The sequence below is a fragment of the Schistocerca nitens genome, chromosome 2 (assembly GCF_023898315.1).
Source record: "Schistocerca nitens isolate TAMUIC-IGC-003100 chromosome 2, iqSchNite1.1, whole genome shotgun sequence".
Classification (NCBI taxonomy): domain Eukaryota; kingdom Metazoa; phylum Arthropoda; class Insecta; order Orthoptera; family Acrididae; genus Schistocerca; species Schistocerca nitens.
The window spans coordinates 790,057,768-790,129,856 of NC_064615.1; the positions used below are offsets into that span (position 1 = coordinate 790,057,768).

The window sequence follows — 72,089 nt, forward strand, 5'->3', positions numbered from 1 at the left end:
AATACTAACCAAATTTAGTGGAAGGGGTTCAAGGCTTTCCTATTTTTAGTTAGCTGCTAAAATCACGTCGAAAAAGCAGTTAAGTTTACCATTGGAAATTTTATTCTACTCACAAAACATTGTTAAAAAATTGCACTATTGATAAAAGGAAATATTTCAATACAGGATGATAAAAACCAACTGCGTTCAACAAAAATGTGAACGAATATTCCCTGAGTGGGTTTCCAAGTTCTACAATGGATCGAAGGATGACCTATGTCATATCACATCTATAATGCAGGTTTAAATTAAGTTTCACAAAAGAGAAAACTATCAAAATGGTCTACAGTGACTCTCAATTATCTTTAATTACTTATCTAACTTGTCGTAAATTACAGTGGCTGATGTGACTTCTCAATAATTATATAACAAAAAAATCATCGCGTTACATATTTTAACTTACGTAGCAAATGTTAATACCATGAGCTTTAATTGACGATCGACATTAGTATTACGCAAAAAGGGGGTGTAACAGATGAGACTTCTGCAGTTCTGAGTTTATGCGCTGTTATGCGGCATCGCGTGCGTTCATTACCTTGTCGTTGGTTAGGCAGTGTCAGGGGGCAGCGGGCGGCACAGCTCCACGCACCTCGCCGTCTCGGAAGCAACTCTCTCCTAGCTTCTCCTTACTACAATTTACCGAAGTTGGTTTAAAAAAAACTATCTGGCTGTGTTTTCATCTGACCAGTCAGGGTTTCAATGTTAACCTTAAGCTCCGCCTAAAAAAATTCTGTCTATCCAATGAGAAACGTTATACTTTTCGTGGTGGGGCAATGTTTTTAACGTTTGCAACGTAACAGAGACGCGAAAAAGTCTCACGCTAAAAATTGCAGCTGGTGTGGCCGTTTTAGTGTTATTGTAAGATCTATAGTGTTCTTCTGGAGGGCTCTATCTTTTAACATGGGCTGTGGGGTGGTCCTGGAAGTTGTCTGGCGACGTGGGTGTCCGTCCGTTATCGTAGGGCCTTCTAGCTTAACACGGTTCTGCTCTCGGCTTCTTTTCTCGTTTCTCCCCTCGGAACTGCGTCTGTTTCACGGTGGGAAGGCATGACATGCATTTAGGCATTCTTGTGTTAGTCTGTGGTATTCCATTTGCTCACTCATTACTCGTATTACTTTGGTTAATATAATGTCACTATTTATTCGGAGCTATGTGACATACTGCTGGATTTGCTGGTCATGTCAGGGTTTTCATGGAAGGTGTTGGATTTGCCTGACACCTTACAACGTCTCTGGTGCAAAGAACTTGTTTCTTAACGCTTCTTCACTACTCACTTTCCTGCTCCGTGCGTGGCGATGATTTCAACAACTCAACTATGCATAACCGGTTTGGTCTATTTTGTCGTTCCAAAGGACCAAGCTGAGTTATCCCACGCCCTTCTGCCCTGTGCTATTTTGTTATTTATGTCATCTTAACTTTTCCGTCTAATGACAACATAACCCCAGATACTTAAGACTTACCTCACCTGATCTTACTGGCCTCAGCCACCTGATCGACTAGGGTACTGTCTCCAGCCTTCAGGTATTCGGCTAAATCGGAATATATCATAACTTAAACCGTTGCCACTGATCAGGCATAGTGTTGTAAGATAATGATTGTTTTTTCTATTTTCTACTGTTCTTTTTCAGAGAATCGGAGACAAACCTGTGTAATGTCCCAAAGAACCGGAGCTTTTTTTCGTACTTGGAAAGTTTAAGAAAAGTCCATTCTTGATTTACAATAACGGGACACTGTACTATAACCAATGAAATACCTTCTCGGAACCGTTTTAAATAATGTTGACATTTGGTATTAAAATGTAGCAAAGTGTACCAATTTGTCACATGAGAAAATGCTATTCTACTTTGTTTTTGTTTCTTTTCTCCAAGAATTAAAAAGCTCGTAGATTCTGTAGCAGGCTAGTGACAACAAGCATATCTATAGTTGAGACACTTAACAGAGATTTTGATATCACTTTCATCGTGCACATAGATATATATAAACCCGGTGGCGACAGGTGGCACACTGTCATTAGAGTAGTTGCCAAGATAAAGGTCGCTATTCGACAAATGGTTTCACCAACTCTTTGGATTTGTTCTGAGCAACTTTCACGTATCTAATGCTTTCATTCTGTGCTGTGGAGGGATTTAATTTTGCTCGTATAAATTTTGTGCGCCGTTTAGAAACGAGGTCCAGTGGATTCGTACTGAGGATGAGCAGGGTATGAATACCTGCCAGTCGTTCTAATTTAGGTCATCCGTTGTTTACCCTGGATCATTCTAAGCGTGTATCGGGCTGGTATCTTTAGCAACTTCACACCCCAGACACGCTCGCCTTGTTTACGTCCTTCGGCCGATACAAACGTGACGCCATAGCGTGACAAGATCATGGCGAATCAACACCAAAAATTAACATTGACATTCGCTCTTAGAAACGACTTTGCTAGACTAAAAGCACTCGACGTCGAGCGCTGTTTAAAGGAAGAGGCCAAGATACCAGTTGCCTACATCGTCGACATTCACTTTTCGATTCTAAGTAACACGGTCTATGTGAAACTAGTTAACAACGCTGTATGTGACAGGGCCCTCGGCACATTAAACAAGGACTACACTTCTGCCACGCAGACCGAAATATTGGCAACGTGAAGGTTGCTCATGTCAGACTGCCACTATACGGTATTCGAACTACTCTTTGTACTTTTCGAACTTCCGACGGCAAACGTCGTGGCGGCGCGGCGCCCATACAGTACGGTATACGAACACGTGGCATAAAAATGGCCCAATTTAAGACGTATTCAATCCTCAACGGAGTCCGCCAGGTGCGCATTGAACTCCGACGACACGTGCCATCATACCTCCATCAATGTTTCCGGGCCATTGTTATTTATGACTGCCTATAGCGTGATCCTGATGCAGCAAGGATGTTCACATACGTTCCGAGTGCCTCCATCGTCGGATCACACAATTTCTCCCGCAGAACGTGGCACCTCCTCCGACGCCGACAATTCTCCCAGTAACTAACGCGGCGCCGCTAACGACTTCTCCGTCTGTCCGGACGCAACAGACTGAGATTGTAACGCTGGAACCGGCCTCCGCAGACCGACGCCAGGCCTTTCAGTCACACTGGCCAGTGGCACAGCTCCGTCCAACGCCGTCGATACCACCGGACGCTGCAGGCATTGCCGACCGCTGGATGGAAATCAACGTACTTATCATATAAACGGAAACTTTTGTGCCGTCGAGGCGTGAGCGAACGATATCGTCCGACTCGGAAGGTCACACACGGAAAGAACGTTCTCCGAAACGCCGAAAACGACGGCGTAGGACCATGTCGGAAAACCTCAGCTACCAGTCGCAGTCAGTTGTAAATGAGCAATCTTAAGTAGTAGACATGTGGCCATAGTGCGTCAACACCACTGTATTACACGTCGTGATGGAGCATCAGCCTCAAATCAAGTGCTGAAGATGGCCTCTAGAATGTGTAACAGTAGTAGAAAGTGTATCTAAAGTTGGTCCTGCACAACTTTACTTTCAAACTAAAGCAAAGTTACATGGAATCTTGCCACGATGTGATTGAAATGCAAAACACTGACAACTAGTTTTTGGGAAAATTCATCACATGTGTCAAGACTTTGTTATCAATACAGACCTATCAATAAATGACAAACTGCAAAAATTCAAATAAAAGGTCAACACTTTGAGGATTTTCGCAAAATTCAAGGAAATATGATGTGAGAGTTGAACAAAGTGGCAAAAGACTTTTCTAACCGTTACACATGGTTGTATGAACGTGCCATTCACGGAACTCAAGTGAGGAGCACTATTTAGAAACCTGTAAGTGCTGAACCCACCATCTCAACTTTTCTCCATATTTTTTACTAATATAGTCAAAAAACGTTTTGGACTGACAGTGGACTGTTCTGGAACTTATGTTGATTTACCCACATGGCGACATGTTTTGTTGCCTATATTTACCTATTCATTCACCTAAGTACAGGATGTGTAAATAAAGTTTCAAGACTGGCCTCAGAACACAAAATTTATTGAATACTTTCATACATCGGGCTAAAATTCTTAAAAAGAGGTGCCTTGAGAATCCACACACCTCTGCCAACAAGATTTCTACTGCTGGTAAGCTCCCTGGAAGTCTTCAGCTGTAATGCTGTTCAAAACCCTCGTCGAAGCCTTTTGGACCGCTGCGATGCTTCCAACGGCTTCCCTTTCCGGGGAAACAAAAAAGAAGTCACTGGGGGCGAGGGCGGGGCTATAGGGTGACTGTGGCAGCGTGCCACATTGAACTGCGTCAAAACTTTACTGATGTCGAAGCAGGTGTGAACTGTGACATTGTCACTGTGGAGATCTCAGTCGTTTTTCTTCTCCGGGTGGAATCGGCGGACTCGATACCTCAAATGGCTGACCACTCCAGTTTAATACTGACCACTGAGCGTCTGTCCGGCAAACACAAAGTCTTTGTCGATCATTCCATTAGCGTCAAAGTAACCAATGATCGTGCTTTCCACACGTTACTTGCTCATGCGGGATTTATTCGGCTTTGATGATGCGGAGGTTTGCCACTCCAAGCTTGCCTCGTCGAATATGGATCGTATTCGAAGACCCAGGTCTCATCACCAGTTAGTCCAAAACATCTGGTTCGGTTTGTTAACGTTCAAGCATTTCCTGCGAAACAGCCAGGTGCGGCTCCTTCTGTTTATCCGAGAGCACTTTAGGGACAAGTTTTTTTATCATAAGATCTTTTGTCACTAGCTGAAACATAGTTTGGTGATTCAAACCCACTTCAGCCCTAATCATTATGATGCTGAGACATCAGTCATTGTTTAAAACTTGATGCAAATTGGCCAGATTTTCGTCATTTCTGCTCCTTGGAGGTCTTCCAGAGCGATCATCGTCCTCCAAGTATTTGCGGCTATGTTTGAAGCTCCTATGCCACATGAAAACCATGGAATGTGATGTAGAATATTCTTTATAGGCCTCTTGAATCATTTCGAACGTTTCTGTACCGTTCTTGTTCAGTTTTACACAAAATTTGATCGAACATTGCAGCTCCAAGAGGTGCTGCATTTGGGACGTTGCAATTTCTTGACGACGTTTCGAAACACACTCCTAGCACTTGTAATGTATTCACTCCAGCGTTTTGCTGGCGAGTGCCTATGCTAGGCTCGCTTACCCAACATGCCGACCACGAGGCTGACACCATTGCCACAGACTCCTCCCCTGCGGAACTAACAGCTGGGAGGGCGGAGCCCGTCTGCCAGTCTTCTGCGGTGAACAATCATCAGCACAAGTTTCCAATGCAAGCTGCAAATCCGCTCGGTCCCTATCAACCGCCACGATCTTATGGCGCATGAACAGTGTCCACATCGTGGGATGAGGACGTCGAGATTGAGCAGCATCCCGATCTGCTACCCACTGAGATTTGAAAAACACCGGAGGGCCACGGTCAGCGGGGTGTGACGTTTGTCGCGACGTCCGCTTCTTCCACCATTACCACGAATAACGCAACCCAATTACCGCACCGCCAAGCTTACCGTCTGGCAACGATGAATATCAATATGGTTATGTGCATGCAATGATCCAACTTCTGAGAGAAACAATATGAGCCATAGGAATCGACTTTGAACTCCGAAAGACGTGCGAACAACCGTACTCCCGAGCTTTTACGCCTGCGCAACATACGTGGTGCCTGGTGGTCCCACAGATACCGGGGTCGCGATTTTAGTGCGTGACGGTATCGAAGCGGCCGAAATCACGTGTCTCCCCTCCGCACGAGGATTAGTGGTCACGGCACTTAAAACTCTATTCATTCATGTTCACTCACCGTCGGGCAACATCAAACGTCGTGACCGGGTCAGACTCTACCCCACTGACATTGCCTCCCATTTCTAGGACGGTACGAACACAGCGACTTCGCTGGCGATTTTGTTTGCGTCTTTCATCCCTAGAACCAAATCCCGCACTACACGCCTTGTCCAGAACTGGGTATGGTGGTTCACGATTTACACTTGTGCACACGTGGGGAAAGATACAAGAAGAAATTTCTTGACACAGGTATCTTACCAGTTATTCGGCTAGCCGACTAGATAGCATATATTTGTTTCGATATCTTAGACAGGGAATGGTGGGCCCCGAACGATGGGCTCTGGCCTTCTCTAAAGAAATTGGCTACGTATGCCCTATGCATCTCCACCCTCAGCAAGTCAGCCATACCAACAGCCTTTGGATGAAGAATGTAACACACCTCCAGGACCTTTACTGCCATCGGCAAGTCGCCGCAACGTGGGCCAACTGTCCAACACATCCCTACCGATATCACTCGACTTTGGCGTGCAGCCTCCTCAGCGCCAAACCGGCAATCCACGAGATACGGTGTCTGGCAACGATATTGTTGCTTGGCACTGGCAGACACTGGACTTTTACTATGCAGCGCTCAGGCACTAAGACGCTCTAACCGCCGGCCGGGGTGGCCGAGCGGTTCTAGGCGCTACAGTCTGGACCCACGTGACCGCTACGGTCACAGGTTCGAATCCTGCCTCGGGCATGGCTGTGTGTGATGTCCTTAGGTTAGTTAGGTTTAAGTAGTTCTAAGTTCTAGGGGACTGATGACCTCAGAAGTTAAGTACCATAGTGCTCAGAGCCATTTTTGAACGCTCTAAAAAAAAGATGGTTCAAATGGCTCTGAGCACTATGGGACTTAACATCTGTGGTCATCGATCCCCTATAACTTAGAACTACCTAAACCTAACTAACCTAAGGACATCACACACATCCATGCCCGAGGCAGGATTCGAACCTGCGACCGTAGTAGTCGCGAGGTTCCGGACTGAGCGCCTGAACCGCTAGACCACCGCAGCTGGCTTGAACGCTCTAACCCCATCTCCGGACAGGCAAGGAGAACACACTAAATCAAAGACCATATATCACCGTTGTTGAAGCTCTGCTTAGAAGGCGCTGTAGTCCGCTCATGGTGACTCCAGCGAAAGGCTGAAAAGGTCCCCATCATGCCCACATCGTGGCGGATATGTACCGACACCGCCGATCGTTATTTACACCCCTTAGGACAGAAAAAGGTCGCTCCTGTACAATCCAAGCAACCTTAGTGAAAGACACGGAGAACCATTTTCGTCATCTTTACCAGGAAAGAGCCGTAAACGACAAGCCCACTGCGGAAGCATTAGAATATGTGACACACACTCTGCGACAGGACAACGGCGACGGCAATCTTGAAGAATTTATCTGAGGGGGTGGTGGACCTCTTGGACACAGGTGCGGTCAGCATGTCTCCAGCCCTCGGCAGTTTACCAGTCGAGTTTTACCATACTTTCCGTGACATCGTGATGTCCCGCTAAGTCACAATTCTCCGAGAACTCTGGTCCCCGGCCTGCGCAGTAACGCCTACCTTTGCTGAAAGAATACAGTTAAGCAAGCCAGCAGGTGGGAAATCAGTTGATGCCTATCGGCCACTTACATTGTTGAGAGTCAACTACAAGATCTTCCTCAGGATTTTGGCAGTCACTATGAAAAGGACTTTACTAATGATTCTCGCTCCAGAACAAACGTTGTACATATGGACACCGAGACTGCAGGGACTTAAAAGTGATTTTCTCGGCATACCGCCTGCGATCGTCGATCGTCTCCATCGATTTGAATCGGTCCTTCGATAGAATGCACCACAACTTCCTCTACAAGTGATGGACTATTGTGGAATTTCCCCCAGTGGATCTGACACTTGTCTCTACGACTAGGTTTCCCCCTTTCTATCCGTTTTCATGCAATCGTGCTCGAGCGACTCTTCGAGGATCTCAACCACAAGCTACCTGCGGGACATCACCTTCCGCTAAGGGGCATACTCCGGCGACCTCCTACTGCTGGTTCGTTCCGCCGAGGAAGCAGGTAGTGCACTAAACTGGATAGAGCGATATGGACAGGCTGCGGGCAGTCTTATGAACGTCGACAAGTTGGCAGCCCAGGACATCGGACGCAGTCTCGGGCACAGGTCCTCCCCTACCGGTGGCAATAGGTCACAGACTTCAGGTGAATGACTTCATGCGTCCTTCGGTTATTTCCTATCCAGAGGACACATATTCAAAGTTCATTATACCACTCTCAGCCCCTTCCTAGGCGATGGAGGGCTCAGACTCGTTAACATCCCAGCAAAGGTAGCGGCCCTTTATTTGAGCAGTATGTGGAAACGATGGTCCACTCAACACGCCTCCCTCATGGGTCGTCTATTGGACGTCATGATGCAGGTCTCTCACATCCCGCCGGTGTCAGTGGCACACGCCGTGACGCACTTCTTCCACAATCAACATTCATTCTGGGATGCAGTTATGTGGTCTCTGATTTCTCAATTTTTACACTACAATTCGGCGGGCAGTCCCGCGTAATGTGCTAGAAACCAAGTATCCAACTATTAATTGTCCTCGAGTGTGGAAAACTATGCACCACCACTTTCTGCCAAGAACCGTGGGCGTGACGTGGTACCAAGTCACAAAAAAAAAAAAAAATGTAAGGAGACTCCGACTCCACGCTGTCGGATTAACGAACTCCCCAATTTGCTCCGACTGTCGTCTCCTGGACACCGATGAGCACCGTGTCAAGTGGGTGTCGTCGTCAGGAAATCTTAACTTGTTACCTCCGTGCCACACCTGACGTGAGTAACTTTCGTCCATTCTGTGACCAGATGACTAGTACATTCTCTTCGCGAAATATCATCTCAAGGGAATGACAATCGACTGTATCTTCGTCGTAGGGGAGAAAGTGAAGCTTTATTACTAGTAGTACCTGCAAACCACTCACACCGATATACCTTACATTTATGGAAAATTATTTATGCAGCGATTTCGTAACCAACGGATCAGAGAAACGGACCGTCCAGCATCATATTGAAGATAGAATGACCTGAACTGCAAGCAATGAGAAAGGAAGGAGGTTGGCTAACTGAATGAACGCTGCGTTCATTGAGGCATTAGCAATGAAGTATGATTATGTTTTTGATATTTTAGACGACTTTGTTGGAAAAAGATAACGCCGAAGGCAGCGGACAAAAAAACTTCAGTTGCACCATTTCTTGCAGAAAGATAACTTTAGTTTAAGCAGTGAGAGCAATATACAAAGCTATTTTAGTTTACACTTCGAATCACATTTTTACTGTAACATACGATATGACGGAATTTTCAGCTGAACACATTAACTAATTACAATGACGTAATTAAAATAAATAAATAAGTAAATAAAACAAAGTATAGACCTGTGGAGCCTATCGCCTTGGGACAATTTTTTGGAAGATTTACGCGCAATGTCTGAAGAGGGATAGCACGTTATTTACCGATAGGGTTAAAGCGTTGATGGAAGTAGGTGTAGATTTAATTTTCGTTTCTTTTATTTTTGGACATTAAACTTCATTACATACGGAGATAAGACTTCTTCCAAAAAAGAAAAAGTGCTAAAAAACATGGTAGCGTATTTGATCAGTAATGAAAACTTTCTCGGTCTCGGGTTCGACACCTGCTTAAATTTTTAATAAAAATCATCAGTAAATGCGGCCGAAGATTTTTGCCATAAGAAGTCACCCTATTTCGGGCAGCAGCCTTGTCAAAGGGGGCGGACGAGCGGACTCAGTCTCAGGATATTCTCTCACTTGTGGGGTGAGAAAATGCTCCTAACGGTAGTAGACATGAGGATGCTGAAGCAGTGGAAACCACTCCATAAAGACACATAACGTGTATCCACAGAACAGTGGCCTGAAAGTGAAAAAGTGTCATGATAATCTGTCCATTGGCAAAAGATTCCGGAACGGTCCTCCCTTCGGGTCTCCGTAGGGGATGGGTGGGATGGGGGGACTGCCAAGAAGGGGGCGACCATAAGAAAAAGACTAAATAACCAATGAAAGTCGGGGCGTGGAAAGTCGGAAGCTTGAAAGTGGTAGGGAAGCCAGAAAATCTGAAAAGGGAAATGCAAAAGATCAGTCTAAATGTAGTAGCGGAAAAGACAAGGGTTTCTTGTCAGATGAGTATAGGGTAACGTCAACGGTAGCAGAAAATCGTATAACGGGAGTAGGATTCGTTCTGAATAGGAAGGTAGGGCAGAGAGTATGTTACTGTGAACAATTCAGTGATAGGCTTGTTCTTGCCAGAATATATAGCAAACCAACATAACGATAGTACACGTATAGATACCGACTTTGCAAGCTGTGATGAAAGGTCAGAGAAAGTATATGAGGATAACAAAAGCGTAATACAATTCGTAAAGAGAGATGAAAATTTTACTGTGATTTGAGACTGGAATGCAGTCGTAGGGGAACGAGTAGAAGGAACGTTAGAAGAGAATATGGGCTTCGGACAAGTAATGAGAGAAGAGAAAGATTCATTGAGATTAGTAATAAATTTCAGTTAGTAATCACGAATACTCTGCTCTAGAATCACAAGAGGAGGAAGTATACTTGGAAAGAGCCAGGTGATACAGGAAGATTTCAGTTAGATTACATAATGGTCATGCAGAGATTTTGAAATCAGACACTGGATTGTAAGGCGTACACAGGAGCAAATACACACTGAGATCGCCATGTAGTAGTGATGAAGAGTAGGCTGCAGTTCAAGAGGTTAGTCAAGAAGAATCAATATGCAAAGAAGTGGGATACGGAAGTATTAAGGATTGTAGAGATACGATTTAAGTTCTCTATGGTTTTAGATACAGAAATAAGGAATAGCTCACCAGGTAGTACAGTTGAAGACGAACGGTTATCTCTAAAAATGATAATCGCAGAAACAGGAAAGAAAAACGTAGGTACAAAGAAGATAACTGCGAAGGAACCATGGGTAACAAAAGAAATACTTCAATTGATCGATGAAAGAAGGAAGAACAAAAATGTTCAGGGAAATTCAGGAATACACAAATACAATTCCCTGAATAATGAAATATATAGGAAGTGGATGCATGAAAATGGCTGCATGAAAAATGTGAAGATATCCAAAAATAAATCATTTTCGGAGGGACTGACTCAGCATATAGGAAATTAAAACCAAGGGTGGTAACATTTAGAATGCAACGGGAATTTCACTGTTAAATTGAGAGGAGAGAGTGGATAGACGGAAAGAGTATATTGGAGGCCTCTGTGAGAGGGAAGATCTGTCTGATGTGATAGAAGAAGAAACACTAGTCAATTTAGAGGAGATGGGGGACCCAGTATTAGAATCAGAATTTAAGAGAGCTTTGGAGGACATAAGATCAAATAAGGCAGAAGGGATCGATAACATTCCATCAGAATTTCTTAAATCATTGTGAGAAGTAGCAGCAAAACTAGTATTCACGTTGGTGTGAACAATGTATGACTCCGGTGACTTACTTTCTGACTTTTGGAAAAATATAATTTACACAATTCCAAAGACTGCAGGAGCTGACAAGTGCGGGAAGTATCACACAATCAGTTTAACAGCTCATGCAGTCAAGTTGCTTCCAAGAATAATGTACGGAAGAATGGAAAAGAAAACTGAGGATGTGCTGGAGGATATCAGTTTGACTTTAGGAAATTTAAAGGCACCAGGGAGGCCGTTCCGATGTTGCGGTTGATAATGGAAGCAAGGCTAAGGAAAAATCAAGATACGCTGGTAGGCTTTGTCGACCTGGGTAAAGCGTTCGACAATGTAAAAGGTGCAAGATGATCGAAATTCTGAGGAAAATAGGGGTGAGCTATAGGGAGAGGTAGGTAATATGCAATATGTACAAGAGCCAAGAGGAAGTAAGAAGAGTAGACTACCAAGAACGAAGTCCTCGGATTAAAAAGTGTGTCAGATAGGGATGTAGTCTTTCGCCACTTGTGTTCAATCTGTACATCGAATACGGAATGATAGAAATAAAAGATAGTTTCAGAAGTGGAATTAAAATTCAGGCTGAAAGGATTCAATGAAGCGATTCGCTGATGACATTGTTACTGTGAACGAAGGTGAAGAAGATTTACATGGTCTGCTGAATGGAATTAACAGTACAACGGGTGCAGAATGTGGACTGAGAGTAAGTCGAAGAAAGACGAAAGTAATGAGAAGTAGCAGAAATGAGAATAACGAGGTATTTAACATCAGCATTGATGGTCTCGTAGTTAAGCAGTTCTGCTACACAGCCAACAAAACAGCCAAGCGTGCAAGGAGGAAATCAATAGCTGCCCAGCAATCGCAAAAAGGCGTTTCGTGGCCAAGAGAAGTCTACTGGCATTGAACACAAGTCTTAACATGAGGAAGAAATTTCAGAGTGAACGTTTGGAGCACAGCATTCTATGGTTATGAAACATGGGCTGTGGGGAAACCGGAACAGAAGAGAATCGAATCATTTGAGATATGGTGCCACAGAGGAATGTTGGAAATTAGTTTGACTGATAAGGTAAAGAATGAGAACTTTCTGCACAGAAGCGGAGAGGAGGGGAATATGCGGAAAACGCTGACAAGGAGAAGGGACAGGATGATAGGACATCTTAAGATATCAAGGAACGACTTCCATGGTAATAGAGGGAACTGTAGAGGACAAAAAGTGTAGAGGAAGACAGAGACTGGAATACATCCAGCAAATAATTGACGACATAGGCTGTACTTGCTACTCTATGAACTGGTTCGCACAGGAGAGGAATTTGTGGCAGGTTGCATCAAAGAAGTCAGAGCACTGATGACTAAAAAAAAAAAGCCTGAAAATTGGGTCATACAGAGATATAATTTCGAATGTACATCCAGTGTTAAATGTAGAAATTCCCTGTAAAGTGTTAGTAGTAAATAAGCAATAAATAAAAACATCATGAGTGATGCTGAAGTTTTACTCAATGGGAATGTATTACGCGATAAACTTTTTGTCCTGTCATCACCTTGTGGGGTGCGACACCAAGAAAAAATTTAGAGAAGATTTGAAATTATATGAAAAGTATGTTCCAAGTGGCTAGCAGTGCTCTCATTCTTTATTACTGAAGGAGTCGAGTCCGACTAGTTGCTCGTCGTCAGTTAAATTGCCTCAACACAATCACACAGTTCCTAACTCTAAGTCTTGTCTTATTGTTTTAACTTTTAGCGTAAGATTACATTACATCTGTTTGTGATTAAATTGTCACAGCATTTTCAGTTTTTAAAATCGGTCAATAATTATGCAAACCATTGGAAATGAAATAATGTAGCTAGGCAACCTGCTAGTGGTAATGGTTTCCGGGCTCCGGGATAGTCCCTAGTAACATACATGAAAATACACCTGCACGTAAAAAACTTCCTTTTATCTCTTATTTGTGCTAGAAACAATACATTTTCTCTACATAATGTTGTAGTTTGCATTATCCTCATCGCTGTATCCGTAATGGTTACGCTACTGAATCTATTATACGTAGTACAGTTATATTTTCTTGTAGTAAGTGGAGTATGCAGATAGTTAATGATCGAGTTCAAGCTTACCACCTGTATCATATGCTGATAAGGGAGCTTTCGCTAGAGTACCAGAGATAAATTCCAACGTAGTTAGTGAGCCAGCTTAGTGTATCGTGCTTGTTTCAGTGCAAATCATAAAAATGTCGGTGACTGTGTACTACCAGCACGCAAATGTATTGTCAGCAAAACCTTCAGGACGAAACTAACTGCAAAACATAAGTAAATTTCTGCACTTACAGTCATTGCAGGATGATTCAAGCGTGAGAGTCTGTCTTGTAAATCATTTTATTTAACGAATTATATAACATATTAGAACACAAATGACAGTAACTAGGATGAATCTGCACTAAATAACAACCAAGCAACAAAATAATAACATAATTACATAAAAAAACAAGTGTCATTAACAAAACCAGTACTACTCAAATCACGGATAAAATCCTTCAGAAATAAATACTGAGTAACATTAACTGTTGACAGCGATACGAACACTCTTCTACCACCAGTCGTCAGTCTTCTTCTGCCTGATGATGTGGTACACATGTTTGTACACGGGCACCTTGACTGCGTAGGGTTTCGGCACCGGCACCTCAATGGGCTTCTCTACCTCAACGTGGTACGGCTTCTCTATAGGGTAAGGCACCTTCTTCTCTACTTCAACTGCGTACGGCTTTTCAACTGGGACGTGTATTGTTCTCGTGACGGGAACTTCGACCCGCTGGACGTCTTGAACGTAGACCGGGTACGGGTGAGGAACGGGGACGCCCACCACCTCCGCCACCGGAACCGGAACCTCTTGCGGCACCGGTACGCGCACCACTTGCACCTGCAAACAGAAGCAAAGCTGCAGCGAACGTCTCGATGAGCCACACAGCACCCCACAAGCTGCGTGCCGGTACAGTCCAGCTGCCACTCACACCCCTAACACCTCAAGGCACATTGCACACCTGCATGATGGATCTATGGAACCCATTGCATTGTTACACTAGAGAAAACTTAAGCCAGAGACCTTTCTGTATGTCGCTGACTAGCATTATCTATTACTTGGAGCTCACCTACAGGGCTATTACAAATGATTGAAGCGATTTCATAAATTCACTGTAGCTCCATTCATTGACATATGGTCACGACACACTACAGATACGTAGAAAAACTCATAAAGTTTTGTTCGGCTGAAGCCGCACTTCACGTTTCTGCCGCCAGAGCGCTCGAGAGCGCAGTGAGACAAAATGGCGACAGGAGCCGAGAAAGCGTATGTCGTGCTTGAAATGCACTCAAATCAGTCAGTCATAACAGTGCAACGACACTTCAGGACGAAGTTCAACAAAGATCCACCAACTGCTAACTCCATTCGGCGATGGTATGCGCAGTTTAAAGCTTCTGGATGCCTCTGTAAGGGGAAATCAACGGGTCGGCCTGCAGTGAGCGAAGAAACGGTCGAACGCGTGCGGTAAAGTTTCACGCGTAGCCCGCGGAAGTCGACGAATAAAGCAAGCAGGGAGCCAAACGTACCACAACCGACGGTTTGGAAAATCTTACGGAAAAGGCTAAAGCAGAAGCCTTACCGTTTACAATTGCTACAAGCCCTGACACCCGATGACAAAGTTAAACGCTTTGAATTTTCGGCGCGGTTGCAACAGCTCATGGAAGAGGATGCGTTCAGTGCGAAACTTGTTTTCAGTGATGAAGCAACATTTTTTCTTAATGATGAAGTGAACAGACACAATGTGCGAATCTGGGCGGCAGAGAATCCTCACGCATTCGTGCAGCAAATTCGCAATTCACCAAAAGTTAACGTGTTTTGTGCAATCTCACGGTTTAAAGTTTACGGCCCCTTTTTCTTCTGCGAAAAAAACGTTACAGGACACGTGTATCTGGACATGCTGGAAAATTGGCTCATGCCACAACGGGAGACCGACAGCGCCGACTTCATCTTTCTACATGATGGTGCTCCACTGCACTTCCATCATGATGTTTGGCATTTCTTAAACAGGAGATTGGAAAACCGATGGATCGGTCGTGGTGGAGATCATGATCAGCAATTCATGTCATGGCTTCCACACTCTCCCGACTTAGCCCCATGCGATTTTTTTCTGTGGGCTTATGTGAAAGATTCAGTGTTTAAACCTCCTCTACCAAGAAACGTGCCAGAACTGCGAGCTCGCATCAACGATGCTTTCGAACTCATTGATGGGGACATGGTGCGCCGAGTGTGGGAGGAACTTGATTATCGGCTTGATGTCTGCCGAATCACTAAAGGGGCACATATCGAACATTTGTGAATGCCTAAAAAAAACTTTTTGAGTTTTTGTATGTGTGTGCAAAGCATTGTGAAAATATCTCAAATAATAAAGTAATTGTAGAGCTGTGAAATCGCTTCAATCATTTGTAATAACCCTGTAAGTGACATCGCTCTGTAATGTAGGTGGATTTAACCTGCCCTTTGCCGACGTCGATTCTGAGCGGTGCACTAATGATGTTGTCACTCGGAACGTTGTATGTGTACAAACAGAAACTGAAGGAAGCACAGCAATTTTTTTATTTACAATATCAACTTACATCCTGCAGCACGAGGAGTCGAGCCGGCCGGGGTGACCAAGCGGTTCTAGGCACTACAGCCGGGAACCGCGCGACCGCTATGGTCGCAGGTTTGAATCCTGCCTCGGGCATGGATGTGTGTGATGTCCTTAGGTTAGTTAGGTTTAAGTAGTTCTAAGTTCTAGGGGACCGATGACCTCAGACGTTAAGTCCCATAGTGCTCAGAGCCATTTGAACCATTCTGAGGACTCGAACACGGGCTTTGGCTCTTGCGAGCACGTGTTCTACCTGACATGGTATCGAAGTCCGACTCACGACGCGCGCTCACACTTATTTGATCTGTTTTAATGTGCTACGGGGCATAATATTTAATTTGTTTTATATTATTTTGTGCAATAAGGCATGTAGCGTAGCCCAAGGTCTAGATTTGGTTGGTAAGCGACAACAAGATCTAGAATTGTCCAAGCCAATCAATCTGTATACCATATTTTATTGTAGCCTACTATGAAGCTAGCCTGAGGAATAGGTTAGAGTGAAACATCACAGCGTCCATATTACATAGCGGACGCATCGAATGTTCCAGAACGAAACTCCACCAGGCATAGAGGGTAAGCTGAGAAGTTTCTAATGCATTTGCCCATGAAAGAAAAAGGTCCATCTTACACTATTAATCCACCTGAACGTTTCCATCGAATGTGATTTCATGAGGGTAATTATTGATACTGACCGTATTCCCACACTTTGGTTTTTTCCAGGGGGTCGGTGGCCGAGCGGTTCTAGGCGCTTAGTCCGGAACCGCGCGACTGCTACGATCGCAGGTTCGAATCCTGCCTCGGGCATGGATGTGTGTGATGTCCTTGGGTTAGTTAAGTTTAAGTAGTTATAAGTTCTAGGGGACTGATGACCACAGTCCCATAGTGCTCATAGCCATTTTTCCTGGGTGGTCTATGTTCAACAATTTGGTGATTTCAATAGTGAAAGCAGACTCGTGGTATCAGCAGGCTCAGTATTCCCTGCCGAGCACCATCACTGGTGCCAGCATTCTGCTGTCGTCACCAAACACAGCTCTGCGCATTTCATCCCGCCAGTAGCGTCTTTTGGTACACTATCGAATGCAAGTCTGCACAGTGCTGTTTGGGAGGAAAATCTGGTTGCCACTACCCTAACGTGCAGCTCAGCTTCAAGTACAAGGTCCACAATCGTCTTATGTAGTAGCTTGTGAGTGGAATTGACCATAATTTGTAATGACTTTCATGAGCGTAATGGCTGCTCGTTGAGGTTAAGGCAACCTATGTGTGAATCTGTTCATCACTCTCCTACTAGCCAGGAAGATGAACATGTGTTCCTTTGTCGGATGACGTGCAGAGTCATTTAATATACAATATGCAACAATCTACAGAAGAACCAATCAGCATACTACATGCTCACAATGCATCTCAGCTCAAGCAATTCTGACGTATGTACAATATTAGCCACGTATGGTGCTCTACTAGATATCAAATAACAGGAGAGATCGAACCAGCCTGTTGACGTTAAGTACGCGTTTTCTACCAGAGTACAGCACCCGCATGGCGGAGCCACACGACTGTCACTCGTTGTCCAACATTCGCTATCCACACTGGGGTTTTCACTTCGCCTACAGTTCATTCACTCATTGTTGCGAAGGAGCACTGTCAGAGTTCGAGATACCAGGAAAGGCAAACGTGACAGCTATCTACAATACAACACAGCTACAGTTGTTTTACAAGGAAGCACCAACCAATGCGCAAGCTGGTACAGTCATGTGAAATCGGCATGACTATAGAGCCCGAGAAAGAGCTGCGTCTTTACACGAAGTGTCGGGCCTGGTGGGCTGGTGGTAAAATGCGTGTCCGGAAACCGAAACGTCACGGGATCACGGAAACTTTCAGTCTACTTTTAATATGGGCTTCACGTCACAACGATGTGAGCAGTCCCCAGCAACCACCCACGTTTCGGATTCGACGTTGAACTATAGGTCCCCTTTCCCCCGTTCGATAACCAGTGTGAAATTAGGGACACCCAACTGGCTGCGGCGTCCAATTGGAAGATATGCCCCCGGGCATTGAGTCACACAATTATTAAGCAAAGGTAGTATCCGCCGTCTTCGGCAACTTCCGCCGAGCTATGCGAAGTTCTCACGAACTGCAGTAGAGTGAAGAGCATGTAGAGTGGCCACGCGCCTCTCTTGTTCTAGTTTGTACTACGTTTCAAACATCGACTTTACAGCCGTCTCCCGGTACTCAAAGAAAATATGGCTTTCCAGCGTAGTGTTTTTAGAGGTGTTCTATTTTTGAACTGCATATGAATACTTTGTTAAGAAAGAAAGTTAAGATCACGCTCTATTGTTTTCGGAAATCTTTATGGGTAAATTATTTGCCAGCAATATAATACATAGCGTTCCACACATGACGCAAGCGCTGCCTCCATCATTACGTGGTAAACAATTTTGTCACAGGCAGACTGTCTGACGCATCATCTTGTTGAGCAGACTGTGGCAGGTGATGTGTCGGTATTAGTCGACCGTGCTCAGGGGCCCTCGAAATTCCTTAAGCGAGTGAATAACTATTTTATCGTTAAGACTCTCAGCAATAATGTCTCAGATGCATTGGCATCGTGTATTTTTGTAATCTAATGCGTAAAATAACCGAAAAAAAGTTTACAGTTTGTTGTTCATGTTCAGGTTTCAAATGGCTCTGAGCACTATGGGACTTAAAATCTATGGTCATCAGTCCCCTAGAACTTAGAACTACTTAAACCTAACTAACCTAAGGACATCACACAACACCCAGCCATCACAAGACAGAGAAAATCCCTGACCCCGCCGGGAATCGAACCCGGGAACCCGGGCGTGGGAAGCGAGAACGCTACCGCACGACCACGAGATGCGGGCTGTTCAGGTTTGATTGAAATACACGTCCAGTCGCAGTCCAACTCCTGTTTTCAAACCACGCAGAGACTTTTAATGCAAGTGACTAGGAGTTTCAGAGCTACAACACGGATTTCTCTGCGGGTTGACGCACCCTGATAAATGTAACTAATCAGAAAAAAAGAGAATCAGTCTCTCTGTCGCCCTCAGACTGCAGTAGCCAGTTGCAGTACTGATGTCGAGCAACAGTATTTGAATTAATCAGATTGAGTTTATGCGTAACTCTATGAGCAGTCACTATGGACACACCAATTGCTAAATGGCCTCATGAATTTTCTCCAGACTTTTCACCTATTGCCGATATTAACTATTTAAGTTTATTCTAACCGACACGCCTGCAGAGGATATGGCTTCCCATGCAACACCGGATCAAGTGTTTGCGTCGTACTTGTAGCACCCAGTACGTTAGGGCATATCATCTAGTGCTACAGTTCATGCAGAACTGTCATTAGGCGTGCTAAGACTATTCATGAGTGTTCCATAAAAACACGGGAGAACTGCCGGATATCAGTAACTTCCTGCCACGATATTTCGGCGCAGAGTATTCTGGCCATCTTCAGGTGAGTGCCACTGTAGTAATACTGGCGAGTACGCGCTGAGCTCCGCTATTTAAAGCCTTCTGAGGTGACATTGCGCATGCAGATAGGCAGAATATTGAGAAAGTATCAAGTGAGAGACATCTTTCGCCCTCCTTCCAAAATTTCATCACTGGTGGGATCCGTTAAAGACGACCTGGGCCTGCGTAAACCAGGTGTCTACAAAATTCTGTGTGAATGCGGCAAATCATATATAGGGCAAACAACATGAACTGTGCAGGAACACATTGTGGAACACCAACGGCATACTCGCCTTCTCCAACCCACCAAGTCCGCAATCGCCGAACATTGTATTTCCACAGACCATTCCATGAATTACAACGACGCAAAAATTTTGGCCCATACATCAAACTTTTGGAGCTCGATTATCAATAAATCTGTGGAAATAAGATTGTCTGACAACGAGACTCTCATCAATCGAGATAGCGGTTATCAGCTGAACTCTGCTTGGAATCCTGTTATAGAGAAACTTCGTAGTCGACGTAGTTATCTGCGTAAAGATGGAAATCGACCTGACACCGATACGCCAGGCTTTCACAGTGGAGGGCGCGAGGCGCAGCGCACGGAGCCGTTATGAACGCGCACGCTGAGCAGCGCATGCGCAGTGTCAACTCAGAAGGCTTTAAATATCGGAGCTCAGCGCGTACTCGCCAGTACTACTACAGTGGCATTCACCTGAAGATGGCCAGAATACTCTGCGCCGAAATATCGTGGCAGGAAGTTACTGATATCCGGCAGTTCTCCCGTGTTTTTATGGAACAATCAGTACGCCGGGAAAGCTTTAAACATCTATTAATGAGTGATAAATAATACATTGTAAAAGTGTAAAGATCATCATACAAATTGTGGTTTAGTATACAGTAATGTTCTCATGCTGAATACTTCGTTAAACACCATTAATATACTGAATAATTTATTCTGATGAAATCAGGTTCTTCTTAAATAGAGAAAGTATCTGACAAACACCGTATTTCCCGGGTATTCATTTTACCCATTTTCTATTAGAAACGAAAACAAAGAAATGAATTGCATTTGTATTGTGATATGGAAAAAATGTTCTTTCATCTATGTATGAAAACACCTTCGAAATTATGAAACATTCGTATAAAGAAATATGCATATGTACAAAGTATAAGTACATTAATCAAATTAGGAAACATATTTCGTAAAACATAAATTCTCTCTAATGATTATTTTTAACTCAGAACTTGATATAAACAATATTTTTAGCTACATTTCCAGCAGTTACCATGAAAAGTGTTTGTAGCAAAGCAATAATAAATTTTAACGTCATACATCATGCGGTGGTTTTCACGCATCTCAGCGTTTAGGACTATGTATCTAATGTACTATGATACGCAGACAGTTCTTACCCTCACAGCGAATGTTGCCTGACAATGTATACGAAGTTTGGTTGAAATCGGTCAAGTCGCTTTGGAGCAGATGAGGAACGTACGCATAATCTCACATACATACATCCATTTTTATAATATATATGGATACTACTACATTATTTAATGTGACCTTTGTAGCTACGTTCTATATGGCAGAAATCACAATGAAAACTTAATGAAGTATTATACAGCTGTAACCATTAACTTTATGAATGAAAGAAACATTGTTCAGTTTGATGACTCACATTGAATTGGTGACTCACTGTATTTTTGCTACAACACGCTGGAGAAGATATATGCATACATGATAGATTGGAGTTACTTCGTTAGTAAGTACGAGAATAAATATCTATTTTCCAGAACAAATGTCAGAAAATATTACAACCCTCTTCCGTGGAATCAACTGTCTATGATTTTTTAGCTGTTCAAGGGATACGTACAGACAAGCAACTTCAAATGAAATACTGAAACTCAGTTAACATTCTAGTAACAGGCATCTGCACAAATAGAGCCATTATGGAGCAACCCTAGCATCCATGGTAAGTACCGACGCGGCACACATAGGGGTCAACGTAGTGAGTGTAGCTCAGATGCCAAAGTCTTATTTTTATTGTTACTTAGTAATAGTCGATAACGATTAAAATCTAACCCAGTAACCGATTGCATCATAACTTGGGCAATTTGCAGCAAAAAACAGAAGTTTCATTCTTTGCGAAACCCTGAACACCAATAAGACATCTTGTAGACAACTCTGTAGTGTGAGGGTCCGCCCTGAAGTGATATCACGTCTCGTGTTATTTATGTAATATCTAAAATATTTATCCTCAGGTGCAGTTTTTGTAATGATCCCAGTAGCAGATGAATGATGTGTGGTAGAAGAACGCGATACGAATTTGATTCCACAAACGGTGACTTGGGTTAAGTTTAGAGTTAGAGGATTTAGGTCTCAGTTTTGCAAGCCCTTGCGGACAACTGTAACAGTACAGCGAGATGCTGACACCCCTCCCCCCCTCTCAGCCTTCTTAGACACCAAGTAGTAAAACCCCAATCACGGCACAAAACTAAGACTTTCATGGCGACTTGTTGATAAACTGCCTGTTGGCTTCTGTCTCGGGTTCTTCGGCCGAGTTTGTTTGATGATTTTCTGACCTTTCGCCAGCACGAGTGGCTGACATTGTCAAAGCTTGACCCTGAACCACCAGAAAAGGTGGGTGAAGATTTGGCAATGTCAGCCACTCATGCTGGAGAATTGTCAGAAAAATCATTAAACGTCGGCCGAAGAACTCGAGACGTCAACAGGCAGTTTTCCCACTCACGCCAGAGACATGGTGTAATACGCTTAGCTTGTTATTGTTGTTGTTGCGATCTTCATTTCGAAGACTTATTTGATGCGGCTCACCACGCTATTCCACCCTGTGCTAACTTCTATATTTGCAAATAACTACTGCAAGCGATATCCATTGCAACCTGCTTACTGCATTCGTCTCACGGTGTCCCTGTGAAAATTTTACTCCCCACACATCTCTCCAATAATAAACTGACGATTCACTGGTATCTCAGAATGTGTCCTATCACAAGATCCCTTTTTTTGTCACGTTATGCTACAAATTTATTTTCTCCCATTTAACACTCAGTACCTCTGCCCATCTAATCTTGAATATTCTTCTGCAGCACCACATTTCTCAATTTTCGATTCTCTTCACAAATTTTGAAATTTGTGGTAAGGTCTTATGGGACCAAACTGCTGAGGTCATCGGTCCCTAAGCTTACACACTACTTAATCTAACTTAAATTAACTTACGCTAAGGACTACGCACACACCCATGCTCGAGAGAGGACTCGAACCTCCGTCGGGGAGATCCGCGCTGACCGTTACAAGACGCCTCGGAGCGCGCGGCTACACCACGCGGCAGTTCTCTTCTCATCTGAACTACTTACTGTCCACGTTTCATTCCCGTACAAGGCTATACTCCACACAAAAGCATTCCTAAAAGACTTCCTAACCCTTCGGTTTATATTCGATGTTTGCAAGTCAACATTTTATATCCTCTCTACTTTGGACATCATCAGTTCTTTTACTGCCCAAAAAGCAAAAGTCATCTAGCACTTTTAGTGTCTCATTTCCTGATCTAATTCGCTCAGCATTGCCTGATTTTATTCGACTACGTTTCGTTACTCTTGTTTAGCTTTTGTTAATGTTTATCTTATATTCTACTTTCAGGACACTGTCCAGTCCGAACAACTGCTCTGCAAAGTCCTTTCCTGTCTCTAGCATAATTACAGTGAAGTCAGCAAACGAATGAAAAATTTGGAGATGGAACATGGTTAGATAAACAGGAACAATTTTGAACTTTTGTTTAGCTGGATTTAACAATCTAAGTATTGTCACCCTAGTCGAAGATATCGCATGAAAAGTACGTACTTGTCGTCTCCCTCAATTACCTTTACTCTAACATTACTTACAGTGAGAAAACCGTGAACTGAATGGAGGCTGTGCGCGCTGTTTACCTTGGGCCCGGCTCCTAGGTTGTGTAATACGGCCACCTGCTGGTGGATGGGCTTGAAAGCGTCTCCTCCGTAGTCGCCGCTACCGCCGTACGCCTGGTTACCCAGCAGAGCTTGATCGCCAACGCCGGCAGTGACAGCATGCACTGTAGCCAGCACAACCATCACCGAGGTCAACAGCTGCACGTTACCAACACGCTGCACAGAAAATAAGCACATGGAGGCACTGCACTACACACACTAACCAACCACGATATTACTGCACTTTGCCTCCCTTAACCTTTATCGGAAACAAGCGGTGATGTTACAGTGGACAAGCACAGTGGTCACAAAGAGAAACACAGCGCATTGTGAATGATTTAGAGACAGTGGTGCATATGCTATCAAGAGTTTCAGCGTGTCCTTGAGAGATGTCACGATGTAAACTCGCGATAAGCCGAACAAAGTGCCTTCACCTCAGGGAAAATAATATTGTGATCGACTAGTACATACCCAGTATCAGTTCTCAAGGTGAAATGATGCTTTTGTTTAACATTAACATGGAAACACAGAACTTCTGGGAGTAGTTTCTTGCATTAAAATGTTTGTTAGTGAGTTCCAACTGCAGACTCTGTTATCATGTAATAGAGCTTATGAAACAGTCTATTGATACAGTACATTTGTGGGATCGACCTTAGTGATAGTCATACAAGGCTGGTTCACTAAATGAAATTCATTGAAAAAATCGGAAACTCATATATGTAATTTACGATGTATTTGTAGTGTGAAGTAAAGAAAATCTAGCTCAAGCAATACCAAGCGTTTCTTCTTTGTATATCCATGTCTTGTAATAATACATCTCTTTTTAAAACCAAGGTAACAATATCAGGTACAAGAACTGCCAATATGCAGATTTTAAGTCACATTTTTGGTCCTGAAATACGTTCGTTATTCAGGAATACACTGTTTCAATATTTTTAGCGCAACCACTACGAGCTTAGTTACTACCAAATTATCTCTTTAGATGAGCCTAAGGGATATAGTGATAGGCAACTCCTTCTCCCTCTACACTGGAGAACCAACTGGTTAACAGATTGGTTATATGTGACGATTTAAAACAGTGACTCAAACATGTATTCGAATATGGATCTATACCTTTCAAACATGGTCCACAACTATTTGCACCATCCAAGCAAGTTTCATGCTCAGGCACAGAATTTCAACTTGTCATGGCTATATGAACGATTAACATTGTCACTTTATGTGAATGTTGTGCAACATCGAACTTCCGCACATCTCCAGACTAGTTCAAATGGTTCAAATGGCTCTGAGCACTATGGGACTTAACATCTGTGGTCATCAGCCCCTAGAACTTAGAACTACTTAAACCCAACTAACCTAAGGACATCACACACATCCATGCCCGAGGCAGGATTCGAACCTGCGACCGTAGCGGTCACGCGGTTCCAGACTGTAGCGCCTAGAACCGCACGGCCACACCGGCCGGCTCCAGAATAGTAATTCGATCTGTGTGGGCAAGCATTGTGGACTTTATTCGTTTTACGAAACTTTGCTACAGTAGCTTTGCGATTACCTGATGCACCTTAGCATTATACATTTACATCTGCTATTTTGCAAAAAGTGACATACTGAGCTCGTGGCTGTGTACAAAATACAGGTTGACTGTTACACAGAAGACTAAATCAGCCAGCCACTTTCTACAATGCTATTTATTTATTTAAACAGCACCGTTATAGGTTTCGAACCGATAGGTTCATCTTCAGACTGGTAGTTCACGTTTTACATTACATTTCGTGTTTTGTTCCCCCACCAGACAAAGATTCCTGGGGGTGGTGATGCCCTACAACCAAAACAAGATGTCAGACAACGTCTTTTTAATTGCAGTTGTGCCCCACGACGAGTTTACGTTATGTGAACAAAATGGTATCCATACATACGTGAAGTGTGTGAGTGGTGCATTATATATATATATATATATATATATATATATATATATATATATATGCGCAAAAAAGCGCATTATACAGTTTCCAATGTTGCAAGATGACAAGCAAGCTGCACTGGATAGTAATGGCACGGATTCTTCATTGTAAGTAACCGAAATATGTTCCATTAAATAATAATAATTGCTTTACGTCGCTAAAAATCGACGTGAGGTACAATTACAATTAAAAATACGTTCTCTCACATTTTGTTTTGGTTGTAGGGCATCACCAGTTTCGTCAGGTGGGGAAACAAAACACGAAATGTAATGTAAAAAGTGAACTAGCTGTCTGAAGATGAACAAACTCTTCGAAACCGGTAACGGCACCGTTTTAATAAATAAATAGCATTTTACATAGTTGCTGGTTGCTGTAATATTCTGTGTAAGAGTCAACCTATGTACATTTACGTGTTTGTAATAGTTTCGTACTGATTAAAATAAAACAAATTTAAAAATGTTTTACTATTTTCACGTTCTTGGGATTTCACGACATTCAGGATTCTTTCCATTTTGATTAAAACAAGCAGATGGAACAACATGATTTCAATTCTTTTGTTAATATGTATTACACAGTTTTTCCGTGATTCATGTCGTCAAGGATCTTCTGAGGACGAGCGACGCGATTGAATAATGTAGATAATGTGATGGAGAGAGAGCGATAGAGAGAGACAGAAAGGCAGAGAGAGTCCATTTCACTGTAGTTGTAAGGTTGGTGCGAGCACTTGGAAGTCGGCTGCTGCTGTGATCTTTAAGGGCAGTTTCACTTCTTGAAATTCGTGGCCGGCTTCCTTGTTGTCAGAGTCTTTGTGTGTTTTACGCCTCTAGTGTTTCCCCTGCAGTCGTCTGATGCTCACATTAGGTGGTTTACTTGCCGTACAACCAGCTTAAAGTTTTTGTTGTTGCTGTTGCTGCGACCCTGTACGAGGGAGCCTGAATCTCCATTTGCTACTTTCCACGCTCCCCCCCCCCCTCTTCCCTTCCCCCACTTTCCTTCATTGTTTGTTGTGGTCTTCAGTCCTGAGACTGGTTTGATGCAGCTCTCCATGCTACTCTATCCTGTGCAAGCTTTTTCATCTCCCAGTACCTACTGCAACCCACATCTTTCTGAATCTGCTTAGTGTATTCATCTCTTGGTCTCCCTCTACGATTTTTACCCTACACGCTGCCCTCCAATACTAAATTGGTGATCCCTTGATGCCTCAGAACATGTCCTACCAACCGATCCCTTCTTCTGGTCAAGTTGTGCCACAAACTTCTCTTCTCCCCAATCCTATTCAATACTTCCTCATTAGTTATGTGATCTACCCATCTAATCTTCAGCATTCTTCTGTAGCACCACATTTCGAAAGCTTCTATTCTCTTCTTGTCCAAACTGTTTATCGTCCATGTTTTACTTCCATACATGGCTACACTCCATACTAATACTTTCAGAAATGACTTCCTGACACTTAAATCTATACTCGATGTTAACAAATTTCTCTTCTTCAGAAACGCATTCCTTGCCATTGCCAGTCTACATTTTACATCCTCTCTACTTCGACCATCGTCAGTTATTTTGCTCCCCAAATAGTAAAACTCCTTTACTACTTTAAGTGTCTCATTTCCTAATCTAATTCCCTCAGCATCACCCGACTTAATTAGACTACATTCCATTATCCTCGTTTTGCTTTTGTTGATGTTCATCTTATATCCTCCTTTCAAGACACTGTCCATTCCATTCAACTGCTCTTCCAAGTCCTTTGCTGTCTCTGACAGAATTACAATGTCATCGGCGAACCTCAACGTTTTTATTTCTTCTCCATGAATTTTAATACCTACTCTGAATTTTTCTTTTGTTTCCTTTACTGCTTGCTCAATATACAGATTGAACAACATCGAGGAGAGGCTACAACCCTGTCTTACTCCCTCCCCAACCACTGCTTCCCTTTCATGTCCCTCGACTCTTATAACTGCCATCTGGTTTCTGTACAAATTGTAAATAGCCTTTCGGTCCCTGTATTTTACCCCTGCCACCTTTAGAATTTGAAAGAGAGTATTCCAGTCATCACTGTGAAAAGCTTTCCCTAAGTCTACAAATGCTAGAAACGTAGGTTTGCCTTTCCTTAATCTTTCTTCTGAGATAATCGTAAGGTCAGTATTGCCTCACGTGTTCCAGTGTTTCTACGGAATCCAAACTGATCTTCCCGAGGTTGGCTTCTACTAGTTTTTCCATTCGTCTGTAAAGAATTCGTGTTAGTATTTTGCAGCTGTGACTTATTAAACTGATAGTTCGGTAATTTTCACATCTGTCAACACCTGCTTTCTTTGGGATTGGAATTATTATATTCTTCTTGAAGTCTGAGGGTATTTCGCCTGTTTCATACATCTTGCTCACCAGATGGTAGAGTTTTGTCATGACTGGCTCTCCCAAGGCCGTCAGTAGTTCCAATGGAATGTTGTCTACTCTGGGGGCCTTGTTTCGACTCAGGTCTTTCAGTGCTCTGTCAAACTCTTCACGCAGTCTCATATCTATTTCATCTTCATCTACATCCTCTTCCATTTCCATAAAATTGTCTTCAAGTACATCGCCCTTGCATAGACCCTCTATATACTCCTTCCACCTTTCTGCTTTCCCTTCTTTGCTTAGAACTGGGTTTCCATCTGAGCTCTTGATATTCATACAAGTCGTTCTCTTATCTCCAAAGGTCTCTTTAATTTTCCTGTAGGCAGTATCTATCTTACCCCTAGTGAGAGAGGCCTCTACATCCTTACATTTGTCCTCTAGCCATCCCTGCTTAGCCATTTTGCACTTCCTGTCGATCTCATTTTTGAGACGTTTGTATTCCTTTTTGCCTGCTTCATTTACTGCATTTACTGCATTTTTATATTTTCTCCTGTCATCAATTAAATTCAATATTTCTTCTGTTACCCAAGGATTTCTACTAGCCCTCGTCTTTTTAGCTACTTGATCCTCTGATGCCTTCGCTACTTCATCCCTCAAAGCTACCCATTCCTCTTCTGTAGTTCTTTCCCCCATTCCTGTCAATTGTTCCCTTATGCTCTCACTGAAACTCTGTACAACCTCTGGTTCTTTCAGTTTATCCAGGTCCCATCTTCTTCAGTTTTAATCTACAGGTCATAACCAATAGATTGTGGTCAGAGTCCACATCTGCCCCTGGAAATGTCTTACAATTTAAAACCTGGTTCCTAAATCTCTGTCTTACCATTATATAATCTATCTGATACCTTTTAGTATCTACAGGGTTCTTCCATGTATACAACCTTCTTTCATGATTCTTAAACCAAGTGTTAGCTATGATTATGTTGTGCTCTGTGCAAAATTCTACCAGGCGGCTTCCTGTTTCATTTCTTAGCCCCAATCCATATTCACCTACTATGTTTCCTTCTTTCCCTTTTCCTACACTTGAATTCCAGTCACCCATGACTATTAAATTTTCGTCTCCCTTCACAATCTGAATAATTTCTTTTATTTCATCATACATTCCTTCGTCATCTGCGGAGCTAGTTGGCACATAAATTTGTAATACTGTAGTAGGTGTAGGCTTCGTATGTATCTTGGCCACAATAATGCGTTCACTGTGCTGTTTGTAGTAGCTTACCCGCATTCCTATTTTCCTATTCATTATTAAACCTACTCCTGCATTACCCCTATTTGATTTTGTGTTTATAACCCTGTAGTCACCTGACCAGAAGTCTTGTTGCTCGTGCCACCGAACTTCACTAATTCCCACTATATCTAACTTCAACCTATCCATTTCCTTTTTTAAATTTTCTAACCTACCTGCCCGATTAAGGGATCTGACATTCCACGCTCCGATCTGTAGAACGCCAGTTTTCTTTCTCCTGATAACGACATCCTCTTGAGTAGTCTCCGCCCGGAGATCCGAATGGGGGACTATTTTACCTCCGGAATATTTTACCCAAGAGGACGGCATCAACATTTAATCATACAGTAAAGCTGCATGCCCTCGGGAAAAATTACGCCGGCCGAAGTGGCCGTGCGGTTAAAGGCGCTGCAGTCTGGAACCGCAAGACCGCTACGGTCGCAGGTTCGAATCCTGCCTCGGGCATGGATGTTTGTGATGTCCTTAGGTTAGTTAGGTTTAACTAGTTCTAAGTTCTAGGGGACTAATGACCTCAGCAGTTGAGTCCCATTGTGCTCAGAGCCATTTGAAAAATTACGGCTGTAGTTTCCCCTTTCTTTCAGCCGTTTTCCTCCATTACCAAACCGTTATTTGATGGCTCAGGATGCGTTCTAGTAACCGATCTCATCTTTTAGTCATGCTCTGCCATACATTCCTTTTTTTCCCAAATCGGTTCAGTACCTCTTCATAAGGTACTCCATCTACCATCTAATCTTCAATATTATTCAATATCATAACGTTTAAAAAGCCACTATTCTAGTTTGATCTTCTGTACAAGGCTATATTCGAAACCAGTATCTACAGGAAAGGCATCCTAATGTTTAAATAATAATAGATGTTAACAGATTTCCCTTTGTCAGAAATGCTTCTATTCCTACTGAGCCTGCATTTTACATCCCCTCTACTTCGGCTATCATAAGTTATTTATCTGCCAAAATAGCAAAGCTCATCCACTACTTTTAGTATCGCATTTCCTAATATGATTCACTTAGCATCATCTGATTTACGTCAACTAAATTCCTCTGCCCTTGTTACTTTTGGGTGGGATGTTTAGCCTGTGTTTTCCCTAAAGTAACTAATGCTCGATGCCGGCAGCCAAAGGTAGTCCAAAGAAGCGTTTAAGTAATACTGCCACATTTCGGGTTGCTATATGCCTCGCAGGAGCAAGCCGATGTAACGATCTGCAACATCCCTTGCGCGACATGTGCGTTATGTGACATTGCTCGGTACTGATATTTCTTATTCTGTAACAGACTGAAAAGTTCAGTTTGTACATTTATTTCCCTGGAACTGTATTTTGAAATTGTGTTAACTCTCTGTCATCTGTTTAATATTTGTTTTCGTCATGCCCAAAGAAATTGAGAATGGAGGGAAAGAAGGAAGGATGTAAAGTCCCGACAAAAAGGTTATTTAGTCTACAGCACATTCTTCAGCCGGAAAGTTGATTAAGAAAATCTCTGGTCTCATTTCGGAAGGATTATTTACCTTGAGCTGTTTAAGAGTATTTCAACATAGATCCTTCCGAATGGGGGTACGGTAGATGAAACACTCTATCTCGCTCATCACAACCAACACATTGAGGTACGAATTTACCTTTACTTTCTAGTAATTTACTCAAAACTCTACATTATTTGAAATAAAGATACGCCGCAGAGAAATTTGACTGTGAGACAAGCATAGCGCCTCATTCATTTGAGATTTGATATTTGCGGAAATAATTCCTGACATGCTGTAGGCTTCATTCACATTGGATTAGTAATTTAGTCAAGTTACGGGTATTTAGAAACTAAACCTAACAGCGTCATTTAAAAAAGCAGCCAGCCCAGTCCATTATAATGGGAAGCACACAGTCAACACCCGCATTCAAACCTATCTATCGTTGGGTGGCGACTGGGGCGGTCTGGTTTCCGTCTGTCTACCAGAGCCCTCTGTTACCAATCATCCGTTTTGCTCTGTGACCGCCAACACTGAACATTGTAGTGAAGTTGCCACGGTCAGGTTAAGTGCTGTTAATGTGGAACAACAGGGTCTGTGAAGCGTCAAATTTCCCTTGTTACCAAGTAAGTCGTAATCAATGAGCTTGAGCTGACAGTGAGAATACTGTGATTTCGGTTGGTAGAACCTTACAAACATGCGTTTAGTATGTTGTATAACACCTGAAATTCTTCATCTAGTATGTGTTAGTGTCCTGACGTAATAAATCTCGGGTGAACAGCCTGGTATGAGTGTGCATAGGACACAATATTTCGGCAATCGACCACGTTACCATCATCAGGCGCTCTGATTACTGCACCCAATAGCAATAGATTATCTCCCTGCCTCTCAGTGAAATATGGTTTTGGATAGCGGAAACACACGCACTAACTTTTAGGAGGGGTCAAAACAATACATCACAGAATTATATTACTGGCCTTGTACAACAACGTAACTTTCCGACAGTAACTTGTCACGGGAAACTGCCTGCGCAGAACGGGAGAGCGGCGGATCTCCGTCCTTGGCCGACAGAGCAGAGATTTTGCAGCGCGTCCCTGTATCTCTCTCCACGGTCAGCGCGCGGTGACGGCGCGGCCGGAACGCAATTAAACAAATAACCGCCACCGTAATTAATTGCCTGCCGGCGAGATAATAGAGAGGCAGAGATGGAAACGTCCCCGTTTCGCCGCTTTCTGTGATACTCGTTCGGCCACGTCTGTTACTGTGCGGTACGAAGCACGCACCACAAAGGGACCACTGTTTTTAAATTTCACAGCAGTTCCCAGAAAGTCATCCCTAATAATTAATTTTATTAACATCGGCGAACATCGTGAAGCTGAAGAGAGTTTATTATGTCCTCCAGTGAACGTTGGAGTGTAAGGGCGTGCGACGAAAAGAATACTACAAAATTTAGGGGGGGGGGGGGGCGGGAGTGGGGGGGGGGGACGTCATGTGAAACACACTCTGATTAAAAGATATCCCAAATCCTCAATTCTGAGGGTACGGCAAAGAAATTTTATACCATACTTTGCGTGAATTAACACATTTATTCGTAAGTTCACTGGGTTATACGTATTTTAATTTTTTCATACAATTCAAAAATTTTATTTTGAATATATAACACATGTACCTCTTTCTAAGAAACTATTGAAGAGATTTAAAAAAACCGTGTAATCTCTTTGTCTATAGTAAGCTTCTTTGAGTATTTTTGAATATGTGGCATAAGAGAAATTTATTAATTTTAAATTATAATTCTGTAAGTATAATACAAAATTATTATACTTACAGAATTATAATTAAAAATTACAATTAACATCGAGTATAGGTTTAAGTGTTAGGAAGTCGTTTCTGAAAGTATTTTCATAAAGTGTAGCCATGTACGGAAGTGAAACATGGACGATGAATAGTTTGCACAAGAAGAGTATAGAAACTTTCGAAATGTAGTGTTACAGAAGAATGCTGAAGATTAGATGGGTAGGTCACATAACTAATGAGGAAGTACTGAATAGAATTCGGGAGAATAGAAATATGTGGCACAACATGACTAGAAGAAGGGATCGCTTGGTAGGAAATGTTTTGAGGCATCAAGGGATCACTAATTTATTATTGCAGGGCAGCAAGGAGAGTAAAAATCGTAGAGGGAGACCAAGAAATGAATACACCAAGCAGATTCAGAAGGATGTAGGTTACAGTAGGTATTGGCAGATGAAGATCCTTGCACAGGATACAGTAGCGTGGAGAGTTGCATCAAACCAGTCTCTGGACTGAAGACCACAACAACAAGAACAACAACAGATACAAAATTCATGCATGTTTCAAAACTGGTGACCCCATATCTCAGCTTACACTCAGAATTACAAGAATTACTCTTGGGACATATATTATTGGGTTTATAGAAAGAAGCGTACAAAATTTCGAAATTCATGACTTCATAGAGTCTGAGAAAAATATTCATAAACTTTAAAAATCATAATTTTCCCGAAATCCAATTTGACGTTCAACCTCTCAGAAGGCCCCAGGTTTGAACTCAGGGTCGCCGTTCCCTTCAGGGCTTCTCTTCTACCTTCTTTCCTTTACCAGGTCTTCAACTATTTTTTTACTGCAGAGGGGCGCTATAACTCTATTTCACTCAAGATGTCTTGAGTGAAATTTCCTGTCATAAAACCCATCATCCCTACTATCCTCATACTCCCTACGTTCCCATCATCAAATATAAGAATTGCATGATAAGTTGCAATTCTGACAATTTTAGCTGATGACAATTTGGTTTTAGGGCATTGTCTGCATATGAGTGAATCAAGACCCTGTATGTGGGTTTGACAGCATCCAGGATGGAATGTGAAAGCATCTTCTTGTTAAAGTAGTATTTGTTATCCTTCTGAGTCTGCAGATATCTACACCAGCCCAGGCTGCATTTGTCATGTTGAGTACATGTTCTGAAATTACCGAATGATGAAAGAGACTCACTTATGCCTAAATCTCCGTCAGTAGCACAAGGCAAAACAAGAATTGCTTCTTCGCAAATAAAGCAGCTGGTTTATTATTGATTCTAATTGACGAAACGGAGTCGCTGATGATCTGCAAAGTAAAAGAGTATATATGACGGCCTTCTAGGTGTTTCTCGTACAACTTCGCTTGAAACCAATCTACGGAATCATTACTCACCGATCTGGTATTGAAGGGTTACCTCAAAAAGTGGGCGTGGTGTAAGTAGGCTGTTTTTATGTTGGTAACGCCACGTAGCGCTCTGTATGAAAATCACTGACTGTGCTGTGTGCAGTCTGAGGCTGGTCGGCATTGTTGCAATATTCGCCATTGTAGTATTGGGCAGTTGGATGTTAACAGCGCGTAGCGTTGCGCAGTTGGAGGTGAGCCGCCTGCAGTGGTGGATGTGGGGAGGGAGATGGCGGAGTTTTGAGAGCGGATGATCTGGACGTGTGCCCATCAGAGACAGTAAATTTGTAAGACTGGATGTCATGAACACACACACACACACACACACACACACATATATATATATATATATATATATAATGACTTTTGAACACTATTAAGGTAAATACATTGTTTGTTCTTTATCAAAATCATTTGCTAACTATGCCTGTCAGTAGTTAGTCCCTTCGGTTGTTAGAATCTTTTGCAGTAGTTCGAGTAATGAAGAATTTTTTGAGGTAAGTGATTCATTAAAGGTATGGGTTATTGTTAGTCAGGGCCATTCTTTTGTAAGGATTTTTGAAAGTCAGATTGTGTTGCGCTAAAAATATTGTGTGTCAGTTCAGTGTTGATCAGAATAAGTAAAGCACGAAATGTCTGAGTACGTTCAGTTCTGCTCAGCTGTTTGAAAACCAAATAACGTAAGGGGTTTATCAGCACAGTAATTCATTAATTTTTCTTTGGGGACGTTTCAGTGGCAGCAAGTTCGCGTCACACATTTAATTATTTTTCTGGAATTTGAGACGCGATTTAATTATTTAAACTTAGGGAACGTATGGTTCATGAGTTCTACCAACAAATACAAAATAAATAGAAAATTGACATTTTCAGTCAGTTTTATCAACGTTTTCCCTTAACCACTCCCACCTCATATTGGACTAACTCTAAGCAGCAAACTGAAATGGTAATATCGATTATTGTTATCACTAATCTTATGGATACTAGAATGGAACTGTAAATCTCCAAAACTGTAAACAGAAAGTAAAGAGGGTTCTTAGAGAAACGAAATGAAGCATAAATCGCGAACGTTATCTGGAGTGCAGTTTGTAAGCGTAGCAAAGACCAACTCCTCCCATTTGAGTATAGTTGATATAGTTATGACAGACTTTATTCCCTAGATCCAAAATTTTTCCGTGTTCTCGCTACCTCGTCACCTTAAATGCTCTGGGCAAGAATTTAAAGGTGTAATGGCAATGGCTGCTATAAGGGATAGGGTGCTACTTGCGGTTGGCCTTTGAAAAATGGAACTGTCATTGGATTACATCAAAGAACGTAGTAACAATAAGTGATTTGTGTTCACTCTTAAGAGTATAAGTGGATAGGCAAGCAACAACAATTTGGAAAAAAGGACAGGAGGAAATAAAATGAGCCTCTGATAATATTTTTGCATGTCTATGATGCAGAGGGAAGTGTAAGAAACACACGTGATGAGAAGTACAACCTATCACAGGGCATCTAAATACCTAGAAGGTATATCTGGAAAGAAGTTCACTGATCTCTACAACGAAATTTACTTTTCCGTGTTACGAACCACTATCAAGAGGATTCTTTGCCGTTTTTTGTACCACATTTCTTTCCCGTTTTATTTACAGATAGATCTAGGAGAGACTGACAGCACATACGTTCCTGTATTAGTATACGAGTGCTTGTCTTTCAGAGTATCCGTATGACGGATTCATAGGAAATTGAAGGAAATTCCTAATTTCCGCTTCGAAACCACGATATCTGAATTTTCTAAACCAGTTTCCGCCGAACACAACATCTTTCTTTGTGTACATTCTACGTCTCGTGTCTCATCATTCTTGTTACGTTATTTCACATGTAATTTACGTTCAACGTTCTCAGGTCGACCTGCTATAGTACCCACGCACTTGAGCAATATTCCAGTTACGGAAGCACAAGTGTTTTATAAGCAATATCTTTCGTAGATAAATTGCATAGTGCTGTACCCATAAATCGAAGGATTCCACATCATATACTTGTACCAATGTAGGTACAAGTATGACTCTCCAGTGTAAGGCTGCTACATTTTTACCTGTAGCACATACTTTTATACATCAGAGTCTGGTTGCATGTCTATGTTCAAGACTGATAGTTTTTCAAGATATAACTGGTGATTAATATAAAATTCTTAAGAGATAAAACTTCCTTAGGGATAATTCCATCATCTGCGAAATGCATTAACACATAAGACAACAGCTAACACTAACCGCTAAGAGTGAAACAAGAAAGAAGTCAGAAATCAACCGCGATCGAATCTACACTTTATTGCAGATCTAGATTTCAGCTATAGTATGGACTTGTGAATGTACATAGCTTACTTCAAGCTGACTTGAGCTATGGATATGGTAAGTTCCTGTAATAACATGTGCATTTATAACCCTGTCCAGCTTCCATGGAACACTTCATACGCACTTATGAGACGGGTAGCTATACTGTCGCTGAGATCTAGATCTGCAATAAAGTACAGATTTGATCGCAACTAACTGCTGACTTACTTCCTGTTTTAATTACATTACAGTCTCTGTACACAAAGGTTCCAATGGAATCCAACTTTATGTTAATCGATTGTTACACTACCCTGGGGGAAAACAATACACTACTTCTGCGCATCAGGTTTTTGGGCCTCATCGTGTATTGATGACGGATGTTGCGTCCATTTCAGATAGCTTTGAAGCCAATGATTAGCTCATTTTTATACACGCAGACTGTGCTACGACGAAGATGCCGGTCTACTTCTGCAGTTACATCTACACCTTGCGAAAGAAAGTAGGTATCATACTCTGCTTCTTACACTATCAAAAGTTGATATATCTGCCGTTCCCTTCAGATTGGGAGAAATCTGCACCGGCCTGAAGGATATTTGAGGATCCTTGTCCGAAAAAATTTCTCGTGCTAATCACACACGCCTATGACTGCTGGCTCTGCCGTTCTTTGTACACTCTGATACTGTTGTGGGTACTGCGGTAGGATGACGGTATAGCTCAGACAGGTGTCCAGCCGGTAATACGAGAGTCATTTCAAAAGTCCTGCAAACTGCGCATGCGCGACCATTACGTTGGCGTGATAAAGTTGAAATTTACTTCAGTTGTCAGCGAGACTTACGGCGTGACGGTCGTCTAAATGTATCTGCTGATTCGCGTGTCTGCGTCGTGAGTAATTCAGCTTCAAAACTAATGCTGAAATTGAATCATGTCGGATTACACTTGGTGACCAGCGTCCAATATCAAAGGCTAATCTCTTCGTGGAAAGAACCCAATGGGAATTTACAACACTTTGAGAGAAGTGTATAGAAATAGTGTTGTGGATCGTAGCTCAGTATCGCGGTGGTCTGCTCATTTCCGTAAAGTTCGGGTAAGCACTGAGGATAACGCAAGACGTGGAAGGCCGTCAACTGCAAGTGACTACATCTCTCAGGTTATTGTTAATGACATTTTGAGAGAATCGACGAAAAGCATGTGACGAAACAGCGTATGAGGCCAGAATGTCCGTGACTTTATTTTAGGAGAATCATATCTGAAAAGGTAAAGACGAGAAAAGTTGCTGCCAGATGGGTTGCGCATGATCTGAGTGAAAGGCAGAAAACAGGTCGCAAAAGAGTAACAGAAGAATTGTTTCAACGTTGTCGCACAGAAGGAACATAAGCGATTGCTGCACTTGATGAGACCTTGATACGAGATTTTCAACCAGAACAGAAGTCTCAGATCCCACGATGGAAAAGTTCCAATTTTCCACGCCCGAAATAAAAAAGATCAGAGGTGGAACTGATAATGATCTTTGTGCATAATGCGAGCTGACTCATAGCTACAAATAGAGTATCCTAGCGGAAATCTGTAACAAGCTGTTTCTCTAAAATGTTTCACACCTGAAAATTCGTAGAAGATGGACTGACATGCTTGCAGCAGGTGTCCTTATTTTGCACGGTAGTGCAAGACCGCATATTGTCCTACCAGTGAGAGAAACGTTCGACAAATATGGCTGGGAAACACTTCCCCACCCAACACACGGTTCTGATGTCAGTCCACCAAACTTATATTCGTTTCCCAAGAAGAAACAACTCCGTGGAGAACGTTTTGATACAGCTTCCAGTAAGGTGACCCAAACAATCAGACAGCTCAACAATGAACATGGTCTGTCCGGAATACAGAAGTTCCCAAAACGTTCGGAAGCCGTCATAAGAAAGAACTGAGATTATATTGAAGCTCTGTTAAGGTATTTCCTCCCCCCATGAACCATGGACCTTGCCGTTGGTGGGGAGGCTTGCGTGCCTCAACGATACATATAGCCGTACCGTAGGTATCTGTTGAGAGGCCAGACAAACGTGTGGTTCCTGAAGAGGGACAGCAGCCTTTTCAGTAGTTGCAGGGGCAACAGTATGGATAATTGACTGATCTGGCCTTCTAACACTAACCAAAATGGCCTTGCTGTTCTGGTACTGCGAACGGCTTAAAGCGAGCGGAGACTACAGCCGTAATTTTTCCCGAGGGCATGCAGCTTTACAGTATGATTAAATGATGATGCCGTCCTCTTGGGTAAAATATTCCGGAGGTAAAATAGTCCCCCATTCGGATCCCCGGGCGGGGACTATTCCAGAGGACGTTGTTATCAGGAGAAAGAAAACTGGCGTTCTACGGATCGGAGCGTGGAATGTCAGATTCCTTAATCGGGCAGGTAGGCTAGAAAATTTAAAAAGGGAAATGGATAGGTTAAAGTTAGATATAGTGGGAATTAGTGAAGTTCGGTGGCACGAGCAACAAGACTTTTGGTCAGGAAAATACAGGATTATAAATACAAATAGGGGTAATGCAGGAGTAGGTTTAATAATGAATAAAATAACAGAAGTACGGGTAAACTACTACAAACAGAATAGTGAACGCATTATTGTGGCCAAGATAGACACGAAGCCTACGCCTACTAAAGTAGTACAGGTTTATATGCCAACTAGCTCTGCAGATGACGAAGAAATTGATGAAATGTATGATGAGATAAAAGAAATTATTCAGGTAGTGAAGGGAGACGAAAATTTAATAGTCATGGGTGACTGGAATTCAAGAGTAGGAAAAGGGAGATACGGAAACATAGTATGTGAATATGGATTGGGGCTAAGTAATGAAAGAGTAAGCCGAATGGTAGAATTTTGCGCAGAGCATAACTTAATCATAGCTAACACTTGGTTTAAGAATCATGAAAGAAGGTTGTATACATGGAAGAACCCTGGAGATACTAAAAGGTATCAGATAGATAATATAATGGTAAGACAGAGATTGATGAACCAGGTTTTAAATTGTAAGACATTTACAGGGGAAGATGTGGACTCTGACCACAATCTATAGGTTGTGAACTGTAGATTAAAACTGAAGAAACTGCAAAAAAGTAGGAATTTAAGGAGGTGGTACCTGTATAAACTAAAAGAACCAGATGTTGTGCAGAGTTTCAGGGAGAGCATACGGGAACAATTGACAGGACTGGGGGAAAGAAATACAGCAGACGAAGAATGGGTAGCTTTGAGGGATGAAATAGTGAAGGCAGCAGAGGATCATATAGGTAAAAAGACGAGGGCTAGTAGAAATCCTTGGGTAACTGAAGAAATATTCAATTTAATTGATGCCAGGAGAAAATGTAAGAAATGCAGTAAATGAAGCAGGCAAAAAGGAATACAAACGTCTCAAAAATGATATCGACAGGAAGTGCAAAATGGCTAAGCACGGATGGCTAGAGGACAAATGTAAGGATGTAGAGTCTTATCTCACTAGGGGTAAGATACTACCTACAGGAAAATTAAAGAGACCTTTGGAGAAAGAGAACCACTTGCATGAATATCAAGAGCCCAGATGGAAACCCAGTTCTAAGCAAAGAAGGGTAAACAGAAAGGTGGAAGGAGTATATAGAGGGTCTATACAAGGGCGATGTACTTGAGGACAATATTATGGAAATGGAAGAGGATGTAGATGAAGATGAAATGGGAGATATGAAACTACGTGAAGAGTTTGACAGAACACTGAAAGGCCGGAGTCGAAACAAGGCTCCCGGAGTAAACAAAATTCCATTACAACTACTGGCAGCCTTGGGAGAGCCAGTCCTGACAAAACTCTACCATCTGGTGAGCAAGATGTATGAGACAGGCGAAATACCCTCAGACTTCAAGAAGAATATAATAATTCCAATCCCAAAGAAAGCAGGTGCTAGCAGATGTGAAAATTACCGAACTATCAGTTTAATGAGACACAGCTGCAAATACTAACGCGAATTCTTTACAGACGAATAGAAAAATAGACAGAAGCCGACCTCGGGGAAGATCAGTTCGGATTCCATAGAATTGTTGGAACACGTGAGGCAATACTGACCCTACGACTTATCTTAGATGAAAGATTAAGATAAGGCAAACCTACGTTTCTAGCATTTGTAGATTTAGAGAAAGCTTTTGACAATGTTGATTGGAATACTCTCATTCAAATTCTGAAGGTGGCAGGGGTAAATATAGGGAGCGAAAGGCTAATTACAATTTGTAGAGAAACCAGATTGCAGTTATAAGAGTCGAGGGGCATCAAAGGGAAGCAGTGGTTGGGAAGGGGGTGAGACAGGGTTGTAGCGTATCCCCGATGTTATTCAATCTGTATATTGAGCATGCAATAAAGGAAACAAAAGGAAAGTTCGGAGTAGGTATTAAAATCCATGGAGAAGAAATAAAAATGTTGAGGTTCGCCGATGACATTGCAACTCTGTCAGAGACAGCAAAGGACTTGGAAGAGCAGTTGAACGGAATGGACAGTGTCTTGAAAGGAGGGTGTAAGATGAGCATCAACAAAAGCGAAACGAGGATAATGGAATGTAGTCGAATTAAGTCGGGTGATGCTGAGGGAATTAGATTAGGAAATGAGACACTTAAAGTAGTAAAGGAGTTTTGCTATTTGGGGAGAAAAATAACTGACGATTGTCGAAGTAGAGAGGATATAAAATGTAGACTGGCAATGTCAAGGAAAGCGTTTCTGAAGAAGAAAAATTTTTTAACATCGAGTATTGATTTAAATGTCAGGAAGTCGTTTCTGAAAGTATTTGTATGGAGTGTATATCATGTATGGAAGTGAAACGTGGACGATAAATAGTTTAGACAAGAAGAGAATAGAAGCTTTCGAAATGTGGTGCTACAGAAGAATGCTGATGGGTAGATCACATAACTAATGAGGAGGTATTGAACAGAATTGGGGAGAAGAGGAGCTTGTGGCACAACTTAACTAGAAGAAGGGATCGGTTGGAAGGACGTGTTCTGAGACATCGAGGTATCACCAATTTAGTATTGGAGGGCAGCGTGGAGGGTAAAAATCTTAGAGGGAGACCAAGAGATGAATACACTAGGCAGTTTCAGAAGGATGTAGGCTGCAGTAGATACTGGGAGATGAAGAAGCTTGCACAGGATAGAGTAGCATGGAGAGCAGCCTCAAATCAGTCTCAGGACTGAAGACCACGACAACAACAACTGTTAAGCTATTTAGTCAAATACTTTTCTTCAGTTCTGTCTTACATTATGCAGAACTTTTGAATTAACCCTCGTAGGAGATAGATGCCTATCTGTTCTCGTCTAAAACGTATGGTTTCACCTGAGAGATCCACCGACAAACCGACAACTCACCGGTTGATTTTTGGACAGCGGAGTTCGATAGAACGCAAGGGCGTTCGATTCCGTAAGTCATTTTTATTTCCTTATCGTTTGACCTAACCACTTGGACATACATGGTACGCTGGGCTTTTAAATCATCAGAAATAATCTATAAAAAGAGAATTGTAAAAAGAACAGTAAAGTGAATAGTAAAATAAACAGTTAAAAACATTAAAATCAACAATCAAAAGAACATTAAAATGAAAAATAAGTTAAATATTAAAAGAGCAATAAAATGAACACTAAATTTACACTACAAAAGTTTATAGCCGATTAAGGAAAATGGACGCAAACTTAATCATTAAATATTACTGCCTCAGTCATCCTGCCAGGATACTGCAGCATCCTTCAGTTCATACAGACTTGGGTACGTTCTGATGTTGCAGCCACCCACACTGTAGCCGATTGTTGGCAGAAAGGGACATAGTCACATTATGTGAATAGATTTTGTATATTTGAGAGATCGTGAAGTAATTAAGTACTATGAAAATGACTCTGAGCACATGAGCTTTGGACCCATTTGTACTGTAGGTCCTGGAAAACTCTGTGTCATGTTCGAATGCTGTTGAAAGCTTTCTATTGTTGATGGGGGATCTCGACTCCAGTAAGTCTCTGTGTGCAATCGAAAGTGGGCCATCGAAGCGTCAAATAACCAGGGCCACCATATGTCCGCCGCTGCTCATTGATGATGAAACTTGTGTCTAATAGCAGCTTTTCTACGACTCGTGGGGATTTCTAGCATTTCAACGTCCTCTGTTATATTTGCGGAACGTCCTTATGCTCTGACAGCTTTGAATCACTTCAGCTGATGGACCAAGAAGCCAGAAAACAGCTCTCACTTTGCTTCACAACACTTCGCTCAGCTCAGCTACCTAGAGAACAGTGTTGTTCTCACAATAACGTTTTGGACAAAGTAAACAAATGCCGCAGTATAAAGGACCGTAACAGAAATAAAAAATGTAGCATCTCCTTTGAACGGAAGTCGTATTTCTGTTGAGAGTTCCGTAATGGTATCAACGTAAGGAAGAGCCACTGAGCCAAGTGAACCGCTTGATATGACTCAACTTTTCGAGTATCACCTTCAGCATCTTAGTTTGAAGCAACTTTGGTAGACTATTTTTCTCCTGACACAAAGTGATGATACCCTATGCGTTGAAACTTACTTCAAGAATGGTTTTCCTAAAGTAACTACTGAGTATTTATACGTTAGTAAAATCGCGAATATGATGTATAAACGTATAAGGTAAACAGAAATAATAATTTACTTACGGAACAGTAATAGACTATAGCGAGTCGTACGCATAACTCGACAACCACACATTAAAATCTACTGATATTTAAATGCTTAATTGTAGAAGAATCATAAAAATTCCGAAGAGGAATGAAAGTGCAAGGGGTAAAGAAACCAATGCTAATTTTTGTAGCTGACCTTGAGAACAACTTCTGTCTGGATATAAGGAAGACGTAGACTGATAAAACGGATGGATAGCAAGTAGGGACACACAAAGATTGACGTGTTGATAACAGTTTGTGGAGATGGCTGGTGTTGTAGTTACGAAGTTAGACATAAAACACTGAGACGATTACATGCGATGGCTGGCGTACAGGAGATAGTAGGGGCACACAGAGATTAAACTTGCAAGGTAGATTGTAGCTGATGTTATGTGGTGTAGCTATGAAGTTATGCATGAAAATACTAGCAATGTTACACACAATGGTGGAAGCAAAGAGGATAGCAGAGGCACACAAAAACTGATTTGGGCAAAATTGATTCCGTAGGGAAGTTAGATCTAGTAGTTATGAAATTAGACTCGAAAAGACTACCAAGATTACACAGGGTAGACGAAGGAATGTAGATAGTAGGGGTACCAAAGAATTAAAAAATGCTAAAAATACCACAGAGAATTCAGCTCTAAAGCTGAAGACGAAGCTAGGGACGGCCACTGTGACCGAGCGGTTCTCGGCGCTTCAGCCCGGAACCGCGCGGCAGCTACGGTCGTAGGTTCGAATCCTGCCTCGGGCATGGGTGTATGTGATGTCCTTAGGTTAATCAGGTTTAAGTAGTTCTAGGTCTAGGGGACTGATGACCTCCGATGTTAAGTCCCATAGTGCTTAGAGCCATGAAGCTAAGGATGAAAATATTAGCGCAAGACAGGAAAGATGGCGGAGAGAATGCAACCAATCCAGACAGTGCAATTAAATAAAAGTATCTTCTCAGAAGTTGGAAAGAGAAAAAACAATGAAATTGAAAATGCACCGAATAATTACAATATGTGCAAAGCATATAGTAGAGGATATTTGGTTTACTAATTGTGAAGTTAGACATATAAAAGATTAACATGTCTACACGTGATGGCCGAAGGGAAACAGTAGGAGCGCAAACAAACTAAAATACACAATAAATATTGAAAAGAATGTAGGCTGTAGTACATTTGAAGTTAAATATGAAAGGACTAGCGTAATTACTTCGAATGGCCAAAGTGGGATAGATAGTAGGATTATAGGTAGAATGAAAACGTGCTGAACAGGTTATAAAGGATTTTGGGTGCAGTAGTTGTAGAGATGAAAGAAACAGCACAAGATAGGAAAAGATGGAGAACAGAATAAAATCACTCGAAAGTAAAAATAATGTCTCGAATGAAGATGAAAAGAAATATTCGAAAGTAAAATGAATGTCTTGAATGAAGATGAAAAGAAAAATTTTGCGAATGAAAAGTCCGTGCGAAAACTGCAGAAAAGGTAGGCAGTGTTGTAAAGTAATAGGAGAAGCGGAGGATGTGGAATTGGAGCGCGGCTCGACTCACCGTGTGCTCCATGGTGCTGTCTGGAGGACGAGTGATCCCTGAGGCGGACGCGGGCTTCTCATATAGCGGCAGCGGGCGTTGCGTGCGGCGCGGCGCGGCTCGGCGCCACGTCGTCTCGGTCCGCTTATAACGGCGCCGCCTCGCGTGGCTGGCTTAGTGTGGAGGTGCCACGCCACCCAGGGGAAACATCGCGGCGGCTTCATTTGCCGCCTCTGCCCACCCAGCGCCGCGAAAAATTCTGCAGAGAGAGCGGGCTTTTGTCTAGAGAAGCCCAGCGAGGTCTTCTGCTGGCTTAGCTAACGCATTGCAGTGTCGCTCTCCATTCGACTGCGTAGGCCAGCGAAGAGGGCGTGAGAGAACCTTATCTACATACTTTCACTGCTTTTTCGACTTAAAGCTTAGTCGACCCTCAAAAAAGCAACGTGGTCACTTTGGAGAACTGTAAACAGTCTGCCGTTTTTCTATTTTTTATAGTTTTGAAGCCATAACTTCATACTTTTCATTGTAATTGTAATACACAGAAGGGTCTCAAAAATGTATCCACTGTTTAAAACTCCATAATTTGCAAACTAATTGACGGAGTTGTCTCATTTTTGGTGAAAATGTAGCTTAAAGTCTAACTTACAGATATCAATGTAGGTGTTCGCAATGGTCACCATTAACATCCACACACAAACCATGCCGCCGAACTGCAGCACGAACTACTGACTGCAACGTGTTCAGTTGGATATCTGCACATCAATGTACGATGGTTTCTCGAAGTTCATACAATGTGCGTGGCTTTTGTCCATAAACGACGACATTTAGTGTTCCCCACAGGTAAAAGTCCAGAGGTCTGGGGAACGTGGTGGATACTCCACAGCACCTCTACGGCCTATCCATCTTCCTGATAGATTTTCGTCGAGATACGCCCTAACACGATTTTGGTAGTGCGCTGGGGCATCATCTTGTTGAAAGTAAACTCTTTCGTCCCCATACAAGTCTCGGATGGCAGGTAAAATGGATGTCTGAAGCTTCTGATGGTACACTTCAGCGGTAACTGTGCCGTCAAAGAAGAATGGCCCAATCAAGCCCCGGTAAGACAACCCACAACACACATTTACTCCTGGCAAATTCACGGATTCGTCCACATGGACGTTCGGATTTTCGGCGTCCCAGTAGATGCAACTGTGGAGATTTACTGTACAATTGAGTTTGAACTGTGCCTCATCAAACCACACAATCATCTCTGCAAACTCTTTATCGTTGCGCACCATGTTAGTAAACCACTCGCAGCACTCCACTGTACGATCTAGGCCGTCCTCGTTCATTGCGTGTAGCAGTAGTGGAATGTAGCACTTCCACTTTGCTGTCTTCAAAATTCCCCGAACACTTGAGCGACTCACTCCAGTTTCACGGGCACACTGTCTCACAGACTTCTGTGGTGAGCGAGTGAATTGTTGTAACACACGACGGGAGTTAGCTGCACTTGTTACTGTTACAGGTCGTCCAGATCGTTATTTGTGTACATCTTTAACACAGCCTTCGGCTTCAAATTTGTCTCGAATGCGACGAATCATTAAATGTGTCGGTGGCTCTGTTTGATACTCAGTTCGCCATTGCCGTTGAACCTCATTACTGTTTTCGTACTTAAAATACCACTTCAAAACTGAATTCCTTTCATCGAATGTAAGCCTTGCGCCAGCCATGTTTGCTCGACTAACTAGGTGCAACTAAGAACAAAACACTATCTGGCGACTTACATCTGACAAAACAAAACATCGCAATACAACGCTTGTGTGGCGACTGCCGGAACTACAAACTATTACACTACCAAAGATGAGACAACTCCGTCAATTAGTTTGTCAGTTATGGACTTTTAAATAGTGGAAAATTTTTTTGGACCCCTCTGCATAACACCGTCTGAGCAGAGCGTGAAAACCCAATGGTACCGACGACCGCCGCGTCATCTCCAATTAAGCGTCACCGGATGCGGATACGGCGGGGTATGTGGTCAGGAATCTGTTCTCGTGATCGTTGTTAGTTTTCGTGTCCGGTGCCGCTACTTATCAGTCAAGTAGCTCCTCAACTGGTCTCACAAGGCTGAGTGCATTCCGATTGCCAACAGTAGCCGCGCGGGGTAGCCGCGTGGTTTAAGGGGTCTTGCCACGGTTCGCGCAGCTCTCCCCCCGCCGGATGTACGAGTTCTCCCTCGGACATGGGTGTGTGTGTTGTCCTTAGCGTAAGTTAGTTTAAGTTAGATTAAGTAGCGTGTAAGCCTAGGGATCGATGACCGCAGCAGTTTGGTCCCTTAGGAACTAACCACAAATTTCCAAACTTGTTGTCAACAGTACTCATCAGACCGGGACGGTGACCCATCGAAGTGCTAGCCAAGTCCGACAGCACTTAACTTCAGTGCCCTACGAGAACCGATGTTACAAATGCGACAAGCACGTTGGCCTTAAGTATTTTCTACATCTGCATCTACATCCATACTCCGCAAGCCACCCGACGGTGTGTGGCGGAGGTTGTTAAATTCTGACCAATGTTTTACTGTATTCTGTTTAAAACAAACTTTAATTGATTTTTGTCATTACATGCTATTTATACTACAGATGCGCCATCCTATTGTTGTTGTTGTTGTTGTGCTCTTGAGTCCTGAGACTGGTTTGATGCAGTTCTCCATGCTGCTCTATCCTGTGCAAGCTTCTTCATCTCCCAGTATTTACTGCAACCTACATTCTTCTGAATCTGCTTAGTGAAGTCCTCTCTCGGTCTCCCTCAACGATTCTTACCTTCCACGCTGCCCTCCAGTGCTAAATTTGTGATCCTCTGATGCCTCAGAACATGTCCTACCAACCGTTCCCTAATTCTCAAGTTGTGCCAAAATCTCCTCTTCTCCCCAATTCTATTCAATACCTCCTCATTAGTTACGTGATCTACCCATCAAATCTTCAGCATTCTTCTGTAGCACCATATTTCGAAAGCTTCTATTCTCTTCTTGTTCAAACTATTTATCGTCCACGTTTCACTTCCATACATGGCTACACTCCATACAAATACTTTCAGAAACGACTTCCTCACACTTAAATCTATACTCATTGTTAACAAATTTCTCTTTTTCAAAAATGCTTTCCTTGTCATTTCCAGTCTACATTTTACACTCCTGGAAATGGAAAAAAGAACACATTGACACCGGTGTGTCAGACCCACCATACTTGCTCCGGACACTGCGAGAGGGCTGTACAAGCAATGATCACACGCACGGCACAGCGGACACACCAGGAACCGCGGTGTTGGCCGTCGAATGGCGCTAGCTGCGCAGCATTTGTGCACCGCCGCCGTCAGTGTCAGCCAGTTTGCCGTGGCATACGGAGCTCCATCGCAGTCTTTAACACTGGTAGCATGCCGCGACAGCGTGGACGTGAACCGTATGTGCAGTTGACGGACTTTGAGCGAGGGCGTATAGTGGGCATGCGGGAGGCCGGGTGGACGTACCGCCGAATTGCTCAACACGTGGGGCGTGAGGTCTCCACAGTACATCGATGTTGTCGCCAGTGGTCGGCGGAAGGTGCACGTGCCCGTCGACCTGGGACCGGACCGCAGCGACGCACGGATGCACGCCAAGACCGTAGGATCCTACGCAGTGCCGTAGGGGACCGCACCGCCACTTCCCAGCAAATTAGGGACACTGTTGCTCCTGGGGTATCGGCGAGGCCCATTCGCAACCGTCTCCATGAAGCTGGGCTACGGTCCCGCACACCGTTAGGCCGTCTTCCGCTCACGCCCCAACATCGTGCAGCCCGCCTCCAGTGGTGTCGCGACAGGCGTGAATGGAGGGACGAATGGAGACGTGTCGTCTTCAGCGATGAGAGTCGCTTCTGCCTTGGTGCCAATGATGGTCGTATGCGTGTTTGGCGCCGTGCAGGTGAGCGCCACAATCAGGACTGCATACGACCGAGGCACACAGGGCCAACACCCGGCATCATGGTGTGGGGAGCGATCTCCTACACTGGCCGTACACCACTGGTGATCGTCGAGGGGACACTGAATAGTGCACGGTACATCCAAACCGTCGTCGAACCCATCGTTCTACCATTCCTAGACCGGCAAGGGAACTTGCTGTTCCAACAGGACAATGCACGTCCGCATGTATCCCGTGCCACCCAACGTGCTCTCGAAGGTGTAAGTCAACTACCCTGGCCAGCAAGATCTCCGGATCTGTCCCCCATTGAGCATGTTTGGGACTGGATGAAGCGTCGTCTGACGCGGTCTGCACGTCCAGCACGAACGCTGGTCCAACTGAGGCGCCAGGTGGAAATGGCATGGCAAGCCGTTCCACAGGACTACATCCAGCATCTCTACGATCGTCTCCATGGGAGAATAGCAGCCTGCATTGCTGCGAAAGGTGGATATACACTGTACTAGTGCCGACATTGTGCATGCTCTGTTGCCTGTGTCTATGTGCCTGTGGTTCTGTCAGTGTGATCATGTGATGTATCTGACCCCAGGAATGTGTCAATAAAGTTTCCCCTTCCTGGGACAATGAATTCACGGTGTTCTTATTTCAATTTCCAGGAGTGTATATCCTCTCTACTTCGACCATCATCAGTTATTTTGCTCCCCAAATAGCAAGACTCCTTTTAGTACTTTAAGTGTCTCATTTCCTAAACTAATTCCCTCAGCATCACCCGACTTAATTCGACTACATTCCATTATCCTCGTTTTGCTTTTGTTGATGTTCATCCTATATCCTCCTTTCAAGGCACTGTCCATTCCGTTCAACTGCTCTTCCAAATCCTTTGCTGTCTCTGACAGAATCACAATGTCATCGGCGAACTTCAAGGTTTTTATTTCTTCCGAATGGAGTGTAATACTTACTCCGAATTTTTCTTTTGTTTCCTTTACTGCTTGCCCAATATACAGATTGAATAACTTCGGGGAGAGGCTACAGTCCTGTCTCACTCCCTCCCCAACCACTGCTTCCCTTTCGTGCCCCTCGACTCTTATAACTGCCATCTGGTTTCTGTACCAATTGTTAATAGCCTTTCACTACCTGTATTTTACCCCTGCCACCTTATGAATTTGATAAAGAGTATTGCAGTCAACATTGTCAAAAGCTTTCTCTACGTCTACAAATGCTAGAAACTTCGGTTTGCCTTTCCTTAATCTTTCTTCTAAGACAAGTCGTAAGGTTAATATTGCCTCACGTGTTCCAACATTTCTACGGAATCCAAACTGATCTTCCCCGAGGTCCGCTTCTACCAGTTTTTCCATTCGTCTGTAAAGAATTCGCGTTAGTATTTTGCAGCTGTGAATTATTAAACTGATATTTCGGTAATTTTCACATCTGTCAACACCTGCTTTCTTTGGGATTGGAATTACTATATTCTTCTTGAAGTCTGAGGGTATTTCACCTGTCTCATACATCTTGCTTACTAGATGGTAGAGTTTTGTAAGGACTGGCTCTCCCAAGGCCGTCAGTAGTTCTAATGGAATGTTGTCTACTCCCAGGGCCTTATTTCGACTCAGGTCTTTCAGTGCTCTGTCAAACTCTTGACTCAGTATCGTATCTCCCATTTCATCTTCATCTACAAATTCTTCCATTTCCATAATGTTGTCCTCAAGTACATCGCCCTTGTATAGTCCCTCTACATACTCCTTCCACCTTTCAGCTTTCCCTTCTTTCCTTAGAACTGGGTTTCCATCTGAGCTCTTGATATTCATACAAGTGGCTCTCTTTTCTCCAAAGGTCTCTTTAATTTTTCTGTAGGCAGTATCTATCTTGCCCCTGGTCAGATAAGCCTCTACATCCTTACCCTATAAGTTAATCAATTTAAAGCAGCTGGCGGTTGACGCTTTCTGTCTTGAATGGGATGACCGGTAACCATGATGCTGTGAGTGTAACGTGTTACTAGCCATAAATTTTTATGGTTTAATAAAATGTCCTTGCTTCCTTCCCGTTCACGGTTTTTAAAATTTTATTTCTGATCTTCTATTACTTTGACTGTTATATGTTATTATCTTTAAACAATATTTATACATGCAGTTATTTATAGTTTTACTGTATCACATAACATTGCCTTTCGCGCACCTCATTTGTTTAAAACTTAGCAGTCTGAAATATAGCAACAGCAGCTTTATGACAGCATGAATCCTTAATTATAATTTTCTTTAAACGTTGTCATTGCTGGCAAGATTGTTTACTTTGTGCCATGTTGTATTGCCTGTGTTGGCTTGTGCACTAATGGTACGCCTGAAAGTAGAAGGAAGTGACTTAGGACTGTATATGGTTTTCAACAAGTACGTTTGTCAACCTCATTGCGTTTTTGTAGTATGCATCTTGTCTTGTATTGCATGTCTCTAACACAGAGCTGATAATGAGGATATCCCGAAATGATTAACGAAGAAATGTTAATAAAAATCATACATTTTTAACAAGACTACTGTATATCGATTTGATGCCCAACTGGTACCTTGCGATCGTGACCATCCACTGATTACGTAAGTCATGACAATGAAGTGTCGTGCGTTTCTGCCGCTCGGCTGAATCGGTTCAGGTCAGTAACATGAGTCGTCGTGGAGACGTGACAGCCCGATAGAGAAGAGTTGTCGGGCATGCAAGTGTTCATGACCATAAGGTGAATGAAATTGTCAGATATATTAGCGTTCTAACGCGGACTGTGCTACGTGTGTAGAAGGAATTTTCTGCCATTCGCGGACGTGTAATCCGGTGTATCCTGATCAGAGGGTGGTGCAGACGTGTCACGCCTGTGAATAACAATACATTCAAATCCGACAAGAACTGATGCAATTAATGATTTAGGTCCATCTCATCCAGTTTGCGAGTGAACAACGCGAAAGTAACTGCAGGCAATGGGCAAAATGTGTCGGATACCATGGAAAAGTCATTTCAATTAGAATTATATTAATACCTCCGGCTGCTGACGGGTGTTGATATATATCAACTGGGACAGGTGAAAATTTGTGCCCCGACCGGTGCACGAACCTGGGATCTCCCACTTACATGGCAAACGCTCTATCCTTCTGAGCCAACGAGGGCACAGAGGATAGCGCGACTGCAGGGAATATCTCGTGCACGCCTCCCGCAAGACCAACATTTTCACCTCGTATGTCCACACACTGCATTCGTAGTGACCCCTCCCCTCCCCCACAACACACTCATTACTCGTGGAAGACATTCTAACCAAGTCCCGTAAGAGTTCGGGGAATGTGTGTGCATCCGCACAGAAGAAGAAGCTCATGGCTGGTATTGCCATGGATATTGCGTCTTCTCTTTCGGGCATGTCCGAAAGAACAGACACCAAATCCATATTCTAATAACCCTACCACAAGAAAGGTCAAAAACTAATTATGATTGTAGTGTTGCTCACGCTGCTAAATATTGCATTTTCGGGAAACGACAAAGTTATATTATGTGGCATGTGTCATTAGAGCACACTTAATAAAGTCATTTCATGAAATAATGGATAAACTGGGCACTCATCTTTTCGTGTTTCCCACGCTGGTCTCGGTGCGAACTCATGGCTCAATCGTCGAAAATCTCGGTAGTGATGATTCCAAGCTCGGATGCAAAGAGGCCTAGGTGTTATTCTGCGATGTTCAAAAGTTTTATAGATGTGTTTCATAAACCATTCTTGAAGAATAAACTTTTGCAAGTTAGGACAATGGTGATGTAAAAAAGTAATCAGCACTCCGAATTTAAGTTACACTTCTTTTTTATTACTTTTGTTGCAATATCACGTAACTCATTCCAAAACATAATTTCACAATATAAAACATACTTGAAAATATCTTCCTCACTGTTAAAGTTAACATTTCATAAACTGTCTACAATTTGCGTCTTTTTAACACGACGACCAAAGCTTGACTCTCTAATAACCGCTTACGCGCCCAAAAATCAGAGTTACAAGTACGTCAAAGATCATAGTGACAAAAGAAAGAATACACATAATATAATTGCAATATAAACATATCGATGTATCACTGTACCACTACATTAATGAAAGCAAATCTGAATGTTGTCACAGAAATATGTTAACTATTTTACAGAAACACAGTAGAATATTGCTGGTATCGAGAGGTTGAGGTGAGATGCCGTAATGGTACCATTACAGTGTAAAAAAATCATTTAAAGCCGAACGTCTTCTGTGGGTCAAACAGCATAGAAAATGCATAAGATTTTGTTAAAAGGATACCCGCAACTGAGTTATTTTTCTCTAGTTTCCGTGCACGGCTGTCCGCAGGTAGGTGTTCAGTGTGCGGCGACCACGCGCCTCGCGGTGTAAGTTCTATTATGTTGGTGTAATTCTATTATGTTGTTGCGTGGCGTTCCCTTTGTATTTCTCCACCTTTGTTCTTTCTTTGGCCGCTCACATATCTTAGGTTATTTTCTTGACTTTTGTGACACCCGTGTTTCATTATGACTCACTCGATCGTTCAGTTTCATATTTACTGGTGGACAGTGAATCATCCGTTGTATTATAGCAAAGAAGTGTTAAGTGTTGTATTGTCTCTTACTGTAGTTCCTTCATTTAGCTACCGTCTCTTATTATATTTAATTAAATTAACTTTTTATATCTTGAATTTGGAATAATAATCGCCCCCGAAACCGGTCGTGATTTTGAACCAATAAAACTATTTACAACCGAAGCGATTAACTGTCTGATTCTGACACAGAAACAGGCTAGTAGCTGGAGACGTGTTGTGTGCTCGGACGAGTTGCATCTTTTGAAACACTGTAGGGTGTAGAGTGCATTAATGGCCCAATGAGGTATTTGAACCGCACTTTGTGAAAGTGCAGTCAAGCTATGATGGTTTTTGCACCATGATTTACGTCCACCCATTCATGTTTCCGTGAACATGAAGCAAGAAGTTTTGCCCTTTCCTCTATGTATTCTACGAAGATGACAACAATCGTGTTTACAGTGCTGTATACACACAGCCCTGTTTTGATGAATAATTAGGCATCCTGTGGCACCTCGAGCGGTCCATTAAATGGCTGGATCACTTGCAACAGCTGATATACACTCCTGGAAATGGAAAAAAGAACACATTGACACCGGTGTGTCAGACCCACCATACTTGCTCCGGACACTGCGAGAGGGCTGTACAAGCAATGATCACACGCACGGCACAGCGGACACACCAGGAACCGCGGTGTTGGCCGTCGAATGGCGCTAGCTGCGCAGCATTTGTGCACCGCCGCCGTCAGTGTCAGCCAGTTTGCCGTGGCATACGGAGCTCCATCACAGTCTTTAACACTGGTAGCATGCCGCGACAGCGTGGACGTGAACCGTATGTGCAGTTGACGGACTTTGAGCGAGGGCGTATAGTGGGCATGCAGGAGGCCGGGTGGACGTACCGCCGAATTGCTCAACACGTGGGGCGTGAGGTCTCCACAGTACATCGATGTTGTCGCCAGTAGTCGGCGGAAGGTGCACGTGCCCGTCGACCTGGGACCGGACCGCAGTGACGCACGGATGCACGCCAAGACCGTAGGATCCTACGCAGTGCCGTAGGGGACCGCACCGCATCTTCCCAGCAAATTAGGGACACTGTTGCTCCTGGGGTATCGGCGAGGACCATTCGCAACCGTCTCCATGAAGCTGGGCTACGGACCCGCACACCGTTAGGCCGTCTTCCGCTCACGCCCCAACATCGTGCAGCCCGCCTCCAGTGGTGTCGCGACAGGCGTGAATGGAGGGACGAATGGAGACGTGTCGTCTTCAGCGATGAGAGTCGCTTCTGCCTTGGTGCCAATGATGGTCGTATGCGTGTTTTCGCCGTGCAGGTGAGCGCCACAATCAGGACTGCATACGACCGAGGCACACAGGGCCAACACCCGGCATCATGGTGTGCGGAGCGATCTCCTACACTGGCCGTACACCACTGGAGATCGTCGAGGGGACACTGAATAGTGCACGGTACATCCAAACCGTCATCGAACCCATCGTTCTACCATTCCTAGACCGGCAAGGGAACTTGCTGTTCCAACAGGACAATGCACGTCCGCGTGTATGCCGTGCCACCCAACGTGCTCTAGAAGGTGTAAGTCAACTACCCTGGCCAGCACGATCTCCGGATCTGTCCCCCATTGAGCATGTTTGGGACTGGATGAAGCGTCGTCTCACGCGGTCTGCACGTCCAGCACGAACGCTGGTCCAACTGAGGCGCCAGGTGGAAATGGCATGGCAAGCCGTTCCACAGGACTACATCCAGCATCTCTACGATCGTCTCCATGGGAGAATAGCAGCCTGCATTGCTGCGAAAGGTGGATATACACTGTACTAGTGCCGACATTGTGCATGCTCTGTTGCCTGTGTCTATGTGCCTGTGGTTCTGTCGGTGTGATCATGTGATGTATCTGACCCCAGGAATGTGTCAATAAAGTTTCCCCTTCCTGGGACAATGAATTCACGGTGTTCTTATTTCAATTTCCAGGAGTGTATTTTAGATAATCTCTCACCGAAGTGAATGTGGGACTGCGGCTAGTCATAAACTTCTAGCAGTACAGAATACCAACAGCCGTACTTTTTACAAAATGTATTAATTAGGCGACCAGTTTCGATATTACACAAGTTGGAAATTACCACTCAGTTAGCAAAGAGGCCTGAAGATAACACTAGTGTTGAAAGTGGTCGTGTAATTCATATATTTCATAAAAGTACGGCTGCTAATATTCTTTATTTCTGCAAGCCCCTCATATTTGTCACATATAGGGGCTCTAATAAGGCAACGAGTGGTTTTAGGCGCATGTGGTGCAACCGAAGAAACTCTCCTTCACCGAAGTGAGGACATTATCAAGGTGTATCTCTTCTGGAAGCTCAATTCTGCGTCTGTGACCAAGCAGGAAATGATTTGTGAGAAAGCTGCAACCAGACGCATTATAATGCGTTGAACACTTCGTATTCTTACGTTGAACAGCCTGAGAGCCACTAATCCATCATCATGTGATGAGTACGTAATATTGCATACCATGTGCGGTTAGTCGCTGTAATTATGCTGCTAGTGCTGATCTGAATAGATTAGAATTCATCGTAAACAAAACAAGAGAGAGCGTTTCAATTTTGTTGCTTACACACTATTCATTAAAAGACAAAAACTTTTTCTTAAGCAAATAGCAATCTCTTTAATGTATCGGGCGTATGTTTCTAAGACTTTGCTCGGCACTAAGGTGACAAACATTGATTACTGCTATTGCAGGAACGTTTTCTTTGAAAAGGTCTTGTTCACCTCGCCGACTTCTTTTCCCATCCTTGCTCTATAAGAGATTGTCCCGCGTTTTCTAATGAATTCATCGTCGACGGGACATTAAATCTTAATCTTCCTCCAATTTTTCCGGATGCATCAACAAAATTTCCAAACTTGATGTTGCATGTGTAGTTGCTTCGTATCTGTGTTGCTTGTTTTCTTAATAAGTACACCAGTTTTACACCCAATGTACTAATCACAATGTACTCCATCTATCTTACATGTCATCTATGTCAACACAAATAAATCTAACGATCGCGAAAACTACAGCCAGAGCCCAAGTTATATGCTAGATAGGCAAGGTTTTTATAAAATCAGTGCTACGATCTGCTAAGATTTGTCTCCGTACAAAAATAGAAATAAAGTATATCCTTTCATTCTACATATAACGCTTGGAATTAATTGGTTACATAGATAGTTTTCCGCATCCAAATGAGTTAGGATCGTAGAAGACAACTTTTGGTGATTTCAATAGGTTTTAAGATCTCAGTAAGACAGAATAGGAAGAGAAACGTATTACTCATTTCAAACAGTTGGTAAACAGTATGTGGAGTTTAGCCCTCAAATTCAGATATCTCTCGGAAAATATGCAATTAAAGTACGAATAACCTACAGGTATGTGATAACAGTTTAAAATATGTATTGTTATCTTAATCCACGCAATGTTATTGCGATCACAGAGATAAACCTAAATTACGTTTCACAGTTTTCTCGCCAATGTCTTCCTGAGAACAATGTTGCTGAATTATGCACTAAAGTTTTCACCTGACAACTGAGTGTACCGTTGGAGTCGTGTCTTGATTAACATATCTGTAGCATATTAGGGACTGGTTATGCATATTTATTTATTTGAAGTGTCAATATATAGTCACAGCAGGTGAAAACACAGTGTGTGTATCTATGTCGAGTGTTTTAATAAGGAGTTCCTGCACATTTACTTGTAGAGACGTGAAATAGATTTCTTGAGAGTGACGTGATAATAATAAAAAAACTTAAGTTATTGTGAACGACAAGAAGAAAAATAGGATAGTATTATTATTTTCACTCTGCTGAAACATGAAAATGTGTATAGCCTTGCGACGAACTCCACATATATTTAAAACCGTTACAGAACTCTTAGATTAGACCTGCCAGCGAGATGAATATGGGAGAGGAAAAGTTTTATTTTAAACCTTGCTGTATTTGTATTCGATAACGCAGCGCTAATTACTGTAACTTGATAGTGTTTGTATTATATCGAAAACCTCCGCTATCGAGAACATTAATTATTTATTTATTATAGCCTCGTTATTCAATATTTTCTCATACGCTAGCCAAACACCACATAATTACAGGCTATATTATTAAGAAGCACTGAATTGTTTGTAATGAAATGAAGATAGAAAAATATTAAATGGCTTTTTTTAGAAAAGGATCAGTTTTCTTCCGTGTTTTTCCGGAAAGGAACCGCTGTATTGAGTTACAGCTAACCGACATGTAAAACAATATGAAACAAACCCCTCTTCAAGTTAAAGGCACTAGCAACTTTCATAACTTGAGTTGCTAATTATTTTTTTTCAATCTGTGTATATTTCAACTGGTTCAACAAATACGTTACCATCCTCCCAAGTAGCTTTAAATAACGATGTTATTACTCGGTTTTAAGAATGAATTACTTGCCTGCATCTCTTTCCTTATTTGCTCCTACAATTGTCCAATAAGTCTACAAACCGTGGCATAGTGAAAAGGAAAACTCGAGAATTGTCAGCAGCAGAGAACGTTTGCTAAAAATTTTCACAAATAGAATACAGTATTTATAAAACATGCTTCATTAGTTTTTCATTTGTTTATTACATCAAGGTCGTGATACGAAGGCCAACAAGCAATACACATTCAAGTACAGAGCAGAACTTGCAGCAAACAAAGATAGAACTGTGAAAATTGTAGACTTGTTCGCAATTTGTTTATTGAATGTAGTTATATTTATGAAATTAAAAACACAATGGTGCATTACAAAACAACATGATATATTGACATATAATGGTTTAATTTGTAGACTCCTTTCTTCAGCGAAGCTGTGAAGCTGCCAAATAATAAACCAAAACAAACGTTTGGGAACAACTGTTTATGAAACTGTGGAAAAGCAAATAGTAGTCTGAAATACTGCACGAGAGGTAAGCATGAATAACGCAAAACCTTTTCGTAGGCAAAGGAAGGACCAAATGATGGGAAGGTCAGTTTCGGTATGAAATAAAATCAGTGTCTACGAAATAACACCGGTGGAAATGACAGTGGTTAATGCCATTGGAGGAGAACAGCTGTGATTTTTATCTTGTTCTCCGCTGTGTTTGAGAGCCAACTACGTACTGACTGCAGGACGTTATAGGTAGGAACTGAGTCGTCGAGGCGATGCAAAACACAATCCGGTTATCAAGACGTAGGTTTTCTATTGTTTTCATAAACCGTTTAAGCCAAATTCTCGGATAATTCCTTAGAAAAGAAAACGAGACTTCTTTCCCCATCCTTGGTCAATAGCTCGTGCTGCACGCCTAACTACGTTATCGACTTGACGACCAACTGTAACAGGCCCATTCATTGTTATTTCTAGGACCGACTGTCGCTTACACTCTTTATTGCATTTGCAAAAAATTGTAAAAGTCACTGGAATATACCAGCACGCTTTTTCAGTCATAACGTTTGAACAGCACGATGTATAATCAATATTGGAACTATCATATTAATTACTAATGTCATGCTTGTCCACATGAGTGTTTCTCTTTTGTTTTTGTTGGAAAATACTAAGTATCGAAGAAATAACTGCAATCCGGAACTTACTTGTTGGATGTACTCTTACGTCTCTACGAGACTGGATATCGTACTAAGCCAATCCAACTTGCTGACACAGGCAAAGCGAGTACTAGTTAAGCTTCTTCTATAATGGATGCTGTCTTTGCATCCCATTCCGTTACATATACACAGGAACGTACATTCCGCCTGTTAATTATCACAAGCAGCTCCTTTCTCTCTGAATAGGGTGTGCCCCTATATTTAATCAAGAGAGTAAAACTACGTTGTGTCATCATTATCACCATTAACGGTCCCAGAAATTATACACGCATAACAAACTTCGGCAGACAACGCAGTTCGACGAGAACCTTCTATCCTTTACTAGCTAATGTGTACTTTCAAGGACCCCACACGCAAAGAGAATACAAATTAGTATGCTATTTATCACTTATGTAAACGTAAATTTTGTAACTCCTCCTTCTCCTCTTTATTATTAATACTCAATTTGCTATAACTGGTCCGTGCTGTGGAAATATTGATTTAATATTGACAATGCAAAAGTAGCTGTATTTATTACCGTAATATTCAGGGTGACGTTATTTAAATACACAGCTAACAAGTATAGAGACCTGTCACGTTATTGGCAATTAGTTTTACAGTGACGACACATCTGTGAAGTAAATATGAGCACAAATCTACTACACAAACAACAAGATGAGTCCGCAAATGTCTGTTGAAAGTATCAGAGATTATAAATTTGCATACTGTGGACAGAAGATAAATGTCATTAGTAGCAACGGATTGAGACGCATCGCAGATTAATGGAGTATATTTCCTTCTAATCTCAGTGAAGTAGATTTCTCACTAATTTCTAATAAGGTGAGAACTGTTTCATGCTCTGTACATCGCTTAATTTATCATACCTCGTATTTACGTTAAGTCTTGTCGTCTTTCGATTCCACTTTCATTCATTCGTCTGTATAATATTTTGCTTAGCAAATGTTCCACTCTTATTCACGGCACATTCTGATACCGCATGCGTAAGTCTTTGATATAATTCACCCGTTGGAGATTTTCCTGTCGTAATCACTCACAGTACCGTCATTATTTAACGGGATGGAAGTAAGTACGTTAAATATAGCGTTGTGTTTCACTATTATGCCTCTAGGAAAACTTATGGCGAATCTTAAGAAAATATAAAGCATCTGTGAAGGAGATCGCGTATAGAGCACTAGTCAGATCCATACTTCAGTAATATCCTAGTGTTTGGGAGCTCCACAAGGTATGGGGTAATGCTACTGTACTGTAAAGGGCAAAAACAAAGTGTTTTCATGACACACACACACACACACACTTTTTGCTAGAAGGAGACGTGAAAAATAAATAATACTTGAGGTACTTATTGAAAATACATTTACGTATACAAAACTCTTTTGTTGGAAAATCTTACAAAATGGCAACACTGCAACAGTTTTTCCTGGGAATGTTGAACTTGAGGCGATCTGTGACACGCAGTAAAACTGGTGCCAGTTTTAATCTGTAAAAAACAAACTTTGTAATTTACATGAGTGTAGCTAGTGAATCACGTAGGGGTTTTAGAAACACTGATTTTTGCGTAATTGGTGAGTGTTTGAATAAAGTCATTCAGGTTTCACCAAAAAGAATAGTCGTCGATAGTAAGTATCGTTTAAATCAGCTAATCGAAAATCCCTTATGTGGTTTACTTTGAAATGTTATTTCAAAGTTGTACCTAAATTTCCAAATAAAATGTTTGAAAGCTGTTGAAGCTAGGTTGCGTACAGTTTTGAAAAACCACATTCCGAGCAAAACGCGTATAAAGTTCTGGAATGTGTTATAGACATAAAGGAATGAAAAAATCCTGCTCTTAGGAAACTCTTCCCATTAATATGCTATCCCAGGACTGGCCTGTCGTACTGTTTACGTTGTGATCGAAATCATGTCCATTATTTTATCACGGCACGATTGAAATATCGGTTGTGGCAATTCCATGAATGCACTGAATGTTAAAATTTCATTTTGCCCTACTCCAAGCAGGCGCATGCTTGGACGAATTGATGGTTGACTGCTTCCGAGCTGCTCTCAACCCCATATCTGTTTTTTGTGAGCTTTGATGACATACTGCTTCGTCGCCGCATTGGATACGGTGTTTTCGTACCTTCCTGCCCGAGTATACTTTCTTACCACCCACTCGTACTTGGCATACAAAACTGTATGCTACAAGATCATAAATAAACTACAAAAAGTCGATACTGCACACAAAAATCAGTATTCGAGGCGAAAGAATGGTCGTTTTCGTACGCGTGCAAGTGCTGACGCTTGCTAACGCCAAGCTAATGTGTTATTGTTTTGAAACGCTTCTAAGTACACGCATGCAGTACAGGTGGAACGAGTTGGCGAAGGCAGGCTGTTTCGGGTCCTCCGAGACGCTACAGGAGCAGCTCGGAATTCCACTGGATAAATTTTCAATACTACAGTAGTGCAAGTTTATATGCCAACTAGCTCTACATATGATGAAGAAATTGATGAAATGTACGATGAGATAAAAGAAATTATTCAGGTAGTGAAGGGAGACGAAAATTTAGTAGTCATGGGTGACGGGAATTCGATAGTAGGAAAAGGGAGAGAAGGAAACGTAATAGGTGAATACGGATTGGGGGTAAGAAATGAAAGAGAAAGCTGCCTGGTACAATTTTGCACAGAGATTAACTTAATCATAGCTAACACTTGATTCAAGAATCATACATGGTAGAAGCCTGGAGATACTAGAAGATATCGGATAGATTATTTAATAATAGAGATTTAGGAACCAGGTTTTCAATTATAAGACATTCCCAGGGGCAGATGTGGACTCTGACCACAATCTATTGGTTATGAACTGTAGACTAAAACTGAAGAAACAGCAAAAAGGTGGGAATTTAAGGAGATGGGACCTGGATAAACTGCCTAACAAGAGGTGGTACAGAGTTTAATGGAGAGCATAAGGGGACAATTGTCAGGAATGGGAATGGGGGAAAGAAATACAGTAGAAGAAGAATGGGTAGCTTTGAGGGATGAAGTAGTGAAGGCAGCAGAAGATCAAGCAGGTAAAAAGACGAGGGCTAGTAGAAATCCTTGGGTAACGGAAGAAATATTGAATCTAATTAATGAAAGGAGAAAATACAAAAATGCTGTAAATGCAGTAAATGAAGCAGGGATGGCTAGAGGATAAATGTAAGGATGTAGAGGCTTATCTCACTAGGGGTAAGATAGTCACTGCCTACAGAAAAATTAAAGAGACCTTTGGAGAAAAGAAAACCACTTGTATGAATATCAAGAGCCCAGATGGAAACCCAGTTCTAAGCAAAGAAGGGAAAACAGAAAGGTGGAAGGATTATATAGACAAGGGCGATGTACTTGAGGACAATATTATGGAAATGGAAGAGGATGTAGATGAAGATGATATGGGAGATATGACTCTGCTTGAAGAGTTTGACAGAGCACTGAAAGACCTGAATCGAAACAAGGCCCCGAGAGTAGACAACATTCCATTAGAATTACTGAGAGCCTTGGGAGAGCCAGTCCCGACAAAACCCTACCAGCTGGTGAGCAAGATGTATGAGACAGGCGAAATACCCTCAGACTTCAAGAAGAATATAATAATTCCAATCCCAAGGAAAGCAAGTGTTGACAGATGTGAAAATTACCAAACTATCAGTTTAATAAGTCACATCTGCAAAATACTAACGCGAATTCTTTACAGACGAATGGAAAAACTGGTAGAAACCCACCTCGAGGAAATCAGTTTAGATTTCGTAGAAATGTTGGAACACGTGCGGCAATACTGACCCTACGGCTTATCTTACAAGATAGATTAAGGAAAGGCAAACCTATGTTTCTGTTATTTGTAGACTTAGAGAACGCTTTTGACAATGTTCACTGGAATACTCTCTTTCAAATTCATAAGGTGGCAGGGGTAAAATACAGGGAGTGAAACGCTATTTACAATTTGTGCAGAAACCAGATGGCAGTTATAAGAGTCGAGGGGCATGAAAGGGAAGCAGTGGTTGAGAAGGGAGTGAGACATGGTTCTAGCCTCACCACAATGTTATTCAATCTGTATATTGAGCAAGCAGTAAAGGAAACAAAAGAAAAATTTGGAGTAGGTATTAAAATCCATGGAGAAGAAATAAAAACTTTGAGGTTCGCCGATGCCATTGTAATTCTGTCAGAGACAGCAAAGGACTTGGAAGAGCAGTTGAACGGAATGGACAGTGTCTTGAAAGGAGGATATAAGATGCACATGAACAAAAGCAGAACGAAGATAATGGAATGTAGTCGAATTAGTCGGGTGATGCTGAGGGAATTAGATTAGGAAATGAGACACTTAAAGTAGTAAAGGAGTTTTACTATTTGGGGAGCAAAATAACTGACGATGGTCGAAGTAGAGAGGATGAAAAAGGTAGACTGGCAATGGCAAGGAATGCGTTTCTGAAGAAGAGAAATTTGTTAACATCTAGTATAGATTGAAGTGTAAGGAAGTCGTTTTATGAAAGTATTTGTATGGAGTGTTACCATGCATGAAAGTGAAACATGGACGATAAATAGTTTGGGCAAGAAGAGAATAGAAGCTTTCGAAATGTGGTGCTACAGAAGAATGCTGAAGATTAGATGTATAAATCTTTAACATAATGCAGCGCGTCAGCAACCGTATATGTATAGAAAATAAACAATTTTTTCAGCCTTCAGTTGCAAGGTAATTTTTACTCGTTTACCTAGGTTTCGATTCCAGTAATGGAATCTTCTTCAGAACAAAAAATTAAATTATTTTGAGAGCCAAACACTGGCCATGTCACAGATTAAAAATTAAAACAATAAAGACGCATAATCATAAGATTATGTCTGTTAAAATTAAAACCACTTCGTCTACGTTCGCCTTAATGGTTTTAATTTTGACAGACATAATCGTATGATTATGTGTCTTTATTGTTTTAAATTTTAATCTGTGACCTTGCCAGTGTTTGGCTCTCAAAATAATTTAATTTTTTGTTCTGAAGAAGAATCCATTATTGGAATCGAAACCTAGGTAAACGAGTAAAAATTACCTTGCAACTGAAGGCTGAAAAAATTGTTTATTTTCTGAGGATTAGATGGGTATATCACATAACTAATGAGGAGGTATTGAATAGAATTGGGTAGGAGGGGAATTTGTGGCACAACTTGACAAGAAGGAGGGATTGTTTGGTAGGACATGTTCTGAGGCATCAAGGGATCACCAATTTAGTATTGGAGGTCAGCGAGGAGGGTAAAAATCGTAGAGGGAGTCCAAGAGCTGAATACACTAAGCAGATTCAGAAGGCTGTAGGTTGCAGTAGGTACTGGGAGATGAAGAAGCTTGCACAGGATAGAGTAGCATGGAGAGCTGCATCAAACCACTCTCAGGACTGAGGACCACAACAACAAAAACAGATTTTTTGTCAGACGTTTTAGAAGTTTCGAAGAATTAAGTCAAAAAGATGATTTTTTTTAATTCTGCAGTTCTTTCATTCGTTAAAAGAAGATATCAAAGCTATTCAGAGGCGTGCTGCTAGATTCGTTACCAGCATGTTCTATCAAGAAGAGAGTGTTACTTAAATGCTTCGAAAACTCAAAGGGGATCCCTGGAGATATGAGGAACATCTTTTCGCTCAACTCTACTAAGACAATGTGAAGAATCAGTGTTAGTTGCTGACAGCAGCAGCTGCCGCCAACAGGATCGGGAAGACAAGAGACAAGGGCTCGTACGGAAACATATAGGTAGTCGTATTCAAAAATGGCTCTGAGCACTATGGCACTTAACTTCTGAGGTCATTAGTCCCCTACAACTTAGAGCTACTTAAATCTAACTAACCTAGGGACATCACACGCATCCATGCCCGAGGCAGGATTCGTACCTGCGACCGTAGCGGTCGCGCGGTTCCAGACTGCAGCGCCTAGAACCGCTCAGCCACCTCGGCCGGCTAGTCATTTTCCCCTCGCTCCATTTGCAAGTGTAACAGAAAAGTGAATGACTAATAACTGTGCAAGATATCCTGCGCTATGCAGGATACATACTCTGCAATCCACTGTACGACGCCTAGGTAGATGTTTCTCGCGACGCATCGTAATTCAAATATCTCTTACTAATACCGGAAAAAAATTAGAGCACTCTTTTAGACGTTTCCGATCCACCCAGGATTTATTGTTGCAACATTCCATACGATGACATTTGCATATCAATAGCACAAACAGTTCTGAGATACCAGATACCAACACGTGCCAACTCACCCATGTAAGTACCTGGAGTAACTTCCACGGCCGCCAATTCAGGCGCTGACTCTTGCATCCAGTCGATCGTACAGATGGCGAATACTGTCCTGGAATATGTTATGCCAGGCCTGCTCTACATATTCACATAGATCTGTCAGAGCTGTTGATCGACGAGTCGCGTGAATCACTTCGGGTCCTTTCATATCCCACGGGTTATCGATTGCAGAGAAGTCCGGAGGCCACGCTGGCTCGAGGAGTTACGGCACGTCTTGCAGAGTACGTTGAATTTTACGGGCAATGTGTGGACGAATATTATCCTAGTGGAGCAACACATCACCTTCCTGTTGAAAGAATGGCAAAGGAATGGGTATTACAACCGCTCGTAACCAGCGCTGGTTAAGGTCTACTCCAGAAACACCAAAGGTAAACGAGAGTTTCAGCTCATCGAACACCAGGCCATAAGGCATGGGGTGGCGCCAGTGTGTACTGGTGAACACGCGCTCACCAGGTCTACGACGTAGGCACAGGTACGTCGTGCGCGCAGTCGACCATCACCTGCGTTCAGGCAAAATCTGCTTTCATCGCTGTAGACGACGGAGTGCCATTCTATCCTTGAGTGATCCTCTAGCGGCACCAGTCTATCCGTGCACGTCGATGCTGTGACGTGAGTGGAAGACGGGCTAGAGGTGTGTGTGCCCGTATTCCACTGCTAATAATCAGTTCGCAGCAGTTCCTGTTGACACGTCTAGGATCACAAACCCTCTTGCCTGTGCTGCGCTAGCTGTACGATCTGCCATTGCTGCCCCTACAACAAGACGAACCTGGCGGGCATCTGTGGTGGGTGACCGTCCACTCCAGAACCTCGTCTACACGTGTTAGAATGTTTACGTGACCACCGATAGCAGCGTTCTCGCCCAACTGACACACACCGCATCCAGACTGTGTGGCAATTTAACGAAAGGACCACCATGTCATTTGGAAGACCATACTTTGACCCTTATCAAACTCGCTCAGTTGGCTGTAGAAAACACGAGTGCTGCTCTGTCGCACGGTTGCCTGCTTGCTTCACACGTTTACACCACATTGAGCCTTCTGGCTGTGAGCATCCCCTATTAAAGGATAGACAAAGATGGCGCTCTGGTAGCTATGACACTAGGCTATCTGTTGGCGGACGCCACTGAAACCATTATCAGTACTTCTGCTTTCCCCAGGTGGCATATACCGTCATCGGATCGAAACTGAAGTCGTCTTATCAGGTGTACTAACTTTTTTCCGGCAGTGTTTTTTAATCTCAGTACCTTTTCCTCGTTTCTGTATATTTCACACCGGTTGTAACATTTAGCCCTCACAATTGTTACTACAACTGTGATTCTTAAATATCATGTGCCAGCACAGTACAGTAATCCTCCACATATTTTCAGTACCTTCTGTCGCAGCCGAATGGTTGTTGCGTGAATACTAGTACAAGCTGCCACAAGGGACTAATTTGCAAAAAGCAATAAAAGGAAATAGGCAACCATATGCTGAAATAATTTACGGTTTGCCATGTCCGTTTGGCAAACACATGGGTCTGGAATTTTTAAAATCACTATGGTTCAAATGGCTCTTAGCACTATGGGACTTAACTCCTGAGGTCATCAGTCCCCTAGAACTTAGAACTACTTAAGCCTAACTAACCTAAGGACATCACACGCATCCATACCCAATGCAGGATTCGAACCTGCGACCGTAGCGGTCGCGCGGTTCCAGACTGTAGCGCTTAGAACCGCTCGGCCACCACGGCTGGCAAAATCACTATGAACATACACAATACTATGCCTCCAAACATCTCTGTTCCCCGCTTTTTCCTGCAACTTCGGTAATGTTTTGGCAAGGCCATTCAACACATTTGCCATCCATCTCGCGTTTCGTCGGCCCTTTATTCTGATGGAATTCAGGTTCGTTTTCATTATTCATTTGTTCATCTCATCATCGGAAACCTTCTCCAAAAGTCATAACCAGTTATCCTTCACTATTCGATAAATTTACATCTTTCCCTCGTAAAATATTCGATATTTCATGATTTTATCTTCCTCTTCAACACCCTTATTTTCGCAAAGGCCTATATATTTTTCGCAGTAATTTTCTATAGAAAGCTCTTAATCTCTTTATATTCGATCCTGCAACCGTTCACATTTTGCCCAGAGTAGGAGTAGAAGACATTAAACTCTGTAGTTCTTTCAATAGTCAATCAAAATCTTAGAAGCTTTGCTACATAGGATCTCTTTTCTGCGCTGTTGTGGATCCATATCTCAGTGTAAAAGCATCAGGCTGCGGATTCAGAGATATCGTGTTCGAGCACTGGTCAGTATTAGTATTTACATTTACCACATAAAACTTCTTTCACTGCCGACAGTGTTTCTTAATGTGGAAAATGACGGTCTGCACCGTGGTTTGGTCTTCATATCAACCTATAGGTCCACCTATAAATGTCAGATGAAAGCAACGGTCTGTCACTCAATAATACAATAAAGCATCATGGCGTTCAAGCCAACCTTCGACCTGATGACAGCTTTAGCACTTATTTTAATCTTTGTTCATATATTGTCACTGGATAGTGTCATTACAAATAAATCTGAAAATTATCCTTTGTAGTACCTGCCCAAAATCCTAATGGACAGCATCTTGAACAGTCTCAGACGCTCTAGCATCCCAAGACACTGGTGTACCATTTGATCAATTGTCAAGTCCATCGTGATACCGACTGTAGTCACTAAAATACGTCCATCGAATGAACCTGAAAAAAGAAGTGTATAGGTGCCACAACTGATCACAAATTGGGCGTGACACAGAGCCACCATGACTAACCAAACGTTTCCCAAACTCTACATTTTATTATTGCTATTGTTCAGCAAAGCTTGAATTTTTCGATGTGAAACCCGCCAAACTGCTGCTGCTGGTGTGGGAGCACTACCCACCATGTTCTACAGACGAGACTTTCAGTGGCAAAGCTATTTTGTACAGATCGGCATATTGCGCCGACACTTAAACCCTCCTCTGCTAGATACCTTGATGGTCTTGAGATCGAGATCTACAGTTAGTGGTGAAAGTAGCTTCTGGAGTGTAGACAAGAGTGACAGGACTGTAACTGTTCATGATATAAACAAACAAACTGATAGGTACATTTGGTAGATATATGAGATTATTCGTGAAGACTATAGCTAAGTGGATGTGGCACTGTTTCAACATTGTTTTGAAATTAGGGAAGACAAGTAAACTGTTTATTATTTGTTTTAGAGACAGTAATCTGAGATCAGTATACAACGAAATAATGGAATGCACGTAATTTGAAACAAAGAAACAATGAGGTATGAAAGAGAAAATTTCAAAGTCCAACATAAGCATGAATCTGGTTGTGAGGAAGCTTTTATTCCCTCATTCGTCAGTGACAAAAGTACAGAGATGTTCGATGTGCTGCCAGGCGAGATATCAATGTGGTCGGCATAAGGCATGTCACTGAGAGACAGAGGTCATGTGCTACACTCTAGACTGCTACAGACGCCAGACGTGCTGGGTAAACCCCTAGCATCAAAAAACCCCATTGCATACCAGAGCAGATTATTGCGCTATATGAATCTGTCTGGAACAACTCGCACTAGCCCACTGTTGGCAACCTGATAGTGTGCTTGGATTTTGAACTGGTTTTCTTGGATGATTCGTACTTTGCTGCTGACCGACTTTGCTACGATTACGGAATGGTTGGCTCAATACTTCTCCTGTCGCTCATCCCATATAGCGGGGGTCTAGAAATTGAGATTATTAATTAACGTTCGACAGCTTGTGATTTATATGAAGCTCGAGTCTCGATTCTTTCCTAGTTTGTTTGCTAAGGGGAAGTACGCTATAGAAACTCTGAAAAAATTCCAGTGCATATCTCATAGCAAAAAGTTACGTTGATTGTGAACTTTCTCTAATACTTCCACTCAAGGGATGCAGTACATAGTGTTCCTTCTGTATTCTCCCTACAAGGAATGTCATGTGTAAGTTTCCCGTTGGTGTAGGTGGGAGCGTATAACACAGAAGTAGTCTCTCATGAAGAATGAACAGTCCGGAACGATCCTTGAAATACCCTATACCAACCACTCTCTTTTCTCTTACACCTTGAGATCTAGTTACAGCATGGCTTTACAAGCACCGAATTACGATTTGGGTAGCTATCAAGCAAACGACGTATTATCGTTAGAGGACTGTATAATCAGCACTGCACACTGTGTGCATTTTCACCGTGTGAGACAGAGACTACTCGCATTTACGTCACACTTAATCATATCTACATTTATGCTCTAGAAGGTTGCAACATATTGGTTGACTCTTATAGTATAGTACATCTCAGAATTCTTAAAACTACCATACAGTGATGCACAACGTGCTTCTTGTGGCTTCTGCTACCTTTCATATTTACTAAATGATATTACAACGAAATTCGCTGCTCTTACTGGCATCATCTCTATTTCGTCTATCAATTCTATCTGATACAAATCCTAGCTTGACGACTGGTATTCAAGGATCAGCCAAATGATGGTTTGTAAATTATCTCCTTTGTGGTTGGAGGATGCCTGAGGATTCTTGCAAGGAACTTCCCTCGGCATCTATCTTACCTGCGATTAGTTTTATGTGGTTACTTCACTTTAAATCACGCCACACACACACTCTTAATTATTTAATGGATGCACAGCTGGCAATGACTGTCCTGCATACGAGCAATAGTGTTGAGGGTGAACTGCCAATCCCTTCTCCAAACGTCCATCCTCTGCAGAGCTCTCTTCATTTCGCTACAATTTTCTTGTGTTGCGATTTCTCTGTATACTTCATCAGCAGAAAAGAAGGGAGATAGTGTTTAATGCCCCACAGACAACTACGCAATTGGAGAAAAGCTTCATGGAACGTCCAAGGATATCCACTAGGTTATTTCCAAAAAATGATAATAATAGTGGCCCTGTAATACTCCTTCAGGGTATGCCCAAAGCCGTTTCTACTTCAGAAGATTTCTCTCCACGAAGAGTGCCATACTGTGTTCTGTTTGCTAGAAATTCCTCACTCCAATCGCTCAATCCATTCACTAGTTCTTTCTTCATGTAGCCCATTCAGTGAAGGGCAGTTAAACAAAAAAATTAATATCGTCACTAATTTTTGCGTAGTACGAGGGAGTGGAGTGAACAACATTCTAAAAACCCCGACTGATAAGGTCTGAGTATGGGGATGGGAAGGCGTTTAGAGCTAACTTTATGTTCTTCGTGAACAACTCGAAAGTCGCAGTTTCTAGAGAATTTTTCTCAGTACAGAATTAAACTACATTAAATTTCCTGTAAAAAAAGGTTCTATTCATTCTTTTCTATAGGGCCTATAGTATCCAGTTTTAAGGGCGTGAAAAAACGAAATTATTAAAAATGGTGTTCTAACGGTATGAAGTTATTATTCATTGTTAAATAAAGTGGGTTAAGAACAAATATAAAACTATGTATCCCATGTAAGTGCAGTAGAATCGTGTTAAAGGATTAATGGTGTTTTGGATGTTACATGGTTTTTGAGGATGGTGGGGCGGGGGGAAGACGCAAGACGGAAGGCCAGACATGTCTGCTCATTGCATTGACAGCGATTCATGAAGTGTGCTGTGGAAGTGTCGGTACAACTTTATTTAACACACTGCGGTTGTGACGCAGTGTTGTGTATACAGTGGGGACTCGCCTCCTGTTGGCTGTTCAGTTTGCAGACCTATGACGGAGGCGAGTGCAGGATCATAAGTCAAGACCTGTCTTACCTCATACTCCTGCCTTCCAAGCCAACCCCCCCCCCCCCCCCACGCCCCCCCAGTCCACCGTGTTACACCCCCAACAATACAACTTATCCCTTCATACGGCTGTAATTCACTTACTTACACGTGGCACACCCACTTAATAATTTTCATCTTAACCCACTCAGTTCAACAACAAATATTAATTTTATATAAAACCAGTCCCAGGACTGAAGAGCACAACAACAACATCATTCAAACGACTTTTTTTAATAATTACTGTTTTTCTTTTCTTCAACGCAAAAAGTATTAGTCCCAGAGAAGAAATAAATAAGACTTTATCTGGCACTAAGAAACATTTTCGCTAGAAGCCGTGGTAATTGAGCTCTTCGAGGAAAACAAAAATAAAATAAATCTTTAAATCCTTTCCCCCCCGCCCCTACCTCAACGCTCACACCCCATGCTTTTTAGAACAGGCAGTGACGGCTCCATTCCCACCATCTACAGAATAGGCTCTGCTAACGGTATACTACGCCTTCCACCTCGCTGGCAACGGGTTTTACACAACGCTGATGACTACTTTGAAGGATAGTAACAGGTGCAAACATGTGAGTCCTTTTTATCGGTCGTGAATAAATAGTTGCCACTATTTAAGTTCCAACCCTCGTATTACCCAATATTTAAAAAAGAAATGTCATGAACATTCGGTTACTCTCAGATCATTTGCAATAAATGTATTAGTTGGTTCGTAAATAATCCAGCTTTCTTGCGGGAGTGAGCTCATGACAAATGACAACGAATTGTTTTAAATATCGTTTGAACAATTATTTATGCCTTTTTGACAGAAGAATCTTTTGGCACTCTTTTACAAAAGTGGTTTCTGCGAACACATGTGAATGAGCACTTCTTAAATGACCATGAATTTGTGTTATCTGTTGTACTTAATATTTAAATAAAGTTACTGGCAAAGCAGTAAACAGTTCATTAAATAAATACAGAAGTAGACCAATACGAGGTATTCATGCAGTATTCATTTGCGGTTTAATTTTGGAGGATAATATGCTCTGAGAAACATTTGCATAATGTAAAGATATAAAAAATGTAATAAATCAAGAAGTGAAATGGAAACAGGCATACCCGCTTCCAGCCTTTGAAACCGCAACTCCAGGAACAATGGCAAATAGCGAAACTTCACTTATTTTGCATACACATGATTTTCTATTTATTCATCTACAAACTGCATCATAAAATATACAGCAACTGAAAAAAGTGAAGTATTTAATTTAAAATGCAACCTAGGTTTACTTATACAAAAACACACTAATGAAATTCTGAGATACATATTCAAAGATACAAGATATATCATATGTTTTATTGGAATTGACGCGGCTTGAAAACCGAGAAGATTTTATCCTATTTCGCTCATTAGGAATTCGATGTAACCTGAAGCTGTCTCGATAAAAATTAGGAGGTCCTCTTGAGTACACTTTAGTTACTTCCACTAGTGGGCATTTTAGGTGCTGTTCCTCTGTCTTTCACCACGGTTACACTTGCCAGGGTCTGTATAACCTCACCTTTTCATTATTTTTGTTTATTGGCCGCAACTGTACGAAGCTAGTTCAACGTTTTCCAGCGTCCCAATCTAGGTGGGAGCCCTGGAGTGGAGCTTCAGAAGGACGTCTGGATATACTACTTGCCCTAATGACTTTATAGAACTTTCAGTTGATTGTACTGAGTTTATGAAACTTCGTCTGAATTGAAGCGTTTTGACCATGGTTCGTCATTCCTTTCTTTCAAACTCAGAAATCATCTGCAGTTTGGTGGGGTAATACCTCGTAATATG

The 72,089-nt window shown here is 42.3% G+C and overlaps 1 protein-coding gene across 1 annotated transcript; it reads right to left on the reverse strand.

The window, feature by feature from the left end:
- Nucleotides 1-13,750: 13,750 nt before the first annotated feature.
- Nucleotides 13,751-44,278, reverse strand: LOC126234639 (uncharacterized). Its single transcript, XM_049943369.1, has 3 exons — nucleotides 44,173-44,278; nucleotides 23,404-23,598; nucleotides 13,751-14,246 (listed from the first exon to the last, which is right to left on the reverse strand). The coding sequence occupies exons 1-3, from the start codon at nucleotides 44,182-44,184 to the stop codon at nucleotides 13,917-13,919; spliced, it is 537 nt and encodes a 178-aa protein (XP_049799326.1). The 5' UTR covers nucleotides 44,185-44,278; the 3' UTR covers nucleotides 13,751-13,916.
- Between the last annotated feature and the right edge of the window lie 27,811 nt (nucleotides 44,279-72,089).

Coding starts and splice junctions, on each gene's coding strand:
- LOC126234639 (XM_049943369.1), bottom strand. Junction 14,247..23,403: donor ACCTAGGAGCCGGGCCCAAG/GTAAACAGCGCG, acceptor TTCTGTTTGCAG/GTGCAAGTGGTGCGCGTACC.